Genomic DNA, 72,089 nt, shown 5'->3' on the forward strand with positions numbered 1-72,089 from the left:
TATTTTATTTTGCTCTTTCCTGAAGGGTGAATTTAAATGCAGAAAATAGTACTGCCATTCCCCTCCCACTTAGGCATCAAAGACCCTGGTCTGGAGACAAAATATACTGTAGTGTGATGTCATAGCTGAACATTAAGAAAAATATTTGTTTTTTATCATGCTTGTTAGATCCTCTCCCTGTCTAATTCTGCATGATGGTACAGAGGATATTTAATTAAGAGAATTCCTGGTTTAAGTCTTTATCTACTTCTTCATCATTTTGTAGACACAGTAAATCACTTAGTTTGAGACCTGAAATTTGACAGTCCTGCCAGGGTAAATAGGATGAGGAGAATATTATTTTGAGTTGAGATACAACACAAACGAGCTTAAAAGGGCTAACGTAAATTTAGATTATTTCAAATACCTGCATTGAGCTGCCGGTAATTTTTTTGTTTGATTGTACTGTGTTATAGTGCTTTCAGAAATGATCATTGCCAAATTCCCTTTCACCTTCTCACTTTCCTTTAGTGAGCGAGTTTCAGGTCAAACACACTAAAAGTATTTTCGTTCATCAGGTAGTCACAAATCACATTGCAACCCAATGTTTACAGTGGATTGCTTTCAATCCGTTGGATTGCAAGCAATGGATGAAAAAAAAGACTCGAGCTTACGAGACCACCTTGACTAGAAAATGGCTGTGTCCGCCAGTTGTCACGTGTTGAAAGCAAACACACAGAGGCCTCCATAAAACATGAGTGTTATCAGGCTCTGCCCAGACACCAGCCAGACTACGACCAGAGCTTCGAGCAATACTCCTTTTATCGTTCTTTTGGGTGAAATATTTCAGCGGGTCTTTACCCGCAGCCAAAAAATGTTTTGTAGGGTAGTCCCACCTGCTATTCACTGGGAAAACTTATTTCTGAACTGTTTCCATGAACTGGCTGGGTATGGGATCAGACTTTACAAGCTGAGTGAGGGTTCTGCTGCATATGCATGCAGTACAGTGCCTCAGTGTATGCATCGGAAAAGATTCAGCGCTGGCCTCTCTCCCTCCACACCTCATTTTTAAACTGTTAACTCTAAGCTCTCATGGTAGCAACGCTACGTTTACACCTTAGCGACCACTTTCAGGTGCCAGTAACCCCCTAAAAAGTACCTTTGTGTATGTTCTTTCTGTAGAAGTTCCCAGGTCAGAAGGGAAATGTTGTGGAAGGTTTTTGATACTGTTCTTCTAGATTGCCTGTGCTATGAAAGCGTTAAAATATTATGGAGATATTTTATAGAAAGTTAAACCTCCCTTTTCATGGTCAGAACACTTAACAAAGATGTTTTAAAGATTTCCAATTTGTCTCTGACTTATTTGTCAATAAAGATAAATGTCTTTTGACTTGCCAAGCCAATGTTGTTTAACAATAAACCACAATTCAGCATGTGATCCTTTAGTGAGAATGGACCCTCTAAATTATGCCCTCAATCAGAAAAGAATTCTGAAAGGAACGTATATTTTTTTTCATTGAGAAAATACTTGGAGAGGGCCAGCATGATTTGTATAATGGTTTCACAACAATGAAAAACAACTAGAGACACAAGTAAACATCTGTCTCCACTATCTTTATAGTTGTCTGACCTCTTCACAGCAATGTGACTTACTAAGAAACCAAATGTCTAAGTGGATCTTAAATTTTCATCTTTGGTAACATTATTTCCAGTAATCTTTTCTACTGCAGTCTTGTACTGTTTGGGAGGAAATAATCTCTTTCAGATCCAAATAAGTTGTGTGGCTTTTTCAGAATGGTGGGAAATCTTCCCCTTATTCTGTTTATTTTGCTCTCCTTCTCTTTTGGCCTTGATTTTCAGGGTGTGCTCTGTAACATTATTTATTAAGAATACTGCCTTTGCATGTTTCATATTGGGAAAATACTGGCTAAGCAAAGAAACATGTGAAATAATCTCTAGAACTGTAATATAAATTGTATGGTGTTCTTATCTACACTTTACAGAAAACAACATACCCTTTTGTAGGCAGTTTTATTAACCTTTCTTTTTTGTAGACATATTACTTGACTCTTTTAACACCATCAGCATTTTTATTAATGAGAGCTGCCACTTAGTACTGGGGAGCTGTGGTGCCTATCCTACCGGCTTTTCAGAAGCAATTAAATTATCTTTTTTTGAACAAACTGCAGAGGGAATCCATCCAGCTCCTTTCTATATCTATCTTTGGCTTTTTTTTTTTTTTTTTTTTTTTTTTTTTGTACATCTTTATTAGTAGGACTGCTGTATGCAAAAAACAAAACAAAACAAAACAAAACAAAACTTCTGTAGTTGCTATTTTTTAGGATAGATTGAAATTATTATAAGGTCAGAGACTTCACAGTTCTATCACACAGCTGAAGGAATGATATTATTTAAGTGCTGAACCTGTAGCTTAAATTCTCACACGCTCTGAAAGCCTCCTCTCATTCTGGGCACAGCTTGGAGGTGGTAGGTGGTATTACAGCAGCTGAAACTTGGGTGGCCCTTAGGATTTCAGATTGCATTGTTTGGGTAAGTGCTGAATGTACTGGGGCATATTCCAGAGGGCTCTCTGACATAAAGTTTAGGTGTTAGAAAAATGTAATGGAAAACTGTAATGAAATAACGTGCTCATATGTGTATCTGGAGCTCTGCATGTATACATCTGGGTGTCTGCACTCTGGAATAAACACAGCTGCATTTCTTTGAGTGTGTGAGACATAGATTTATGGAGAATGCAGGAGAATAAATCTTGTATTGCACACTCAAATCCACTAGAGTACAGGATTTAATTGGCTGTGTATCACAGTGTTGGACTTTCTCTTTTATTGTCTCTTTTTTTAATTTCTGAGATTTACTTCAAAATTTGTACCGTGATTTCACACTTCAGAATTTAAACAATCAAATTTCAGATAATTTAGCTTTATAGTTCTTTAAAAAAAAGGTTCCATATTGAATAACACTGTTTTACAGGGTCTCAGAGATTGATAGCAGGTATTCATGGGTTTATCAGTTCAGTGTGTTATGACTTTAAATCTTACACAATTAGAGCTGAGTTGCAGATATTACACCTGCTTTTTGCCTCCCTTTTTAGTTTTACAACTATATTTCCAGTTGCTAGCATTTCTCTGTTTATTGTTACTGTGAAAGGACAGTACAGTGGGGGGAATTAGTTTCACATTAGGCCAAAGTATTAGATGCTGTGGGCCTGTTTTATCTTACACTTCTCCCAGCTCAAAACCTGTGCTGCATTGCACCAGGAAGGCAAAGGCAGGGTGCCCATCTTTCCTCCTGGACCGAGACACGGAGGCAGGGTGAGTTTCCCCAGTGGGACAGAATGCAGGTGTGGGTCCACTGGCGCTGAAAAGAAAGAAGTTGCTTTCTTGTCAAAAATCTTCTAAGATGTTTCATTTAATGAGACACAGGAAGAATGCATTCAAACCAAAGACACCGGAGAACTAAATCTGCGCTTCTATTTTCTAGGACACATGAGCAGCCTGAAACACTGCATGCTGAGCAGGGAGATCGGACTAGACGATCTCCAGAGGTCCCTTCCAACCTTACTGATTCTATGATTTCCTAAGTATGGCTGTGGATCCACAATGAAAGCTTCATAAATCAACATCATGCCTTAAATACGTTAACACTTACCATACAAAATCCAGTGCTGTGTCCTGCCTGAAAACAGACACAGGTACAGAACAGACTGCCACCATCTTGTATAGTAGGTATAACAGGGGTGTACTTTTCCTACACCTTGCCTTGCCTTGCCTTTGACAGTTCATCTACAATGACAGCAAACTACATCGGGGAAGGTGACCAAAATGAGCCTGCCTGGGCCCAGAGAAACCTGCCTTCTATGATAGGACAGAAAATGACTACACTCAACTTTTTATGCCAGCCCAGCAATGCTTCCCGACTTGTCCTTCACTGGTGCTGTTTCCCCACACCTTTGGGAAGGCATGTTGTTTGAGCCAGTCCTCCCTAGCTTCCCTTGCTCCTGGGCTGCCCCAGAAGTATTACTCCTCAGTCTCTGCTATGCTAGAGCAAAACTTCATTAGAACGTGTGTGGCATATGTTTACCTCTGTGTACCAGAACAAGGAGAGGGGCATGTATGTGTACATGTATGGTATATATTTACAAGGAGGGGGGCGATAAAAATGCTCTAAAGAATTGAAACTTCTGAAATAAGAGAAGAGATCATTCACAGAAAGAAGTAAGGTGGGGTTTTTGGCTTTAAAGAGCAGAGTGCTTTCTCTTGGACAGGCTCTCCTCCCATAAAGCTAGTACGAGCTCCCTGGGACTTACTGGAAGCACTCAGGTACCTTGTGTGCCGTTAGGTCTGAGTTAATAGGGAGGAGATTCTGCAATACAGCATACAGAACCAGTGAGCAACACGTTTAGTGGATCATGACTAACTGAAAAGAAAAAAAGATGTTCCAAATCCATATTTATTGCAATTACTGAATGACTAAACTGGTATTCCACAGTCCATAGAGAAGGAAATTCCTCCATCCGTTAGGGAGTGTCTGTGACTTATCCAGCCTCATTTTTTCTGGTCCAGACTTCTTTATGTGACTGGAATAAGAATACTTCCTTGCTGTACTTGCCTGAGCAAAGCACTTCAGCTTCCTAGGCTTCTCTTTTAGCAAAATAGTTTGCAAGCTGGCTAGAAAACAAACTCGAGTTTTTTAGACTGGCTAGACCCTTACAGACCACCTTATAAACCCCTGTAGTATAAATGTAAAAGATTTCTATATCCATTTCCTTATTGCTGTCATGCTGAGGTAGACTCTTTCTTGAAAAGTCCCTGTGTGTTTCTGCTGCCTGTGAGCAATAGTTAGGGCTAGGGGAATTCTGAAGCAACTCAGTAATTAAAATCACATCTGCCAATCTATCTTTCTTGTACTTATAATGCATTACTGCAGTGTTTGAGCATCTCTAAGAATAGATTTTGACTAGAATGTCTAATATAAACCAAGTGAAAATATGATCATATTGAAACCTTTAGAAATCAGTATTGTTGACTATGTCTGGAATTTATTCCTTTAGAATAGTTGTCTTCTTTTTTTTAAGGTTGTTTTTTTCCTCTTTCCCCATAGGGAACATGTACAGCAGTACAAATTATTTGGTAAAATAATTTTGAAATAAACTTGGCTTTTTTTGTACTTGTGTTTCACTTGTGTTTGCTACCCTGTCAGGCTCTGGCAAACAAGTCTGGAGGAGAGCTGACAAAACCAGTGAAAATGGTAGTACATTTGTGGAAAGCGATTTTTGGTTGAACAATTGCAAGCATTAACTGTGAGAAGGATGGTAATGCACCTGATGATACTGGTTGGTGGAAGAGCTAGGGAGAGAGGCCTATCATGCCCTGCGGAGTGGGACTTTGGACTTCACTACTGTCCCTTACGCTAATTCTGTATTATTCAGTGCTGTCAATTTGATCCAAATGTCAAACTCCAGATTCCTTTATTCTGCCATCTTATCTTCCTTTTCTGTCCCTGCATCTTTTCACCAGCCCCCTCTGTCTGTTCAGCTGATGGTGTTTCTGTTGTTTTCAACTATGTGCTCAAAATACAGCATGGTGCCTTCAACTGCAAGCAAGAAATTTATTAGCTTCTTTGTACTGGTCACATTCATGTTCCAGTTATAAATGATGACAACTGAGCCAAAATACGTGGAGTCAGAGCAGCATTTTGCCTTGTATATGCACCAAAATGAACAAAATGTCTCTTCCCTTGCCATTAACAATTGACGTTTTCTGGTTTTACAGAAAATATATTTATTGCCTCTGTGGTCATGTTCTGAGGCCCACAGTTTGAGAAAGACCAGAATAGCTTCAGCTTTATTTATGCTCAGTAGGCCGTATCTGTAGCTGATGTAAAACAGTGACATATCCTTTTTCGTTGTTGAGTATCTGGCCCATTTTGTGATGCTGAGGAAAAAAGAAAATGTTCATGGAGGCATTAGGACAGGTCTCTTGACTGGAAATAGAGGGAATGTTGCAGAAAGATTAGTCTAGTCAGCTCGTGTGCTATTTGTAAATCCAGCGCAAATGATAAGACATCTCTTATGCTCTCTAGTTCGAATTACACAACACATACTATCAGTATGTGTCCATCACTCTCTGCTCCTCAAGGTGATAGAAAAAAAATGGAGTTTCAAAATAATGTATAAAGAAATATAGCACAGTTGGTGAGATACTCTTCTTGTTTATGGTGCTCCATAAGATCAAGATAATATCAGATGTGACATTGGGTTCTTGCACAGGCTGCAAGGATTGAAAGGTCTAAGCACTCTTTTTCCTGTGCTTTCTCAGTCTCTCCACCCGAGGAAATGAGGACTGTATAAAACTGGGAGTCCCGGGGGGGAGGGGGGGCAGAATGGATTGGCACTGGAGAGAGGCTGTGTAGATTGTCTAGGTGTATGGATGTGAGCACTTAGCAGCTTCTCAGGGGATGGTGGAAAGCACCCCAACCCATCAGATAGCTTGACACAAGTGAGTACAGCCTTCCTCCAAGCTCTTTTGCAGCAGTATAACTCTGTGCTGCTCCTTATGTACTGCATATAGCAATTTAGATTTAAAGACTATGGCAAATGAATATCACAGATTTTAGAGTACCTGAAAGCCATCTGACCATTTTAACTATGTCCTCTTTTACTAAATAGACTTAATGACTAGTAAACAGACTTTCAGACTTAATGGCGTGCTGATAATTTTCAAATGTCTTGTCTGTAGGTAGTCCATTATTGTTTCTCTAACTTGGTTTTTCCTAGATACTAGAAGTAGCTTGATGTAGGAAAATCACATACTATAAAGCTAACTTGGGCACTTGATGACACTTCACACTTACTAATAAAACATAGTGAAAGACTAAAGATACTAGAATCACCCACTGAACTCTTTTTTGTTTTGACAGGTGTTTTTGGAGAGGGAAGTTAATTATGACTGTCAAGATAAAGCCTTCTGCATGTAAAATGAGAGCAGCTCATTGTCGTGCACTTTAAGAACTTAGTTTTTCATAACATTTAATGCTCCATCTTAAAATCAGAATTTGAAGCAATAGGAACAACAATATTCTGTGGGTGTACCAGGGAAGCAGCTCTTTGAACGGTGTTGAAAATTTTAGACTATATGACAGTTACACAGGGGTCTTATTAGAAAAACGCTTTAAATGTCACTGTTTTTACTTCAGTATGATCACAAGCTTGATTGTCTCAAAATGTAATTGTAAAGGCATGCCATAGGTGGATGCAAAAGACTTCTTTTATCTATAAGCAGTGTTGTTTTCTAAAAATAGCTAACACTTCATCATCGATAAATAATATACAGAGCTGTCAAAGCCTCTACTAAAAGATGGAACAAAATGGCCTCTTTTATCCAAAACATAGTATTGTTTTACCCAAAACCTGGCTGATTTCCCTGTATGACAGTCCCAGAGGAAAATAAATGAGATGTTTACTGTAGCACTGCTCATGGTATTTTAAATGCCAGGAATTACCACGACTGGAAGGCTAGACCTTTGTTCTGTGATGAACTTGAGCAATATTGAGAATTAGGGCAATACACATCACTACAACTCAAGCATGAGTGTGTTAGGCTCGGGAAGTTACTTTGCCATATGATTGTCTGTACCTGTATTTTCATGGCAGGAAAAGAGAAGTGGGAACTTTCACTGTCACCTTGAAAATCTGACATAGACCAATGAATGTATATCTGAGCTAAAGATGCAAAAATTGCCTGTGGGACTTGAACCTCTACTGCTTGCAGACCTGGAGTGAAGCTGATGGCAGGGGCAGCAATATGTCTGGGCAGTTTGCCTATTGATACAACATATTCTGGAGTATCTTCTCCATGAGTGTCTTTTCTGTCCTCTTTCCACAAGGTGGAGAGGGAAGGTCATTTACAGGAGTTGGCTGGAGAAAGACTATATAAACAATGCAGGAGCTTTCCCTGTGCTTTTATACAAAGAAAATAAGAGTGACATAATGCATGACAGCAGAGCTCCATTTAGCTTTATAGTTCCATTACTTTAAGTATTTCTTTTCCAAAAGTAGTCTGTGTTTGCAGTGTTAATTAGTGTTTATCTCTTCTTGCAACACTGCACGTCAGAACTCCCATTACTCTCACTGTTCATTCTGCCCTGCTGTTCGCTGGATGTAATGATACATCAAGGCTCCTTAAAGTGAGAAACTTGACAGTTGTTTTAAATCTGTACAAAGGGAATAAGGTGATTCTTACTTTTCTGATTCTTACTTTTTTATCTGAATAGACTATCAGGTTTCCTGATCTCCTGACTTTTAGGCATGGCAGCCAGCAGAAGATCCAGAACACTACCAGTATGAATGTAGCTCCAGTTAAGTGGGAGGTAGAGTAGAAAGAAAGGGGAGAGGAACTGCTATTCTAGCTAACAACTCTGTTCTTTAAATGACTTATCCAAAGACAAGCTGCAAAACAACAGCAGATCTAGAAGCAAAGTACAGTTATCTCCAATCTGAATGCTGTGCTTCCTCTAGTCACAGTACATCTTTTCATGTGAAAATATGTAAATGAATTTGCTCATAGAGTGATTTTATTTTTGCATTATTACTTCTATTGTTTTTGATATTTCAAATATAAGTTATTTGTCCATACTATGGTGTGATGTTGAACAAGATTAGAAAAAATGATATTTCATAAACCACCCAGGTTTTTGTGGCATGGGGTTGTGAGGTAAGCAGAGAATAATTACTTAGGTTTGGCCTTTCCTCTGTTAAAAATTATGAAAGAAAGGTAAATCAGCCATTTTCTATCTCTTTTTCTATCCCATTTTTCTCTCTCCCACTGAACCCATTCTGCTTATTGATATGTGCAATATAAAGATATTTTATTTGTATAACTGGAAACTGGTAACTATTATATGTTGGCTAGCACTGTTGTGAAACAGTATTGAGAGCAATAGCTTAATAGGAATCTGAGAGTCCACTTCAGAAGAGGAATGATTAATGACAGCCGGTGAACTCAGTTAGCCAGCACAGCCGTATTTGGAAGAAGGTAACTGATTTAACAGATCCATATGTCAGAAGAGCTTAGCTGGGCTAGAGGTGTGATTATAGAAGAAACTAGTGTAGGCCAGCAATCAGAGTTAGATGGGATTAAAGCCAGGTCATCTTTTCACTATGTTACATGAAAAAACAGGAGTATGAAAGGAGAAGAAAGTCAAATCCATAAAATTCAAGTTGAATTTTCATACATTTGTGACTCTATGGAGAAGGTTCCTGTGGAGAAATCCTTGGTCATGGGACACTGAAGGAAGTATTTTGGAAGAGGGGTTCAGACGTCACACTGAAAAACAATGCTTAGCATGGTACTGTTTTAGACTCTGTGTGGTTTGGCCTCTCCTGAACAATTCCCGCTGTAAAATGGGAAGTATTAAATGAGTCCTGCTTGTGCTGCTGGCTCACAGAAGGGCTTGACTGACAGCTGGTAGGAGCGCTACATGGTCAATCCTCCGCTGTGCTGCTCCCAGTTCAAGGAACCGCACCACCGAGGTGGTTGTTACTGGTGTGCTCTGTATTGCATCCCCATTAGTCGCATCCCTAATGTTATATAGGTAAGAGTAGTAATGGACTCCAGTAATACACTAGGCTATAAGTGACAACATAGAGCTAGAAAGAAACTTCTTTCAAGAGATGGTCTTCCAATACTGTCTCCTATGGAGTTTATTGCTCCTTTTTCTTGAATGTACAGTACTGGTCATAGCTGGAGGGCAGTACTGGAACAGGTTATTAATTGGATCCAGTGTAGCAGTTCTGTTGTCCTACTGAGAATAAGCTGATGCACTTTGAGTAACTTACAGTAAAGTATTTTTTATATTACTCCTAGCTTCATAACATAATGCGTTGTAGTTAAAGCACCCATCTCTGTAGTACTGCTGTTCAAGTGAAGCTCAACTTAAAAATATACAGAGTGTCTCAACAGCATTATTAACAGAGCTTATCATACATTAGGAAGTTCAGTCAGATTCTTAAATGGCCATTATTGCATTGATTGACTTTATCATTTATCATTTATTTACTTGACTTGTCTATGTTCTTCAACATTAACTCTGTGCAGAAAGGAAGTTCTCTGTGGTGATAGGAATTCTATAGTCCTGCAGTTTATTTAGCTTTATTTCTACTGTAATCCCTTTCTTACTTCCCCAAACAGTTTTTTCTCTCCAAGTGATGTAACCTTTTATTGATGGCTGAGCAGAAAAAGGCCTCCAGCCCCAACTCTCTTCTACTGACAGACTATTTTGCCGTTGTCCCTGGTGCTGTCTTCACACTGGTTCTTCTCTAAACCCATGCATTCATGAGCTCTTCTGGTTCCAGGTTTGTTCCAATCCTAGCTGTCATATCAAGAACAAGAGATGACAAGCAGGTCTTGTGGGAATTGCAAACTAGGAATTAAGGAGACTGTTCCAGTTCTGAAAATATGTGGAAGGTAGTGAATTTGTAGTTGGAAATTGAATTTGTAGTTGGAAGTCCCCTTTGCAATTGGAAGTTCTGATATTCATCTATTTGCTGGGCCTTGTTATCTGCAAAACCTGAAGTGAGAATCAAAGAAAAAGAAGTTACATGATAAATCTAAGCACTTCACTTCTCTGTGACTCAGCTTCCATATCAGCAAATTAGCAATGCCACTTGTGTACTGACACTGGCAGGTGAGAACACTGATACTCAGTCTTTTCCAAAACTAGACCCCCAAATGACTTTCTTGTCTCTGGGCTTTAATTTTAGCTTCCCATTATGGGGCCTCTCACACGTCTGTCTTCTGATGTCTAGAAGGGGAGGTAAGAGGAAGGCAGTTGTCTCTTGCGATCTCTTTGGTTTTCCCCGTATTTATCTTTCTTAGTTCTTCTGGAGGCTCAGAGTAAATTCTTACCTTTATCTCAGTCTTAAGATTTGTGTTGAAAACCGCTACAGTGCCCCTGGCTTCAACGTCTTGCTCCGTGTTTTATGGAACCAGGACTTTTCTCAACAAACTAAAAAATTATAGACAAGCATACTTGTCTATACAAGTATATAGACAAGGAATAACTCGGAACACTATGACATTGGGCACATTACCCTGGGGATTTGATAGTGCTTGTACCTGCTGAGAATATGTAACAGGCTGAGAGAGAATGCACAAGACAGCTCTGATTTATCTGCCTTGCCTGCTGCCTGTGCCTGAGTTCTGGCAGAGGGGCTTCTGCCAAAAGGTTACTGCTTAACTCATTTATTGCAAACAAGCAGGGAAAGATATGGATCAGGCTGGGAGCTCTTTCTCGCTGTATACCTCTAAGGATGTCCACAGAGTTGTAACTGTACTTGTGGGTTACTGCAGAACACGAGGTTATATCACCTGAGCGTAATCTTTAAGACTGTGTGTCCAGACAATGCCATCTACTTTATGAAAGCATATGGTGGCCGAAAGGTCTTCGTTTTATTTGGAGAGGAAAAAAAGGGCGTTTGACAGCATTGTGGGTAAGGTGAGATCACTGATTTTCTGTTACTAAGAAAGGAAAATTTGAGGACTGTCAAAGTAATATTCCATGTGGCTTGGGGTATGTGTTCTTATTTATTGAGGAGATAGTCATGTGACTCTGTCTTGTGATTCTCTTCAGTGAAAATACCTTTAAATAGAAAATATGTTTGTGTTTAATGTGGTTTTGCATTTTTAGACTTGACATGCAAACAATGAAATGAGAGGACTGTTAAATATAACTCAGTGTTTGGAATGCCCTTCTTATGCAAGAAACCACACCAAACTGTGAGAAAAATGAAGAGAGAAAAAAGAGAAGTATTAGTAAGGAAAAAAATGTGCTTTGGGGTTGCGAGCCAAAGCATGCAGGGGTCATAAAAGGGATTTTGGAAAGGGAAAAAAGGCAGAGGTGAAAGTAGAAGTCTAACCTCTATTTCCCTCTCCTCTTATGGTAGGTGCAGAGCAATGTAACGGTCATATCCAAACTGCTCCGCAGATGTTCGGCTGGTACGCTGGGATAGGCATGTGTCAAGAGCAAAATCCGCATCCTGTTTATGCTCTATCTTAAAAGCTTTCTGTGGGCCTCTTAGGACAGCAACAAGACTCGTCTCCATGGGGGGTTCCATCTAAAGTGTCAGCGCATTGATGCTTAATTAGGAATGAAAGTGACCTAAGGCTGCTGTGACTGCAGCACATACAACCCATCACAAATATTTATCTCCCTATTGAATGCTTTACAAAGATTTCTTTTTATCTCTTCCCTCTGCTGAGCGCTTGCAAGCTGCAACTTTCCCTCTTTATAACAAAATGTGGTGATGCTCTTGTTTTGCCATCCTATGTGCTTAACTCTGCAATTAAGGCCCTTCTTACAAACGATAGCTCTTGCCTAAGGGACAATGGGATCCATGCACCCTAGAAATTTATAACCCTTGATGCAATCTTTCCAAGACTCAGCTCTCTCTTGTGCTACATGTGGATCATGCACATGGTAGCACCAAGCCCAGCACCACAACACACAGGAGTGACAAAAAAAGGCAGTATACAGTGCCGGCGCAATACCCTCAGTGGGTATTGCCCTGGCTGCCCCAGAGTTGCAGAACTGAATCTTAAGTGTTAAAAGTGAAAATATGAAAAGGTAACACAGTCTCCAGTGATTTTATTCATAAAGCAACTGGTGAGAATTTATCATACAAGTCTGTGTCTCAACCTTCCTTTTTAAAATGAAATGAAACAGATTTTTTTTTCCATTGGAATAATCATGCATTTGTGTATCTGCACAGAAGACCTCAGTGGAGCTTTCTCTGGCTCTCCCCAGGCCTCCATGCAGCAACTCAGCGTAAGTGTGGAAAGAGGCGTATAGGGGAAAGAGACAAAGTAATAGCCATTTCTTCTGTTTCCTAGCACATAACAGCAAAATAGTCTCATCTTCTTAGTATTATCTCAATAATGAATAGCCTTTACTATTCTTGCTTTGCAAGATATTTTTCTCAAGTTTCCATTGTGCTGTATGTTCCTGTTGTGCATACAGGCACACAAGTCTACAGCAAAGTTGAGATATCCACCAGCTAAAAAGTGCTGTAAGTCCACAGCCTTTAACTCTTTATTTAGCAGCATTTAATTTGTAGAAAAAAAAATTTCTCTGACTGCACTTCACAATAATGAGACACTTACTGGCTTCCCTGTAATAATATTTTAAACAGAAAAAATGTTGGTCATACATCTTCTAATAGAGTCTCCACTGAATTAAGTTAAATTGCATAATGAGAGCCTTATTGTTCTTATCCTATACAGCCTCCCCCTTCTTAAGTACCAGGAGAGAAAATCAGCTTTAAAGAATCTCTCGCAAGTTAATAGAGCCAGGCTTTGGTGACCAGAACTATGAAAAGAGTCAGAGACTTTCAAAGAAAAAGGTAAAATGATGTGTTGAGGGTGAAATGAGGTTTTAATGGCTTCTAGGAAGCAGCTGTCATGTGAAGAAGAATCAAATGATGAGAGACATCCTGAGGACATGAAGCCCTAGTCAGGAACCTCACTTTTGTGCCTTTGCTGACCTGGAATAGATTGGTTTCCAAAGAAAAGGCACAGGTTGAATCCCTATTTTTAGGCTTTCTCAAGATCTGGTATTTTGGTCCAGGCTTATGATTTAGAGACTCCTTTCCCTCTGTGGCCTTCTATCTGAGCTCAGTGGGAACCATGGCTACACCTTGATGCTATCTGTGGGAGAAATTTAGTCACTATTTTCATATTTTTTTCCATTACTGTGGATTACAAAGGATTATTTGATACTGCAGATGGTTGTGCTGTCCATTCAGAGGGACCTCGGCAGGCTGAAGAAATGGGCAGAAAGGAACCTCAAGAAGTTCAACAGAGAGAAGCCTGCATCTGAAGAGAAATAATCCTTTGTACCACTTTAGGCTGGGGTCTACCAGTCAGAAAGCAGCTTTGTAGAGAAAGACCTAGGGCCTCTGGTGGACAATAAGTTGAACCTCAGTAGTGAGCCCTCGAGGTGAGGCTGGCCAGCCTGTAGCTCCCTACATCCTCCTCTTTGCTCTTCTTGAAGATAGCAGTGATATTTGCTTTCTGTCAGTCTTCAGGGTACTCGCCCGACTGCTGTGACTCTTCAAAGGTAATTGAGAGTGGCTTTGATGGAGGGGTGGGGGGATAAATATAAAAAACGAGTCCAGCTACTCATGTGTTGCATATCCGTCTGCCTGCTTTGAACTTGAGTCAGTCTTTTTAAATATTAGATTTTAGAGAGATTTTAAAGAGATTCCCTGTAGATATTTTGGATCCTCTGGCAACATGCAAAACTAATCATCTGTTTATTTCTATGCAATTGTATAAAAACTGAACATCTTGATCCCTCTTTTGTGAGAATAACAATGTCATGAAAATACCCATCTGCAGTATAAATGTTCAGCAGCTGTGATCTCTTTATGCATAAATAAACTGTGCTCTTCTGTGTGGCAAACTTTTCTGATTTGCTAGCTGTTTAAACTTTCATATGCCTATCTGTGGCTTTTGATATCCGGTTCTTTCAACGACACAATATCATAGGAATCTAATTTAAAAGCTCAGCTGCTGCCTAGCCTCAACAATACATTATGTTTATAAATTTAAATGGCTGTTATTTTCCTTTAGATATCACCTGCACCCCCTGCCCCAAGCCTAGGCAGTTAAAACAGAAACTAAACAACCAAAACTGGATTTTTTGTTTAGTTCTCGTATCAGCTCTTAAGGATATGATGCCTAAATGCAAACTTATAAATTGCTTTTGGGACGTGTTAAACATCTTCAGCTTCAGAAGTCATTGTGTGTGATTAATATGCCTTTAAAACAGGCCTGAAGAGCTCTGATTTGATGGCAAGCTGAGATATTTAAAATTAATGGTTCTTTGGGTAGCTTTTTGTATAAACTTTATTGTGCCTCAGCTCCCAAACTATGGACTTAGCCTGGTAATGCTTTAATAACTAGGAAATATCTTGCAATCCTTCAAAAAGATCAGCTTAAAAGATGAAGTGAACAGCTAGTTTCTAAGTATCTAGCAGTAGGAAAGGAAGTTGTTAGCTGGAAAGAGAAAGTTGGTCTTCTGCTGCATTAATCTTCTCTACAATATTGTCCCTTTTGAAAATTAATATGTATTTATATAAAAAGCAAGAAATTCGTATGACACTTTCCATTTTATTTCTCTAGGATTAGGTTGCATGACTGGTTCTATGAGCAGGAATAAGAATTTACTGCTTCTGAAAGACTAAGGTTTAATAAAAAGAAATCCCCAAGGAAAACATACAACATGCATATTCCATGTAAATATATTTTTGTAGAGTACGTAGAGTTTGATACTGCATCAGGATAGTACTCTTAATTCAGTTAGAGCTGGTTAAAATTACTGACAGAGCTCAATAGAAGGTAATCAAAGCAAAGCATTAGAAGAAATGAATGTGTATGCTACAGTACCACAAATTCTTATGGTGAGGTAATAAAACAATAGAAGTGGACAATAGCCCTCCCCCTTTTTTGGGTTAGAGACCACAGAATACCATTTTTTCTGATGCTCCATCCATGATATCAGAGCTGTCTAAATTAATTGCAATAAAGACAGCTTTAATCCTTACGGAAAGGAGACTGAAAAGCTAAATACATTTTCTACAGTCTTAAACCTGTTGCTTTACTACATAACCAGCATTAGATGGAAGGGACGGGGTGGAAGATTACTTAGGGGTGTCAGTCTTAATTTTTTACTCCTCTCAAATGGCAGAATGTATTTCAGAGAGCGAGACTGGCCTAGTTGACTAGTGAACAAGTGGTACAGTGATGTACATATCCTCTATGTAATGGATTAAATATATGACAGAAATGTAGCCTTCTATAGGGATAAAAGTCTTGAGCCAAAAGCATATTACTATTCTGATAAGGTGAATCAAACTTCACGATTGCTAACGCTGAAGCAGAGAATGAATTTTGGGTGGGTAAGAGCAGCAACAGGTAGATTAGACAAGGTGACAGCTCTGTTTTCTGCTTATCTACTAAGAACTAATGTTGTTAGTTTGACAGTCATATTTTTTTCAAGATATTGAAGTGCTTGGATTGTAGTCCTTAGAAACAAGCTATATACAGTAACATCTCCTAAGAGCTACTGTCAGGTGCCCAGTGTCTTTAGGAGAATTATTTATGGTGCACATCACAACATTTAAAGTAAACTTTGACAGTAGCAAAACCTCCCCATCTGAGACCCTGTGCTTTAGCTGGCCATGCTTTGGAAAATTACTTTTCTTCTCAAACATCATTAAAATTTAAACATGTTGATCAATTTCCACTTACTTTAGCCAAAACAATTTCTTTTTTATTTATCAGAAAGAAGGAATTTATGTGAAGAACAGCTATAAGGTGTACTTCTGCCTTGGACTGAACATAAGCAACTGATTTCAGTTTTCTCATATCACATGGGATTACCTCTTGAATTTCCTCCCTCTTTTTTTTTCCCCCTTAAACAATCAAGCTAAAACAGTAAGCCTTCTGCCTGTTCTTTTCTTCTTCACCCCCAAAACCAATCTCCTAAGGATCAATTCCAAATGAATTTCCCAGCGGTTTAGGGATTTCAAATGTATTAATTTTTTTTACAAATTTTGCTAAAGGGCGGTATCTAGAGATATAGAACAGATTGTGTTTTTGCTCCTATTGAGGGAGAGGTGGCAGTGGGTCTTTGTCATTTATTGCCTGTCAGCATGTCCTGAAGGAAGAAAGACTTTCTGTAGGTTCTAACCATTAGACAAGGTCATTTGGACTGCTAGTCTCTTCATATGGCAAAATCTGTCACAGAAACCAGACTTCTTTCACTCTAGTTTTATTTTTTAGCCTTTTTTTTCAAAAGAGGATTGTATATTAGTTTCCTATTTCGGATGTTTATCTGGAGGTTTTATTAGAACTTCTGGTAAAATCCACCTTGAGAGTCTTGAGAAAATTCAGGAAGTGTTTTTCTGAGTACAAATAGTGATGTGAACTTTTCAAAAATGGTTGATACTGGGAAACCTCTGAGTTATAGTAGCTGAGATTTCTCTCATGCACAGACTTTTAGTTATTAGGCTTTGAGCCATGAGATCTGTTTTAAAAGAGCTACAGCTGCAAGTGTTTGAACCACCTCTTAGCGTAAGTTGATGTTCACAAACATTTCTGTCAAGCACAAGTTGCGTACATGAGGGTGAGACTGGTGAAACTTTGCTAACCAGCTCATTATCGTACACTATCTCTCTCCTGAGATGTTGTGCCTACGGAGGGTACATCCAAGTACGGGCTGTTGGAACAAAGTGATGAACCATGGGGTATACAAACTTGAAGTTTAAACTGAAGCTATAGTCTGGATGACCTCCTGTTTTTAATTATCCAACCCTTCAGATTTCATTCAGATCTGATTTCAAATATCTTATTTGCTAATGTGTGTCTTATAATGAAGACTCCAAGTTAAGCAGTAAGGGCCAATTTAATTTTTTTTATTTATACAGCTTAATTTAAAAGTATATGACTAGCAGTTCCAATTATTCAGCTGCTTGTACTTGCACTGACAGAAAAAAAGAAGGGGGGGGGGGGGGAGATTTACCATATGATGAGATCTAGTAGAAAAAGCAATACTAGTGTATACATTTAAATGTTTGGCTTTACTTTTAAAGTTTTAAACAATACTCATGAGAAAAATTAAGGTGTTAGCTCAATAAGTGAAAGCACTAAGGTGTTGTCATTCAGTGTTTCGGAATATGTCATATCTGTCTCCAGTGAGAGGAATTCTGCTTATTTAAGAGGATCAGGCCCGTATGTGGCTACAGGCTGAAAGCAGCTGTGAGCAGGTTTATAGTATTTCTGGCCTGTAAGAATCCCAGCTACGCTGGGATGCCACTCTGCTAATGGCCATACAGAGCTGCGCTAGAAAGTTGTTGCCTGAAGGACCTGACAGTTATTTTGCTTTATACTTTGATTATAGTTTTCCTTCTCTTCATATCCAAAGACATAATAAGATGGCACTGGGCAGTTTTACAACTGCTTAATGACCTTCAAATCTTCTAGGCGCATTATTGCTAAGAAGAGTGGTACAGAGGAATTTGAGGATAGCAATAAGGTTGCTATGTGGATACTGATATGAAGAAGTGGGAAAAGGCTTAAGGACCTGTTTGAGTACAATGAATAAGAATGAGGCTTGAATCGCACGGAGGCAGTTAGAAGTTTGTTGATTTTTGGGTGGAGTATGCCGCGCAGGAAGACAATAAACTGCCCCTGGTAGCATGCAATGAGGGAAGCTGGAACAAGCCTTGCCTGCTGCCTGCCTCCCTTAGACTATGGGGTCAAACCTGGTGGGTTGTTGGGAAGGGTGGAGTTTTCTTGTTAGCTGTTTGCATGCTTCTTGATGAATAAAAATGAGGCAACACTGGATTTTACAAGATCAGGAAAAAAGATGTTGCAGTAAGGACTTCAGATGAGAATCTGCTGAAGGATTACTTGTTCACAAAACTACATGAGATGACACCACGGCTAATGACCACCAGTTAATGGCAAGATGGTGGTGCTTCTCTTCCTCACTCAAGACAGATGTGATGCAGACAGGAACTGGTGGTACGTAAGATAGCAATACTGTACAGAGAGTACTGTACTGTACTGAGACTAAGTGGTTAACGTGCTGTTGATAAACTATCTAGAATAATGCTCAGAACATCAGAATACATTACTAATGCTGCACTGAAAGGGATATCCAGGGGCTCTTGTGGTTTATGAGGGAAACTGTTTTCACTTAGTAGTGAATACAAGACGTGATGCAGGCAAAATTATGAAACCACAGCAAAGATGCTTTAAAAATGTTAAAGCGCACACAATTAAATTTGAGGGAAAAAGTACTCATTTTCAGAATCTATTTTTTTACTTTTCCATACAAAACACAGCTTTGCTAAGAGGCATATCTCACTATGAGCGAAATAGACTATGTGATTACCTAAACCAGTCAGTCATGGTGGCTTTGTATGGTGAGAAAATTAACCCTTTTAGAGTGATGCCACTTGCAGAAAGGAATAGTTGCAGAAAGGTGGGTTTCAACATGTTCTGCCCACCTGGGACGGAAGGCATACAAACCCCAGAAATTAGAGCTAGCACCTTCTGATAGCTAGTTTTTAAGCAAAGAAAAAAAGATAAAACACAGACACATTCATCTGCAGCTCTTCTAGTGTAGTTACGGACTTGATAACAGACCAGATACTTTTCCTGATAAAGAGTTTGATGACAGAGGTGCTCATCTCTTCTGATTTTTCTATTTCCATGTTAAGTATTCAGAGGAAAACTGCTTTCCTTGTTTTTGTAAAACTTCTTTCTAGAGCTAATGTGAATTGCCTTTGTAGTAGAGAGATCTCTCCTGTTGTTCCCAAACCCTGGTGCTGTTGTGCTGATGCTTCCTTGCATCGAAGCCAAAGCATTTCTCGGAACATGCTAAGACTTGCTTCTTTGAATGTCTTTCATGACCTGTGTTTGACTTTTTTCTCAAGTGTTATGATTTTCTTGATTTAGGATGAAACAGTAAAAAGCTGACTATCTCATATACCATGTCTTCACTGTTCTGCTAGTTAAAAAAGAGAAGTCAATAAATAACAATAATAATAAAAAATCCCTGATTTTGTTCAAACTTGAGGCTCAAAACTTGACTTAAAAGACAAAATATTACCATTGTGCTCACCTGGAGGCTGCTCTTGTGAGCTGTTTTTATTTTTTAGGTAAAAACCTGATATTTGACTTCAAATCAAAATGGATAAAAAAGTCTGATTGTAAATAATGTAAATAATGTTTTTCTTTCTAAGAAAGTTTCTAAAGTGTTAGAAGAAAGTTGGAATGCTCTTTAAGAATGAATCATATGAAGTATTTTAAAAATCCTCGTTTATCATTTAGGAGATAGATTAAGTAACTAACTTGCAAGAATCTTCCCTTACTAAGGTTACATGCATTTCATATATTTTATATGATCCATGTACATTTTACATGTTCTCCAATTAGTCCTACTGATCACTTTGCTTCTCATGTTAATTTTTTAAAAATTAACACAGTTTTAAAAATCCTAGTCTTACTACAAACATGATAACCAATTCCTAAGTCTCTTTTACTTTTAAAATAAAGTAGTCTAGAATACGTTTTTAGGATGATGTTACTGTGGATATACAAAATTCTGCAGTACTTTGGATCTAGAAGGCTTTGATAGGCTTCCTGCTACTCTATACAACATAGCTTCTGACTGCATCAAACCGTATACTCTTTGGGTCCCTACTATCCTAGAATCATGTCTTGTTCAAAAGCTCTCAGACTCATAAATCATTTCATATCTCTGTATCACATGACGAGTGCACTAGTTATTGGCACTGTTCAGTGCCGTTTTGTGAGCCTAGTGGTATGGTAGGTCTTGGATTTCCTTGCCTTGCTCTGTGGAAAGGGGCTCTACCCTACTCAGCTGTCAAGATCTACCAACAGCGATCACAGCAAATGATACCAGAGGTGGTGTAGTGTCAAAAAAGAGCTCTCCAGTCAGGTTACAGTGAAACAAGGGGTAACTATGGGTAGTGCTCCTGCTACCTATACATACTAAGAGAAGGTGACTGCAGCTTTATAAGAGATATGGCCACCCAGCTCTGACATGGAGGTCTGCTCTGATAGGAGGAGGACCTTGAATCCGATTAACTCACCTTTCTCTGCCAGTTCCTGCCTCTCAAGAAAGCACAGGCCTCCTGTACCTGGGATTTGTGTCTGGCACATTACATCTCAAAGGGGAGAACTGTTTTTTCCCATGTTCCAGAAAGCCAGGTAAAGTCTGTTCTGGAGGAGTCTTGCTAGAAGATACACGTGCAACACTGCAAGAAAACCCGGTACACCTACTTTTATTTAATAAGCTCATTTCAAAATGATGGCCTAACTACTTCTGACCTGTTGGTCTGTAAGTCTCTTTCTATGCATAGTTATGGTGCTATCAGTGCTAGATGCTTAAAAGTTTGCTCACTAAAACTAGGAAAGCAAGTTGTTCATAGCTGGCCAAGTATGCTGCCCCATTCCTCCCCTTGTTGGAAGGCTTCACTTTTCGTTCTTGGCTGGCTGCTTACCTTAAGATGGAGATAACCGTCAGTATTAAATGGAATGAATGGCATTACTGCTTGATTTCTATAGTTGCTGTTACAACAGACGAGAATCCGGGGAGGAAAAGTACTTTGGCACACAGTTTGATCAATGTCTTGAGCTCTTAGTTATATTGTGTGCTTAATTTTGGCAGTTTGCCTTAGGTTTGTGGCTAAAACTCTCTGCATCCTGGAAGGTAATAATAGTCATTAATTTTGTTTAGTAAACAAGAGCTATATGGAAAAGAGAAAGGGTAAGATATCTACTACCTCCAGTCTTCTTCCCTTTATATCTACTGGTCTCACATTTCCAGAGCACAGTGGTTTGGTGAAATCTCTTATACCAGGTATATCCTTAAACAGTGGATCTTCTATGAAGAGGAGAGTGTTTCTGAGTTTTTGTGATACCTCACAGCACCCCATTTTCTCCCCATAATGATTGAGGGAGAGGAGAGAGAAGACAAAATTATATCTTCTCCTAAGATCACGATTTTTCTCTCTGGCCTCATTTATCAGCTCTAAGTGTCTGCTAAATTCTGTAATAAAGCAAAAGAAAAAACTTCTATTAGACTGTACCGCCAGCGTGCTTAGGAAGCACAAGAGGGTTTAGAAGAATAATTTCTGGGAAAGGCAGAGAGCTTTCAGGAGAGCATTTATGAACGATGGGGTGGCAATGAGGACTCACGTGGAAGGCAGGAACTCTGCTTGTGAACCCTGAGAACTATTTTTGTGTTCTCCATCGTGTATTAGGAGATGCATTGCTAGCTGTCCTTTTCTCCTCTCCCAGATGGTTAGCTTACGCTGCTTTAAAAAGCCTTCCCGGAGTCAAGAGTAATGTCCTAAGGCTTTCTCAATGCACTGTTTGTGAACACAGTGACTTTTTCAGTACTTGTCGGGGACTCATACAAACTGCGTGTATGTATGCAGCTCTTTGGACTCCTTCTCCTTCAGTTTCACGTGTTTTAAGTTTGTCCTGTTGTGCTGAACCTGAGATTCAGCTCTTTCACACACTCAAAGCATAGCTGTAATGACTAATAAATGTTTACACAAACACGCTTAATTTTCTTGTTCGCGGAACACCTTATACCTTCTTACAGCCAGGCTTCAAGGTGTGAGTATAACACAGTTCTCATCAGTTTGGGAGATTTTAGGTGCATCTTTCTCTTAGATTTGTCTTTAAAGCTTTGTAAAGCTTGCTTTCTTTCTTGGAAAAGCTCCTTTGCTTGCTCAGAAGAGTGTAAAATGGAACGTACACTACTTCAAGGACAACTATTGGCTTTTTTCAGTGGGACCTCTGCCTTCCTCTTCATATCCCCAGGTCAATTTTCAGCTAGTCAGGTTCTGGATAAACCTTTCTGTCCTGTCTGCCATCTAGGAAAATGCAGAGTAGACTAAGCCTCTTAGAAAGACAAATAATTTGCACCCTCCTTACTGAACACGGTGGGTGTGGGAGCAAATTTCTCTTTCCATGCAATCAAGCAGTCTCCTGTTCATGATACATGACAATTCTATGTGTTCACGACACACAGCATTTTCTATTCAGGAACTTCCCACAGCTATCAAATGGATCTTGAGATACCCAGGAAAACCACGTGTCTGAGTTGTGGCTTCATGTGAGAGAAAGATTACATCAAGTATCTAGTTTAAATGTAATTCAGATAATCAAAATTAAGAGATTGAATACCCTATATAGTTCATGAAGAGAGGTAAGCCTCTTTGAAAGAGAAGGGAAGCAATTCTCAGCTCCTATACTGTGTATTTGAAATGGACAGTCTGAATAGTATCTCCAATACAGCTTAATATCATTAGGTATTGCCCACCTCTAGCTTAACAGCTTGAAAGTTGTTCTGGAATACCAAACTGGCTAACTACCGATTAATGGAGGTTGGGATAGGGAATTTCCAAATTGTAATGGTCACTTGCTTCACCTTACTAAGGAAACTGCTGTTGATATTTATTTACAACTTCTGTTGCTCAGAGTGAGTTTACACTATTTTCTAGAAAAATGACTTTGTCATCACACCATGCCCTGCAGAGCATGCCAGGTCTGTGTTACTGTTGTGTCCTGGTTGAAACCGGATGAGGTCTTCCACTGAATAATGCTGCTCTGAAAAAATGTTATGTAGATTGTGCTTGACCTGATCTTCCTCTGCTATTTTACTTTCAAAGTCTCCCAGATAATCTGCAATTATCTGGACTTATGGCTTTCAAGACCTATGAAACTACTGATAGTACTAAATGACAAAATCATAGCAACTACTAGCATGAGCTGCATGTTGTTTGACTGCTATCTGAAAATGATGTCACACTGCTGAAGCAGATAAATTATAGGATACCAGAAGATTTAAGTGTAAGAGTTGTTTTATTTAACAATAAGACCTAAGACCTAGAATCAACTAGACATCGTGCAGTATGCTGCAAAGTAATTGCAGAGAGCATATGGTTCACTGGGACACTACATCATGAGATTTCTCCCTGCAAATATCATGTAGCTGTTCAAAACCAGCCCAGAGCTGTGTGGGAACATGGGGATTAGCTTACTCCAAAACACAATCATACATATGTGGACACAGCTGTAGTAAAGAAAGATATGCTTAAAAACTACTAAACAGTGCTAGATTTATTAGTAGTTATCTTTTGTTCTGCCTTCATCACTGAGGTGTTTCAACGGCTAAATAACAGTTGAGGACCTGGGTCAAACTTCATTAATCTCTAAGCATTTCTGTAAAAAGAAAAATATACTGAGCATGAAGAAATTAAATTGCATGCTGGCTGTTCAATGCAATTTTACATGTAGATAGCAACTTTTGGTCCTCAGTTTCTGGAAAACACCACCGAGCCCGTGCTATAGCTGTTGAAAAGGTACCTGGATCTTAAAATACAGCAACTAGCACACAGAACTTGGTATATTTGTCCTCCTGCCTTCCCAGCTGGGCAGTTGCTGCTAGCTGCACGTTGGCTGGTAGCGCAGGTGGAGGCACAGCGGAGCTGTGACCCAGGAACTCTTGCTGTCTTGTTTTCCATGCCTGGTAACACAGAAGGCTCTGAAATAAAGCGAAGCTTGGCCAGTACCAGGAAAGAAGAAACACTGAAGCAGCTGGATGAACAATATTTGATTTTTCACTCTTGTTGACAGTTATGTTGTGCTTCTTTTGAGCTGATTGGATCAGATGGAGGATAGGGAGAACTGAAGTTTTACAGAGGAGAAAATTGCTGAGACTCCTCACAGGGTATCAGGCAGAGAAGCCCGGAGAAGGCTCCTGAGAGGAGCATGGTGTAGACAACCAGGTCTTGGATATCATGAAATTTCTCAGTGAAAAGACGGAACTGAGTGGAATTTGTTGCAAATCAGATAATCACTGGATTGCCTGGCTTGAGTTCCCAGGGAGCTAGGACAGGACCAAAAAGACACAATTGGCAGGGGAAAAGTTGTATATCAACATTTGTTTTTGCTGATTTTGTCCACTATGTAATAGTTCTTTGTCTTTAAAAGCCTATTAGTTTTCTCTGGGGGAAGTGACTGACAGAGAAGATCAAGACAAACCTACCTCCTTGCTCTGGCTGACTTGTAACCTCTTCACAGATGTCTGGCAGGAAAGGAAGGCATTATACCTGCTGAGAACACTGTTTTTCATGCCAGGAATCAACTTCAAACTGTATACCATACTTACATGGTATCTTTTCATTATATAACTTTTTTCTTGCGCTGTGGCTAACTGTTTACCTCTGGAATGCATATAACACAGTGAGGGGCAGCTCAGACTTTCTTGATCATGCTCTGTGATTATTGCTAACCTCCACTGAAGGCTTTCAGTGAACTGGTGCATCCTGACACCCTGAGTTTAGCTAGCATTTCACCCAGCACGCTGATAGAAGTGATAGAGCTTGCGATACAATTATGCCTCCCCTTGAAGAGAGGCTCCTTACACAGAGAACCACGTGGTGACTCAGAATCTTCTTCAAGCAAATAAGCCAAAAATGATTGAAAAACAACACTCCAGCAGAAACAGGTATGTTCCATGTTTTCTGAATTCTTATACATAGGTTTCTTTGCAGTAACATTAGTTAGGTTGTTATAGGTTGAATGACTTCTCCTATAATTGTCTTATCTGGATAATGATTGAAAAGAATCTTAGTCACCCCAGTTCAGCAAAAAGTACTTGAAAGAACTGATACATTCATATGACAGCACTTGAATTTCCCAGCATGTTTTTTTTTTCATGTGGTTTTTCTGCTGTGGAGCATTCTCCCTGGGAAATAATTCCATGGTCTCTGAAAAATATATTCCAACTTCCGCTTTTAACCAGAAGTGAGTGTGAAAACTGATCCTTATTCTTTTTATCCAATTATGCTAATTATGCTGGAAAAGCTTTTTATAATGTCTTCTGGGAAATCTGTGATGCACAAACTGGACATTTCCTGATACGGACTGGATATAACACTTGCTTATGTCAAATATTAAGAAAAATTCTTCTGTGCTGTCCTATTTCTCTTGAAAAATAACTAGCACTCAGAAAATATTTCTAGTAGATGGATCTAAATGGGCAAGTTCTTCAAACCAAATCTTTTGCTTAGAGCTGTCTCTTCTTTTCCTCCCCTCTCCCTGTGAAAAGCAGTCTTTGAGGATTTGTCTGAGGAACTACTAATTTGTAGTGTTATGTAGAAAGTTGCTTAAACTGACAGCAAACTTAGCATTATTCTCTGGAGAAGAGCTCTTAGTATGTTCCTCACTTGTCACTCATTTGTGCTCCCTTGATGATAATTGAAATAATTTTATCCAGTCGAAGAGAATAATAACTTAAACTATAGGTTATTCACTTTCCAACTTTCCATGAATAGATCCCTAGGAAGCATCTATTTAAAGGGCTTTTAAGGGTTTGCTCAGCAAACTGATTTTCTGTAGAAATTTGCTGTTACCGTTAGATTATTATTTTTTCTCAGAATACTTTTAATCAGTGATGGAAAACTCAAAAGAATGTGTTTTTCTTCCTCTCCACAAAAACATCCTATAACCAAAGTTCTTTTCTGTTGGCATGCATGTATGGACAATATACTTGGTGCTGCAAGATTAAGAGCACTCATAAATCTGTCATTATAATTAATAGCAAATCTAATCCATCAGGTTATTTTTAAGGAAAATAGGTTATCAAATGGACTGGACATCTGATAGTATCACTTTATTCCTTTCTTTGCTGACCTGTACCCATAGCAAATATATTATGTTCAAAATGATGAGCACATACATTTGACAAGAAGACATCTTCCAGCATTTTAATTTTTTGAGATGTCTGCTGCTCAATAAATGTTTGATTTGTCATCTTTCACATTAATTTATTTATATGTATAGAATGAGTTGCTTTATTTTCAGAACTCTTTCATCTCAAATATCCAGACTGAAGAGTAGGACCTGTGTGCTGGTGCTGCGCTCAATGGGAATGGCTCTTTGCTTGTAATTCAAAAAATTTAATAATTCCTTATTGCAGTTTAGTTAATTTTGAATCGTGAAATGCTTTTCATCCATTTCCTTGGATAAAAAATGCTGTAGCAATGTTTTCATTTTGGAAAGAAGAAAGCAAATATCAAATCAGAAGACTAGTATTTTGACATGCCTGTACGAATGTACAAGCACAGCTCTTCTTCAATTTTTTTGTTTGATTATCATTCTCTGTTTATATTTTTGATTGTATGTTATTGCTTCCCTTAAAATAGAGACAAGTGTAAAGATGTGCCACTCTTTCCTGCATTCTTCACCTGTGCAAGGAACGTAGCTGTGCAGCTCCAGAAAACGGTGCCTTCAGATTTCAAATCCTGACCTGTTGTCTGATTGCAAAAAGGATTTGCCAGCTACAGTTTTACTAATCCTTGGAGGGCATGAGCTAGACTTGAGCAACTGGAACTGTATCCTGTTTCCTATCTATTGCATTAGGGTAGCAGCAGGAAGCTGGATGACAGCCCCGAGTACAAAAGAAATGGTATGAATCCTCATTTTGCCTTGTTACCACTGCATAAAACATATCTGACTGTAACACATCTCACTGGGAAAAGATTCTCCCTCTAATTTCTGAGGGATCTTGTTGGGGTGAAGGAGAGATATGAGGCTTTTTTTTTTTTTTTTTTTTTTTTTTTTTTTTTTTTTTTAACCAGTCATGGTCCTCCAGTTCTGTGTTGCAGCTGTGGAGTGAGAACTCTACAGCATCAAATGGAGGTCCATGAGAGCCTGAAACTCTTCTGAGTGCTGTTTGCTAATGTGCTCTAATACATAATAAGTATAATAGTATCTTCCCTTTTTTCCTTTGTTAGCCTGTTTAGATGAGTTTCCTATTCCCATTTCTGCTGCAGGGCATTCTGTTTTTCAATACTAATGAAACTGAAATTTGCACCTTCACACCACCCATGCCTCTGACCTTTGTATTTTATCTCTTAATGTATTCACAGAAAACAGAAAAAAACCTATAGGCAAGAATATTGCATTTTCTCTTGTAAGCAAGGCATTAGACAAGAACTCAAGCAACAACCCTTCTATTCACCTGTTTACTTTGCTGCTCTTTTCCACCCCTTCTTCCTTCCCATCTGTTCCCTACAACTGCTGGTCCTGTGTCATACCCCTGAAGGCTCTGGTGCTGAATGGCACTGTCTCCACCAAATGATTTTTATGCACCTTACATGAAATGCCAGAGTACTGGATTTAAAATCTCCCAGTGCCTAGAGCAAAAGTGTGTTTGCAAATACCTTCATGGATTATTGTAAAGGAAAAGCTTTACAGGAATGACCAGTAAGATCAGGCTCCTGCAGGATAATCCATGAGATTTTGGGGTCTACAGTCATTTTACAGGACTGATCAATAAGCCAGGAAATGAAATTTTTGAGACATTTTAGGATTTGGGTATTTTCCAACTTTAAAACATCCTGATAAGACACACTGAGACACAAAATAGAAAGTTTGCAGATCAAAAATCAAATTCGTTTTCTCACTTGAAATTTGCGTAACTGTAGCTGGGGGGATTGTGTGTGTGTGTTTGTGGGAGCGTTTGTAAATTTCTTTCAAAAAGGGTTGTCGTGATAAAATTTCAAAGTCCATCAGATGCATAGATAGGACTACATAGGTCCAAAATTTGTTCCCGAACATTTTACTAAAACCAGCTGTTGTAATATTCATATGAGACAGAACAGAGTGGCTTGTTCATGGCAGGCAAAGTTTCACTGCTTAATAACGACTACTTTGGATTCAGTCCAGTGAATAGTTTAACTCTATAAATAATGCAATCTCGCTACAATTTCCTCTCTCAAGGTTTGCTCTTCTTAATGATTTCAAACCTGCCGTGTCCCATGCTGGTTTAAATGGCTGTGAATTGCTGACTCTTGGTAGCTGTGTGGACTTGATTTTTTAAATTCTGCCTTTCAACCTGAGCCTTCAGTTAAAAGTAAATTGCCATAAAAGAAAAGAAAATCAGGTCATAATGCTCCCGTGCAGCTTATTCTACTGGAAACAATGAGAAAATGAAACTTTTTTTCAGTTGTAGTTTATTAATTTCACTTGGGAATGATTTATTTAACCAGAGGAATTTTTATTGCTTCTTTCTGCAGCCGAGAAAGTGGAGATTTTTGGGAGATGACTGATTACACCTCTCCACTGGGCAGTGGAGTATCACAGCTTCTGAATGTGCACCTTCATGCCAGGTATTGCCCATAAAAACACTTTCCTACCTCTTGAAGTTAGAGACAGTCTCTTGTAAAGAGTGGCTTCTTTTTCTGTGGCCGTGCATGGTCTTTGCTGTACAAAACATCCATCATGTTCTCAGAGCATATATTTACATATTAGGAGTCATAGCCTTTTTTAAAAAAAATGATTTGGGGATTGGGATGTTTTGGGATTGAATTTGTGGGTGTTATCTGGCCTCGTTTCAAATGTCTTTTCTATGTGATTGTGGGGGCAGCTTTCATCAGCAGAAATCAGCATCTGTATAAGTACATCCATGGACTGGAGAAGGAATGCTGCAGCACCTGCCAGTGCCCTGGATCCCAATTAAGTCCCTTTCCAGTTGCATACACGATTCAGAAAGGGCTGTGGGAAGGATGAAAGGGGAATAGATGCTGCGAACTGAAGTTCTTCACCCAGGAATGAGTTGTCTCAGAGTACACGAGTCTTCCCGTGTGGGAGTGCGTGCCTGCATGTTTGTTTGCTTTTTGCTTTTGCTGCTTACATTAACATACAGCTGGGTAAGCGAGAATAAAATATTCTCTTCCTCCATCTCTTTTTAAAGCCACTGTGAAAATGTATCTCCGCTGTTTCATTTTGTGTGTGTTTCGATTTCGCTGTGTATCCTTTCTGTTCACCTGCCTAAGTGAGGCTGCTAACAAGTATTATATACTTTTTTGAGCATTGAGAGGAGTGAATAGAGATTTAACAGTTGTGGCAAAAACTACACTGTCTGTCATTCATTGAGCCTGGAGGCAAGATTTTGAAAGCTTGAGGACTAGGAAATTGAGCTGAATTTCGTAAGTGCTGACAGGTTACTTGCTGCAGCAACCTCCATCTGGAACTGTGGGTGAAGGTAGGGATCTGTCTTGTCCAGGCAGGCAGGAATTGGCCAGAGATTTTATTCTGTGTCTTTGCCAACTGGGTGGACATTTGAGTGGAAAATATAGTGGAAATAGTGACTATATCAGAGCTGACAGCTTTCATGACTTTACTGCAACACTTGTTGCTGTTTTCCTTACTTCCTCCCAGCGATAGTAGTCGTCCTCATGCACAATAATTTGGCTTTGATTTATTGAGAAAGATTTTCTAAACCTCAGGTTACTGAGGGAAAGCATGAAGCAGTGAGACAACAAATGTGCCTGAGACATTCCAAGCTAAATACAAATGAATTTTAAATCCAACATCTTTGTAGCTTCATTATTTTTATGCTACTATTCATTAATTTTTGGAATCTCCCTCAAGATTTTTTCAGTGTTTGAAGTTGGCAGAAATGCTGTATTTCCTTTTCAAGGCATTCCCTCCCCAATGCAAACAGCTGGAAGAGGCTCCTACAGGAAGCAAGTTCTATTGTAGGTGGGATGATCTGGGAGGACACAGCAATTTCTTTCTTCTTATCTTCTTATCTAGATTTCCCTGAACTATGAAAGCAAGTCTATAGTTTAGCAAAAATGCCCCAAACCGTGTGTATGCTGTCTGGCTGCTATTGTAGCAACCATCTCAAGTAAAAGCGAACGTGAGCGAGCAAGATGAATTCTGTGTATTAGGGTAAGGGTAAGAGACACAATGGTGTTTTATCTGGAGGAACTTCATTCAAGAAGCTCTTTCTTCCAAGGTATTTCTCAGAGGAGAGTAGGTGTCTCTTTCTAGAACAGATAAACCAAATCGCAATGATATTTAAGTGTAATACTTGCAACTATTATAGCTACGTTAGTCTTATCGAATCTTATCTAGGCTAATCTTATGGTTTTCTCTTCACTAAAATGACCAGTAAATGCTAGTATACCAAGACGTCTTCCAGTCTTAATGCAAACAAGTAATTCTACTTGAGTTTATGCTTTGTGAAGATACTATATGATTATAAAAGTGTAGAAATGAAAAAAAATACGATAAAGAAGACGACAGTGGCGATGTTAAGTATGCCAAATCCATACATACAGTAGACAACCCCCCCCCCCCCCGTATAGATTAGAGGATTTTTTCCTCATTTTATTTCCCTGATTTGATTACTCAGAGTAATCACTCAGACTCAAAGTGTCAAGCTTCTTTTTAAAATTACATGTTTTCCCGTAGTTCCTACCTATAGTTATAACTAATTGTAACAGATTTTATGGTCTGCCTAACATATTTAATTTGGAAGGCTCTGATTTGCTTCACAGTCCTCTGAACAGGACATTAGAAAATTAAGATTCAGTGATTTTTTTTTCTTCCCAGCTTTAGGTCATTTGATCAGTCTTGAATCAAGGTTGCTACAACTACATTCTGGTTCTTGAGTTTAACATTTCACACAAGTCTGTACTGTCCTAATTAAACTTGCCGTGTATGCTGTCTACCGATCATGCTCTGTCTTGCAGCTGAAATAGAACCAACTTTAATTATAAATAAACTCTTCCTGTTTTATTCTATCAGTGGAATTTGCAATGAAGATAACAGATAATAAGAATCTAACAGAAATTATGAAGTTAAAACATGAAGTTTTACTATTTGCCTTAGTCCCAGCATTATACAGTGTGAGGAAGAAAATGACTGAACCACTTTTGTTACTTCAGTGTTTTCCAGTGAAAAAGAAAATATTTTTTAAGACACATATGTATCTGTTTCTCGTCAAAGCAGCAATTTCACCTGCATGTTTGACTTGGGAGGTTTTATGCTTGTGTTCTATTTAATTTAAAAATATGACATTATTTTACAGTCAGTGCTTCTTTTTTGGCCTTTCCCTTTCCCTTTCTCTTTCCTTTTCCCTTTTGTTTTCCCTTTCCCTTTCCTTCTCTTCTTTAAAAGCCATATGATTTCTTTTCAAAAAGAAGAAAACATTCTAAAGCTGAAATCCAGAAAACTAGATTTAACAGTTCTAATAAGTGCCGTATAAGATTTGCTAAAAAACCTAAAATAATCTTTTAAAATTCATTCCATGAACAATTTGTTTACAATTAACATATATATTTTTTTCCATGTTAACCCTTATTTTGTATACTATTTCTCAAATACGAACACATGGTTCTTGTAACAGTTAGTCATCTGCAGAAAGCTACAGAAGTACATAATCATGGCAACTGGGCCAGACATTCCTAAAACAATTGTCTTCGGCGTATCCTGAACATCCAGTATACAAAAACACATTCAATCTGTAAGTGATTACTAGAGATCATTGCAAGCAATAGAAAACCAAAAAATTGCATTTACTTATCGTCGTATTTCCATTTCTCTATCTCTGACATAGTCATCATTACGTCAGTAATTCTCTGAGGAGGAGCAGTACAACTGGCTGACGGTACTTTTGGGAAGAACGTCCCTGTGGCTTGTGCTCTTGGGTGGATAACCACCAGTCACTGATGCTGCAGAGCACAGAGAAATGCAGTCTGTGGTGCGAGCTGGCACTGGCTCAGCCTCTCAGACTCAGCGATTTTAGACAGAAAAGAGGCCTGGAGCTGCCCTGGAGTCTAGTGGCACCTGTCAGTCCTGCACCGTTTGGGTGTAGCTTGTAATTCAGGGGTCCGGACGAGTGGCCTCCGGTTACAGATACCAGTTTTAGGGTGTTCTGGAAGAGCCTTGAGACAACGGGAGCTCTCAAAGGTGCTAGTCTTCCTTTTCTGATGTTCTCAATGACATCTAGCAGCTTGCATCGGTGTACTGCATTCAGTAAGGGTTCCACACAGTCTCTGGGATCTCACAGAGCTTCACAGCTACACAGTAATTAAAAGCTTCTCTATTTCAATATTCTTTTGTATCCATTTTAGGTTTTATGGGTCCTGTCACTTGCAGTGTGAGACTCATTTTAGAAAGAAAGAAGGAAATCTTTGTGTGCACTGCTCATACTGTCTACATTTTTTTGTATCTGACACTTTTCTTCTGTAACCTACAGATGAATCTTACACATTACATTGGATGAACAAAGCAACTGATTTGTCCATGGAAAGATGTATGTGTGATTCTCAAAGCAAAGAAATTCTGTAGTTTGTGATAGATATGTATTGAAAGAAGTTTAGATTAGCCACAGTAAGTTGATTTTTAGCCAGATATGGGTGAGTTTGTGGCTGAAAACATGACTGGTTCTTAGGAAAATCCTGTAAGTGTCAATGAATTTAGCAGACTGCTCTTAACCAGTTAATCTCACATCTGCAGCCATCTCTTTATACTGAATCATCTGTTTTTCATAAAAAGCCACTTGGATATGAAAGTGCGATGTTTACCATAGCTGCAAAAAATTTTTTTTAACTAGACTAGATGGAAAAAGAAAGATTTGATCTGTATGTTTGTTAAAAAAAACTAGGATGTTTGAAATTGGAAAACTTTGTTAAGGCAAGAAGTCTGGATTTGTCTCTTAGCTGAAACAAGTGATTATAGAAAATCCACTTTTTTCTGGGAGGAAAATAAGATAATTTCATCCCGGTTTTGTAAGCAGAAAGTAAGAGGAAGTAGAAACAGATAGTGATAAAACTTACATTTTTGTGTTCATCTTATCCAGCATCTGCTTTCTTATATTTGTTTAAAATTAGTATATTTACACATAGCATCAAAGTATCTATGTATGTGTGTATAATATATATGATATATGCATACATACACATGTAAGTGTATACATATACATATATATAGCATATGCCTGTATAAATAGGAATCATAAAAAATAATGCTGCACATCATAGCTTTCGCTGGTCAGATTTTCCAAACAGTAACCTTAGTATTATTTGATTTTTGAGAAATTAGCATATGTGATTTTCATTCATTATGTTGCAATATCTTTGGTAAACTTCAGCCCAGGAGAAATGGGGAAGAAAACAATAGCCTAACAAATTGCATTCCTATTCAGTTTAATATACAATATCGTGTTCACTGAATGTAAAGAAATTTGACTCACTTGCTTCATAAATTCAGTTATGTAGTATTGTGCTATAAATATGTTTTGATAAAATCTGAAAACAGTTATGACTGAATTTGCCAAAATAATTCCTACAATAAGTTTAGAGGACTAAAGTTAACTACACTTTGACTATTTCAGAAGTGATTAACATTTTTCAGAAGTGATTAGTAAACTTTGGATAAAAGAACACTCTTCTCAAGTTTTACTGAAAATTTGAATTAATAATGAAAGTAAATCTCCCTTGAGGTTTAAAACGGGTTGCTTAGTTCTGTCTTTAGTTTTTGCATCTCTATAATTCCTGCATCTAGAATCAATAGATCTCTGGGAATGGTTATTCTAATTGTTCTTTTGCCAGACACAGATGGAAAGTAGGGGGTTTAAAAGTATCTGGTGAGACTCCATTCATTTGAAATTTCTGGGGCAATTTTTCAAAAGTAGGAGTTTGTATTCTTCAAGTCAGAGAGCAACTATGGTGCCCACTGACTGTTTCAGAAAAACTGCAGTTGCTACCATTGTTACTTTGATACTTTGTTACTTCAGGAAGAAAAACAAAATATTGCTTAATTTTTAACAAATATTCTACTTTTTTTTCCTTAGTATAAAGTGCACTATTCTCTCTGCTATTCGTTCAGACAAGAATTAAGAACATTAGAATCATTCCATACTGAGCAAGAAAGATTCATTGCTTTGCAGTATATTTGCATTTTCACATGGGCGTTATTTTAAAACTCACCCAATATTTTTTCTGGTTTCGTCTATAATTCGCATTAGTGCCTAGGTACATCTATAAGGCACAGGAAGCAGTAGCTGTTATCTGAATTTTAGTCCTTGCACAGAGATGCTAAGAGGAGCTAGCAGGGCCTAGACATGTGGACCTCCTGTCCTGGTATAGGGCTGGAGCATGTTGCCAGCACAGCACTGCAGATTCCCTCTGATCCCCCTGCCCACAGGGGGGACATGGGAGGGAACTTGCAGCCCTGGGCAGCAACCCTGCTTTGCGACGTGGTGCAGAGATATGCCTGTGCTGCACCCTGCGCATGGGCAAAGCGGGGAGAAATGTGTCCACACCCATCCACTGACATTAGGTCTCTAGTCATATTTGGTCCTACCTTCCTTAATCAACAAAAAATCATATCTGACCACAGTTTAAAGGATTTGGAAGTTCACTGCAGGTTTTTACTTACTTGGCTCTGTGGTTTGTAATCTTGATACAGTTTTAGAATTATAGAATCAGTAAGGTTGGAAGGGACCTCTGGAGATCATCTAGTCCAACCTCCCTGCTCAGCAGGGTCACCTAGAGCATGTTAGACAGGGTTGCATCCAGGCGGGCCTTGAAGATCTCCAGAGAAGGGGAGTCTGGAGCCCACTCACTTTATTTGTAAGTATAGGAGTAAATCTCATATGAATGCTGAAAGATCCAATACCTAAGCAGTAGAGACCATCTTTTACATTTGAAATAATTGCCTCAGAAATAATTTCAAGGAGTCTTGAAACAAATAACTGTGGTGTATGCATCCAGACACCCACTGACAAGTGCAGAAACAACCCAGGAAAATAATGTCTTTGGAAACACTCTGCCAGTCTTTGCTAGCCTGATTGTAAAGACCCCAATACCAGCTGCCCTGGTTAACTGTTCAGATGCAGGCATAGCCGGAGGATGACTTGAGGACACTGCAATGGGCACAGACTTAATCTGTCTGGGTACTGAGAAAAGCTGTGGCATCACAGCAGGAGTAATAGCAGAAAACCCTGAAAGGTTGTTTTCCTCATCTCCTTGCAAGTTATAGTAACACAAGTCCAGTAAAAATGGTTGTTAAAGTACAATTGAGCCTCTGCTCTTCAAGCTGTTTCAAAGAAATACTGTTTTTTCACTTGTATTGCTCTCAGGGCTTCACGTGAGACATATGATAAGCTGTGTTAGAACTAAAACACAGCAAAAAGTTAAATCAGTAATGGCCATTCAAACTAACAGAAAAATCAAACTGTAATTTGCAGGATACAGAAAAGTTATTTATATCAATAGTTTTAATCCTGTTTAAATTGCCAATGACAGAAAAATTGTTCAAGGTGTCTCTGTTTGTATTTGAGTGACTGAGGCCAGGAACTGTCACTTACCAGTACTGGAGGGTGTTGTTTTGGGCTGAAAAATATGTCTCTTTGGTATGAGCAAGGGCAAAAGGAAGCCAATGGTCTATGCTGATACACCATGAACAGACAAGGTACTATTTCCAAGGAAGATCTAGCCTTAATAGTTGCTCCTATCTAAAAATGGGGCATCATGTGCTGGGCATCATTAGACTCTAATGCATCGAATATTTTATCTCTTACTGCAGTGCTTTCAGCATCACTTAGGATTGCGCTTAGAAACTGGACTACAAAGACCCTAGAAAATTTAACTATTCCCTGAAGTGAATGTCCTCTAAAGATGGTTGCCACCATATGGGAAGTAAGTGTTTGCTTTCTTTCAGTAGATTTTTCAGGAAATAACCATCATATTAATTGGCTGTAATTTATATTCTTATTATTAGGAAATCCAGAGGATGAAAGCTGAGAGATCAAGATACCACCACAAGATCTGCTGAATCTGTGTCCCACATATAACAGTGTCTGCAGATATATGCTTGTCCACTCAGTGTCTCTGCAGTATATGTAGACGCAGAGATTTGGCTTTAAAAGAGCTAGCGCTGGGACCAGCAGGAACATTGCAGCAGCATTGAGAATAACTACTGCATGGCATCACACAAATCCTAGTGATAACAGAAATGATAAATATGCCCTGCCTCCCTCAAATGAAAAGAAAGTAGAGAAGAATTGTCATTCCTTTCATAAAGAAAATGTTTCAAAGAGCTTTCCTGAAGTGTTAAACAGCTTAAGTCATTGGAGAAGAGATAACTACACAAATATTTAGAAAAAAACACTTTCAGTCAATGCTACTCCAAGAAAAATCCAGAAACAAGATTATACGAAAGTGCATGGAAAATGATTCTGAGTTTGAAAATATCAGATAAATTGAGGAAAGACATGTAAAGATGATATGAGGGCAAGGGAAGTAATCAGGAAGACATGAGAGAAAGTCTGGTCAGTAAAATGGTGTCTAGGATACTTTTTAGTTATTTATATGGAAAATCCACAACTACTGTAGGTAATCTGCAGCCTGACACTGGGCATCTGTGCATGTGTGTGCGTGTGTGTGCGCGCACGCATATGTGTGCAGAGAAAAATAATGATGTTTAGTCAATACGTGATACTTCAGCCTTATGATATCTTAGCCAAGAGGATTCTTCATTCCAGGGACCAGATACTAAGTAGAATTAAACAGGAATAGCTTGACTGGCTTCCAAGAAAATCCATGGCTTTATACTAAAACACTGCTCCACCCATCACTGGGTCAAAAAGGACCACCTGCATTTTTTTCCTCTGATTAGTATCTTGTTATGTGTTCAGAGGTAATGGTTTTTAACTGGCTCTTAGGCACTTTCCCTTGAGTACTTCCTTTCCTTTTCCATACCTTCCTTGCTGATATTAACATCCATATAACAATATTGAGTATGATTATAAGTCACTATTTTCCCAAAGATGAAGGTGTGTATACGAGAATATATTATTTTGTTAGATATAAGAATTGTGTGGCACTGCACAAATCTTCTTTTAATTGATAGATTACATTTAGACTGCCCTGAACATTTTGCTTTGTAGTGCAGTATGCAGGCAGCAGGCACCTTCTAGTTTTTTCACAGTCAATATTCTGCCATTTCCTGAAGAATTTGACATCAGCAAGAGTTTGTGCAACTAGATGGACGTTACGATAAAGCTCCTCAATAATGTAAGATGCTTAGGGATACTTCCAGATAAAAAGAAAAAGTACATAAATTTAAAACGCTAGGGCCCTTGTAAGCCAGCTGTATAACTCTGTTGCTTTTGTCTGCATTTCAGGCCACCATAATTTTACAAGACGTGGGTGTAGGTTTTTGCTGTTGAGCCAACACTCAGAGCCTGCAAACAAACTTGTATCCTCAGTCTTGACTGTAGCTATGGAGACTGGGAAAGGAGAGAACCATCTTCAAGGGCTTCTGAGGAGCAGCAGGGTCATAGTCTGAAAAAAAGGCCAAGCAGCTCCACACTCAATAAACTGAAGCAGGAAACCACAGCATGACTCATTTCTAATGTGTAATGTATCTTCAGAGCTCTCTCGTTACAGTTCACTGGTGGAAATGAAGTTCATCTTTCTCTGGCTTTCAGGAAACTGCTGAGAGAAAATTCCTTTAGGGAAGCCACAGCTCCAGTGCTGGGCACTGTGCAAGCAGAAAGGCAGCATCGATATCTGACTGCTGTTATGCGCAACTGATGCTTTGCAGGATCTTACCCCCAACTAAAGGATCAGGTTCTCTGCAAAACCCCTCTGCCTGGCTAGGACTTCAGTAGCTGGAGATCGGCAGGCTCAGTGAGAGACTAACAGCATCCAGGGCTTCATAGGTCAGCTTCTTTCCTCATGGTCTCTTGCTAGTGATTTTTATGGCTAACAGTGATGTGAACAGCAGGCAAACTAGCTCTGATAATGAAAATCAGCTAAAACAACAACGTCTGTTTTTGTTTTCTTTGGACAAAGAGCAGCAGTCAAACCAAGTCTTGAATGGGAACCAAATTAGATTCCATTCCTATGCTAATTTAATAAGTATCTTTGAGGGACTGTGATAGGGGACTGTTAGCAAAGTTCACAACAAAAACAAGTGATTCTGTTTCCAAACTCTCTGTAGGAATTTAAGTCGGGGGAAAGAGCACCAGGCATGTGCTAATAGTGCCCAGTGACCATTTGGGGAACTAAGGGAGGGTGCAGGAACATAGGCCTAAGCAACGCTGACCTCAAATCAGCTTACTTTTTTGTTCTGAATCAAAATGCCCCCAACAGAAGATTCCCATCCTGAAATATTGAACTGTGATCCCATGAGCTACAGGATGTATTTTAAATCTGTTTTTGTATTCACAAAACCCACATTATAATATCTTGGCATGGTACGGAGCACCATCAATTGTGTAAAATTCTGTTGCCTGCTGTGCTTTCCTTATTAATAATACATCCTGAGATGGGAGTGAGAGCAGAGTCTTGCAGTGCTAGCTGATAAGATAGCTGAAAATGCTGCTTTCGTTCCAAGTAGGATGATAAAAACAAGAAGGAACCCTTCCTACCAGAGATGACTGATTTAAAGCTGTATTGAGAGCATCTAACCCCACTGAAATTTATGAATCTTCACTACTTCGGAGGAAATCAAGACTAAACTGAGAACTGAAAAGGAAAAAATTCTTGCAATCAATTGCATTTCCCTAGAACTGAGTTTAACCTTGAAGATATCAGCAAGCATTTTGTTTATGTTCTGGTGATCCACCAGTGACCCATAAATCAAGCTTGCACAATTCAGAAGACTCATTTTTTTCACCCTAGTGCTTTTTTTCCCCTGTTTTTGGAGGTTTTTTCCTCCTGTATCTCTAAAATACCTTGTCTGAAAATTACATATAAATGTTCATAGAAATGTTTTTCCAGAGAGGTTGTTTTTGAGAGTGCTGTCTTTTAAAACAATGGCAATGAACTGGCTTTTTGGAGGTTATTCAAGAACTATAAACTGACAAAAAAATAGGCCCCAAATTTCAAGATTTCCAAATCAACCAGCTTGATAACCTGCTTTTTCTTCCCAAATCTTGTGTGACATTAGACTTTTGGTCTACCTTTCTGGATTTCTTACTGGTGGATTTTACTAATGACAAAGTTCAATGTTTGGTTACTCTTGTTCTGCTTTTCTCTTGTTGAGGAGAGTTCAGGTAGATTTGGGAGGACAGGTGTGCTTTTTTTTCATGCTGTGGTAACAGAGAAGAGGCAATTGTCTTATTTTCAAATGTATTCTAGGTCTGCCCTCTTGCAAGTACCTTCATAAGTCAAGAGACCAACAAGTTGGTTTGAAAATAAATAAGGATATATTGTTCTTTCAGCTCTTTAGAGAACAAGAACAAACTCCAGATTATGAACAAAAGAATGTAAGAAATTGGAAAAAGATGCCAAGATGTAGAAGCACTGAGGTTCTGAAACAGCCTTCCTAGAAAACCACTTAGATTTTTTTTTCTTTCTTTATTACCTCGTTTTCAGATTATAGTTTGTTAGTTCTGAATGGGATTGGATAATGCAGTGGCCTGCAGATCTAGTGGCTTAGATACTTGTTATAATTACCTATAATTATAATTATACCTATTATATAGCTGGTAATTCATATTTCAGAAGTAGGGAAAAAAACCTGTAATACTTTCTCTAATGCTGTTTTATGTTTGTTAAACAGGAAAATTATTTTCTGAACAGAATAAAATCAATTTTTTTGGCAAACAAATGCATGTCAGAAACTCTTAGACACTGATGACTAATCCTACTGAAGCAAATGTAGTTTATGAACATGCGTTTGAAGGGAATTTTTGCACAGTAACTTGCTGCCTAGAAAACATTTTGGTTTATCTGTTATGGTCGGATAGACCTACTTATATAGTAGAGGTCAAGAAGTCACTGAAGCTTCTTTTCTTGCCACAGTATACTGGAAAATGAAGAAGTCCTTGTTCTGGGAAATAAGAATGGTTAGTAAGAGCGAGGGTGTATCTTCACAAGCAGTGCGAGCCAATCTGTTCTCCTTGGGACTGTTTCATCCGCCTTCTCCCTTGTATTTGCACTCTTACAGTACTATTTTTAAAATGAAGTTGAATTTTAAAATGAAGTTTAAAGTAAAAATTGCTATCTTAAGACAAGAATCTTTAAAAGCATAACGGAGACCCTGACAGAGAGTACGTCTCATTTTCTAACAGATCACTAGGTGCAAATGTTAGCTATAAACTGAACGCAGAAGTAACTGTGCCTGTGGTGGCTACCTGGAAGTCCAGTGCTGCAGAGAGGGGAGTGGGAAGCCTTCTTCCCAGTCAGGTAATGAGAGGAGCACCTACCGTGGTGACCCCTCCATTCGATTTCCATTTGATTTACCCAGATGGTAAGAGAGTAAGAGAGTATCCTGAAGCCCTCCCTGGCAGGATAAACAGACTATGAGCCTGGCACGGTATGCATCCTCAACAGTTTCGGCTTTTGTGATGTTCAGATAAAAATCTGGGGCAGAATGCCCTCTCTTCTCCTTAATCTGCTAGTGCCCAACCTTCAGGTTTCATTTTTGCAAGTAGTGAGGGTACCAAGAAGGAGATCAGAATATGTGTTCCTAGCATTTGTCTATCTCCTGAGACTGCGACACTTCTCTCAGCCTCTCTGGTTTCATCAGCTCCCACCTTTTGGGTACCATTTCTACTTCTCTGAAAAGCTAACCTGCAAACTGAGCAGACCCAGACTGTATTTGGCAGAAGATTTCTTGAATAAATCTTCTTCCTTTTAAATATGAAAGAGCTATCCAGTGATCTAGATCAGTTTCCTCAATTCTCTTGACCATTCTTTGGGAATTTATTGCCTCTGCAGAATATTCCAGATTTAGAAGATGAACTCTCCAAATCACAATTTCCCCCTAACCACTGAATTCTGCTTCTTAGTTTTGGCTGATGCTACAGTAAAAAAACCCTTGTGAGATCTTTGTCCCTTTTCCACCCTTCTCTGCATCCCACTACTTTTCAAACTTGCCTCTTCCTATACTTCAAACACTTTGTCCACACCTCAAAGGTCTATTACAGGGGAGACATTTTCTGTAATAAGTTCTCACAGCCCTCATTATTATGTATATTGTGTTGCCCTGGCAGGTAAATTTGCTGAGCTGTTACGTATTTATTCCACAGTTCTTCTAGGATATGTGATATCTGACAAATCTATGCCTTTGGGCAGATTGTTATACATTGAAAGCTGTCTAGGTGACTGGTTATACATTCAGGGCTAGATACTGGAGCAAGTTCAGTAGAGAGCTATCGAGATAATTAAGAGCTGGAGCATTTGACATACAAGGAGGTGGTTGAGAAAATAGATTTCTTTAATTTGATGAAAACTAAGGGAGGCTCTTGCTTCTCTCTTAACTTGCCTAGTAAGCGGCTGTAGAGAAGATGGAGCCAGACGCTTCTTGGAGATGCACAGTGAAATTCCCATGTAGATAATAGGAAAAAAATTTCACTGTGAATCAAACAGTGGCATATGGAAATATTACGGGATCCCCATCTTTTGTGATATAAAAAACACAACTGGACAAGGCCCTAAGCAACCTTATCTAGCTTCAAAGTTGGATCCAATTCTGTAACTGGCCTGTTGAATGGGGCACTGGACCGGATGATCTTCAGAAGTCCCTTTCAATCTGAATGGTTCTGTTTCTATAATTACACATACTGCTAGGAATAGCAAACTGTACACAAATTGGTCACACCTTCCATGTCAATGTTTTAACATGAAGATTCTTATTTTAAAGTTTTCGACAATTCAACAAGATTCAACAACCAGATATTCATATATCCTGTTGAACATGACCCTAAACTATTAAAACTAAATAGAATTTTACTTTTTTTTCTTTGCTTGTGAGTTCTCACAAGAAAATATTATTTTCATAAATGATGAACAAGGGAAAATAAAATTATCTAAGTCCTGGGCAATGCAGTCACAATAGCTGTATGGAAGACTATCCAGAAGTTTTAGCTTCAGCTAAGAGCTTGCTTAGTCTATAGCTATGCTAGTGACTGTTCGAGCTGTTGGAACAGGTTGCCTGGAAAGGTTGGGGAGTCTCCTTCTCTGGAGATACTCAAAACTTGCCTGGATGTGATCCTGTCTAACATGCTCTAGGTGACCCTGCTTGAGCAGGGGGGTTGGACTAGATGATCTCCAGAGGTCCCTTCCAACCCCAACCATTCTGTGATTCTGTGTTAACATCCTTCTGGAAAGCAACTGGGTATTTTTATGCCAAGATTTGCTTGTGCACTCTGTGTTGGTGAGCTAATATGTCTATTTCCTGCTGTTTCCTTAGATTTTATATCATATTAAAATTTAATCCATAATGATTTCATGTATTTCAGTTTGTTATATTCAAAATCTTGTTTAATAGGCAAAGAAGCACATCTTATATATAAGTAAAGCCAAGAATTTATTGCTATATCATATAATTGAAATCTTAAGTGTCTAATTAGTCTAATTGGATTAGTCCAGATATAATTGTTGCAGAAAAAGAAAGGATAGTAATGCAAGTAAATTTGTTAGACACACATTTCTCAGTCTCTAACCCTTTTCTCAGTGTTAAGGTCACTATTCCGCTGCTTTTCTGGGTCCCAGGGTTTTTGGTTTCGTTCTGGTAGTGCTGATGGCAAGGGTGTTACGGTGAGCTGTCAGCATCTGAAGTCCTTCACCAGGGAGAGTATGATGTTCATGTTGACAGTTTCTTCTTCCTCCCTGTAGGTCATTTTTACATTTGCCCCTCTCACACATTTACCCCTTTCTCTTTCTGCATTTGTCTGCACCTCCACTTACATCGACTTATATCCAAATTTATTACTTATGGCACCCTTAATGTATGTTAGATACTATTTCTTTGTTCTCTTTGTTACCCTGAATTGCTAATAACTGTGGAGCCTTCAGTGCCAGCCTGTGCCTCATCTCTTATCATCCCACTCCTCTACGCTGCATCCTGTATCTCCACTTCACAAGGTCTCTGCTATTGTGTCAGGCCTGTATTTCTTTGCACTACCTCATTGTGTGAAAGTCATAAATATCTCATTCTACATAGAATAACTGCTTGTTAGTGCTATCTGTATAAAACTATGGTTGCACAATACAGGGATAAACAAAAGTGAAACGAATTAGCCTTAGACACCTGGTCAAATAAAGAACAATGGTTCTTTACAGACAGGTCAAGAAAAGTTCAGATAGAGCAGCCTGACAAGCCTCAGTTCTGAGGCCTTGGAAACTCAGTACAAACCTTATGGCTCAGTGCTGTCAATGGCATATTACAGGGCTACATTTTTACGAGAACCTAAAAGCCAGAAACAGAATAAGGCGAACATCTGAGAGATGCCCTTTGAAACACATCTGCAATTCCCATTCACAGTTCGCAGGACAGTGTGTCAGGTGATGTTACCTTCACTACACATCTTTGAAACCCCTCCACTGTTAAAAAGTGTATTAAAATCAATGTTCTATGTTCAGAGAGCTCTTTGGTTGAATCTTTTTAAAATCTTGGATTCAAGTCATCCAGATCTACTGGTTATAGTACATTTAATTTTAGCAGCTCCTCTTTGAGATGGGTGTTACGCATCAGATACTGTATTTTCATTTACTTCGCACCCCAAAAAGAACAAAAATTGTTTGCAACTAATACTACAGGCTTCTGGGGTAGTAAGGGCAAATCTGGAGATTGGTACCCATGAAAAGGCCAAAACCTTACCATTGATATGTTTAATTATTTACTTGTGGGCTGAGCTAACTGCTCTGAGTCCAAAGCAATAGATAGATTCCTCTCTAATGTGATTTGTTAATAGACTGCATACTTAAGGATTTATTGTGAAGTTAGCCTGGGAGAAAGACAAGAATTATAAGTAAGAGTGAAACTGACAGTGAAGAACATGGATGGTAGAAACTGAGCTTAGAAGATTGTACTGGCAGTAGTTGTGGCTTATTCTTAATGTTTACCCTGCAAGAAGCTACTAAGATCCTCTCTGCCTGCTTTTGGAGCACAAATTTTTGCAAGGGTGTAAAATGAATCTTTGTTTTTCAGTAATTCTGAGCCCTAGTCCAAGCAAGCAAATATTTAGGAGACTATGAGGCTGAAATTGAATTTTGTTCTGATTAAGTCTACAGAAATGAATGGCCATAAAAGCCAGTGCTATTAAACAGAAGAAGATTTCTAGGAGGCATGAAACTTTCAGAAGAGATAAACATTATTAAAAGCAAAACATGAAAACCTAGAACTGTGAACATAAAAAACAGGACAAGATATTTTGATAAAACCGCACAAATTTGTCAATAAGCTTCTTTACACAGCAGTTAGAATCTCTTGTTCTGCTTCCTGAATGCAAGAATAGTTCTTAAAAGCAGATTTCTATTCTGTAAGGATATGAATAATTAACTTTTAAAAAGTGAAAGTTGAGAATATGTTATTCTCTGCCTGTGATTTGCAGTATGCTATCATGGATTATTAGTGGCTTTGAAGTGTTTGTTGCAAGCTTCAATTGGTGGTTTTATGTTTTTGAAGATGGAATCAATATGTTTGTTTGATTCAGTCTCATCAAGTGTTTCTTTATTTTTGACTCTGGATAGACTTTTACCATCTCATGTTATTTGACTGTTTCATATAATTACACTTGTTGAATATCCCTTTGATATATTTTCCAGAAATTGTGTTATGTTTTAGTTCTTAAGATTTCAATGAATTACCAAGGGAGCTGAGATCATTGAAGTCTATCCAGAGCCTTTCATCTAGCACCAAACAGTTGTTGATTTGGATTCATGTGTCCAAGTTTTGCTCTTGTTTATATTTGTGCAACTTCGCTAAAGTTGATATAGTTGTGCCAGTATAATTAAGGAGAGCATTTGCCCAAAGAGCATTTTTAAAAACAGAGCAATGATCTGACCTGAAAAAGAAGCTTTTTGTTCTTATCATGAAAAAATTATCTGTGGAAGTAACTTCTGTGTAAAAAATGGCTGAAAATAAACCAATAATCTAGAAGGCTGCTGTATGGAAATTGTTGTCCAGTAAAGTTTGGTGATATGGGAACTTTCAGACTCGCATGTAAATGGGTTAAATCCGGGCTCACAACGTACTTGCTAATCTACACTAGAATGCTACAGAGGGCTACAGTCTAGTGCCAAATAATGAACTTTCTGACTTGATCGTGTGTCATGGAAGGTTTACATAGGCTAAAACTCACTGTCTTTCCCATTGCAAAGTTGGAATCTGTATGGTGTAGGGCAGGAAAGTGACTTCATTGTTTTGGGGACTTAACTCCAGATTATACCGTGCTTCACATTGAGGTAGGTTGTCTCTTTTATTACAGGAGTGCTCCCAGTTTTTGTCATGTGACCTTAAAATTCCACATTTCCTGGAAAAGCAAATAGGTTTTCTTGCACTTCAAAGCAGACATTTGTGCCAATGAATAGTATTTGTCTGGCACTGACATGCGTAAATCAGATTGGTTTGTAATTTACCTCTGATTTTGGCTTTTAGCAGCCAACAAAGTTCTCTTTTATAGAGGCTGAGGTTAGCTTGCATTTCTCCTTGCCGTACTGTAGGTTGGAATAAGCAATCTTACTGCTATTGTTAATGTGGGTTTATAATGCTACCTTCAGATCTATGACAAATGCAACTTTAATTGAATATACTGTTACAGTTAATGGATTTACTACTGATTACAGCAGATCTGAATTTGGCTTTTAGGTAAGGAAGGATATTTCAATAACCTTCTGGTGCAGTTGGCATTTATCTTTAATGTACCAACAAGTGTCAGAGACATTTTTTGTCTGTTTCACTGCAAGACCTAAAATCCCTGTTTAACTTTTTTTAATTGAAGAACAGCCATTGTTGCTGAAGGTGGTTCAACTGACTATCTTTCTCTTGAATCAAAAAAGGTATTAAAAGAGGCCTCTCTTTATTTAGTTATTAATTCATACTGATTTATTTGAGGTACACATTCTTGGTACCTCTCTGGTTAGAATTTGCTCTTGGCACCTAACTTTTAACATCCAGGGAGCACCTGGAAAGCATGTTAAGACTCTTCCCAAAGATGACATTGTGAATGCTAGTCAGAATTCACAGAAGGTTTAGGACACTCTTGCAAAGGCCGTTTTCTCCCTTAAGAATTTTGTTGAGCAAACATTACTGGAAGTTTGTTGTAATTGCTCCCTCCTTTCCTAGTATAAGTGCCCAGAATATTGATATTTTTTTCCTATGTGTTCTGTAAGGACAACCCTAAAAGTGCTGAAATTTTCCAGGGAGAAGCTACAGTTCTGGTGAAGAGGCATAAAGAAGGGGCACTAGGTGAGAGAAAGAAGCTGGGGGCTTTGTAGAAGTGGATGTGTGCACTGAGAGATTGCTCTAGCAACCTTGAAGGAAAGTCAGGAGTAAAAATAATAGTTTACCACCACAATACACGATGTTTGAAAAAGCTACGGCATGTGTTACCATCCCCTCTTCAATACTATACTTTTTAGGGGTTATATAGATGGAGGGGAACCTGGCTGTGCTATTAAACATTAGTGCCTCTGTCATTGTCATATAACTTGCTTTTGTCACCTTCTGCTTGCTGATCAGGGATGGATTTCCTCTTGCAGAAGCAGGAAATACCATTGCCAAATATACCTGTGTGAGTCTTGGCTCGTGGAGCTCCCATTGACCCCAGGAGGAATTCCAGATACAAGAGTTTGCTTGACAAAGCCTAAAATCTTGCCCAAAGCACGTTTGAATCATTTTTGTAAAGCTTCACATGATATTTTTCATATTCCATTTGTTTTTATGTTCAACTCGGAAAGTGGATAGATGTGTGATATTTCCCATGTTCTCCCTAGTAATGCTCTTTATTTTTTTTTAAAAAAGACTTCTTCAGTAGCAGAAAGGTTCATGTGACTGATTCATAGATTGCCTGAGCTATAGTCATTACAGCTGGGAGTTTTGCTTCTGTTAAACAGCCCTATTGTTTGGGATTCCAGAAGCTGCTGCAATTAAATTTTTGCAAGATGTCTCGTCATTTTACATGTTCTTTATTTTTATGACTTATTCGCTTTTCATTTAAACTGCAATGGGTCTGTTTATGAGTTGAGAGTAAGTTTTAATGGTGGTATAATGACAGCCCCTGGCATGTTAGCCGGAGTGGGCACTCCCTTCCTTCCCATAAATAGGAACCATTTTATAAATGGAAACCCTTTGCCAACTGCTTGAACAGTGCCTTTGAAAGCCTTCGCTTTTAAGACATTTATATAGACCAAGTGTTCCTTAAATCACTGAAAATTTGCTCCTTAAAGCTTCTAATGATTTTTTTTTCTCTTTTTCAAATGGTAGTTTCTCTGTACAGCTGGGAATAATGCAGTATTTCAGCTCAAGAGAATAACAAGCTTATTGTGTTGAGCCATTACCCAGTTGTGAAAGAAATTTGAGAAATTCTTTCAATTTCAGATGTGAGGCCTGTGGATTAGTGAATTTCTGGACCATCTATGTTTCTGTATATGAAAGGGAAAACAAAAATTCTGTCATGGTGTGAGACATCACAGTATGACTTGTCATAATACGGTTGGCTGAGGAAAATATCTGTTCATAAAAATCTTCCATTTTGATTTGAATCCTTTGATACGAAGTCTTCTTAGTGAAGTGAATGGACGGCCGTTCAATTCCTAGTTGATTTCAGAGATCCCAGGGGTCTAAAAAGTGAACATGTGTTTTCTGTTAAATATTCACAGAGTATGCACTCCAATGAAATGAGACTTTAACCCAGCTGGTGAAAAAATGAAAATATGGATGAGGAAATTGGTGGAATAAGGGAAAAGAGTTTGAATATGTGATATCAACTCTTCTGAGCCACAAGAATTTTAATTACTGCAAAAATATAAAGACTTCTTAGTTGGAAAGCATGTAGGAGAAGACTTATTTAGTTGTTCTTACCTGAGGTAGTTCTGCAGTTAAAGCTGCCATGTACAACAACAAGAACCAGGGATTTTTAAATCCCTGCATTTTGGCCAATGGCTGAATTCCTCTCCCCTTTTAAAACAATGGGAATTTTCCCATTGTCTGAAAGAAGAAATTCAGATTCAAAGCAGAGTCAGGCACCTGCTTGTATTTTTGTTGATGTCATATCTGTTTATGCTTTTTTTTTTTTTTTGATATAGTTCTCACATCTCAAAAATTAAAATGCACCATTCTTGAATGTGAAGGAAGTCTGACGTTTGGCTGTTCTAACTTGCCTGTTGTGTGCTGTCATATTCGTAGGTGCTGCAAGGAGATAGTCTTCTTATGTCTAAGAGAAAGGAAGTATTGTTCAAATCAGCTGCAAGCTGTATTATGTTCCTGACCTTCTTTAATCAGGAAAGTATTTTTAGAGAAATATAACATCTGTCCTTTCCCTTTGAAAAAAAGCCTTGTTTTTTCTAATGAATACTTTAATCCATACAAATTAGTAAAGTATGTTTAATGTTTGGTCTAACCTTTAATTTTCATAGTGTGTATTCTTGGTGCTTCTTCCAGAGGGTAAACACACGTGGAGGAAATGACTTGTGTCAGAAGGATTCAAATTGTGGCTAATGGGCCACATGTGGCCCATTAAACTAGTTTATTCAGCCTATTCTCAGAAGCAATCTGCAAGCCAAATGAGTTGTTCTGATGGCTGTGACAGCCATGGTCTTTTTTGGCTGTTTGGTGACTGTTCACACCTAGTACTGTTGTTCTGCATGGACTTGCTGTACAACATGATACCATACTAGGCAGCAGGTAGTAGGCATCTGTCCCATGTCCCCCTGTGGTTCCCCACTTCTGTATTTTTGGCCTTTTGACTGTCATGTCTACTTCTTTCTTTTTTTTTCTTTTATTGTCTCATCAAATCATTTCTCTTTCCTCGGGTTTCTTTATCTAGCTTCTACTCCTCCTTTTTAGGATTGAGGAATTTAGTTTTGTCAGGGATAGGCTGATGCTTGTTCATAATGGGGAAAAACAGCTGCAATTATGGGTTGCTCTAGAGACAATAAACATAGACAGTTCAAGCCCATCCATAAAGAGAAGCATGAGTTGGGGTCATCTCCGCCAACACCAAGAGTGCCCAGCATTGGATCACACCAGGAGAGCTGATGACCGTAACAAGAAATATTATGCTGGGTGGGTATTAGTAACTTTTCTTGGTGTTCTGAATGTCACACCTGCAAGCACATAGTCACTTGTGGTCTACAGTTTTCCCCAAAAGGATGTAATGCCAACAGAGTACCTGGTGCAGAACTGTACTAACATCAAGAGCAGAACCTTATGAGGGAATGGTACGCCAGCACACATCCTCTTGGGTGCAATCAGAGTGCTAATCTGACTCCTGAAACGGTAGAAATCCTGAACAAGAAGTGTTCAAAGAATATCCAGAAGAAATGTGAGCAAAAGAAGAACTCCAAGATTAGTATTAGTATTATCAGTTTTAAAACTGATACTAATACTTTCCTTGAAACAGAGAAAGCCGGTTAGAGTATCCTCTCCAAATCCATACAATGTGGCTGAGCAGATGACTGTTTTTTGGGAGGCAAGAGGTTTTAAGGATAATCTTAGGAAGATGAAAGACCAGGAAAAGCAAATGAAGAGTTCACTAAAAGACAGAATACAATTTAATTTTTTGTCTGATAGAAACAAACAACCCCCTATATCTGTGGTAGGTAGTGGTGCCTCCATAGAAGATTTTCCAAACTTTTAACAACTACAAATTCACAGACTTCTAGAGTCTGAGGAGATATATCTTCATTTATCTTCCAGCTTTGCCTGGTAGTGTTGAACTGAACTAGACTTCTGTCTTCCACAGCATCCTGAGGTAACGGATTCCAAAGTTTACATAAGCATCATTTGAAAAAGAAAAAGAAAAAGAAAAAGAAAAAGAAAAAGAGAAGAGAAGAGAAGAGAAGAGAAGAAAAAAGAAAAGAGAAGAGAAGAGAAGAGAAGAGAAGAGAAGAGAAGAGAAGAGAAGAGAAGAGAAGAGAAGAGAAGAGAAGAGAAGAGAAGAGAAGAGAAGAAAAGAAAAGAAAAGAAACCCTTAACTCTTCCTTCGGATCTATCGACTCTTTGTTTCATTTACCACCCCCATTAATACATACTGTATGGCACTCGAATGAGATATATTAATACATACAGCCCTGGTTAGCTGCAACTAACAGCAGCTGCTATACCTCAATCCAAAACATTATATAGCATGTCTTCCTATTGGAATAAAGGGCAAACATTTGAACTCTGACACTCTGTGGATGTTTATAACAATCTGACTCATTGTTTTTTCGATCCGCAAGTAGCTAAACTATTCATGTAAGTCTCAGGACTTCATGGAATCCTTGCAGCATCTTCAGACAGTGAAAACACTTGTCACTTAATGCGGGCAAAGAAGTCTGTCCAGAATATTTCTTTGCGTAAGTCTAAGATGGATTGGATTCAGTAACGGAAAAGCTTGGCCTCCTCTGAACTCTTATTATTGAACTCAAGGATATAATTTCAAAAAAATTTTTATTAATACCATTTGTCTAATTAAAACCTTATTCCTTAACTAAATTAGATTGCTTTCATTGTTATTTTCAAATATTTTACTTGAAAATGAATCTTACTTCTCCAGTAAGTAGAAATCAGTTTTTAGTTCACATTGCCCTTTTATTATTTTGTTTACCATGATTTGCATGTTGTAGCTGATGGAAAGAATTGGTGCATAACTAACAGTCTAACATCTGAGCATTTTTAGTGAAACTCTTATTTTATGATTCCAGTTTACTTTCCCATGGCCATTCTACTCAAATTCCATTCTAACATTATTCTAACATAATAAACATATTCTAAGATACTTCTGAACAGTTTTTTCTTGTTAGCTACTTTAAAAAATGTACATTTTCTGAGCAATATCACACAAAATCTCTGTGGTATTTTGAGTATTTCCTATTCTCATGCCACAAACCTTTATCAAGTTGAATTTCACTTGAAGTGCACAAATAAAAAAGGTCTCAGCTTGCAAAAGATGATGTAATAAAAATGTACAGACAATTTATATAAGAAATAATTTTTATTTAACAAAATATTTAGGAAATAGTTTAATACTTTTGACTATCATTGATGAAATAATAATAGAAGTAGCTTATAGAACTTGTTAAGCAGCCAGTACCACATTTACCTCCATGTTAATCTATGACCTTTCCATACAAATTTCCAGAAGCTGAGTTAACTATTTTAAGTATCATATAATAGAAAATGGCAGAATTGCCATTGGCATCAGATTCTAATTGGTTCTGCATTTTTTATCACTGTGATATTTGTGGCCATTAACGTCACTAATGTCAGAATTTACTCCTACTCTTGTAGATGATCTATTATTTTCAGCAGGGGTGAAAACCCCAGAAGAATTTGTTTCTGATAATAGACCTTGATCAACCTCTCTGTAAAACATAAAACTTTTCAAAAAGAGAGAAATATCATGCACAAAAACATTGCCATAACACACCACTCAAGCTAATTGAGACACTGGGTGTTTGTATCCACTATTTGGGTTTTTTTTTTCCTGCTTGTGCTGTTGACTTTTTACATACTTGAGAGAAGAATAGAGAACAGAATGCTGCAGATCTACTCAAATTTGAGACAGCAGAATATAAGGAGTAGCAAAAATGCAGAATATACACAGATCAGTTTAATAACACTTGTAATTTCAATGTGATTCTGCAGTGAGCCTACCAAAACCTGGGGTCCTAGAAAAAGGAATATTGGAATTCTTACTTTCTCCCAGAATAGTTGACAGGATAAGGAAGGGAGATAACCCTAAACAAAGACATTGAAGTTGTCTCACAGTCACATTTCTTACCTTGACTCTGTTCGTGAGATTGTGAGATGCTGTCATCCTTGAGATCTTTCAGATTATCTATCCCTAATAGATTACTCCATTCACTGGAACAAGGTACAGAGCAGGAACTGATCTATTCAACACTGTATCTGGCCACTCACCTGCATAGATTAGAGACTGCACTATGTAAGTACTGAAGTGGTGTACAATTTAGTGAGAATTGTTGTGCACAAGATCACAGGTTTAGTAGCTGCTGAGTTCTAGCAGAGCAGAAAAATATTTCATTATTGCTATAATGTGAAAATAAGGACTTTTTTTTTTTTTTTTTTTTTTTTTTTTTAAGAACTGATAGTATGTGGTGCTGTAGTAGTTGTGGGCAGCACAGGACTTCATTCGGATGTCCTGAGATAAAGGGAAAGTAAATATTCATCCCCCCATGCTGCTTCTTTTTCCTGAGATTGGCTCTGAATTCACCCTTGCTTGCTGCAGTCTTTGACATTTTTTTTTTTTGGTATTCTTTGGAGCAAACTTAAGACCCAGACTTGGCCACAAAACACAAATGTCTATTTCTCAGAAAACATCTCAATATAGCTCTATTGGACACCTCAAAACTAAGAATTGTAGCATTATAGGTAGTGCTTACCTCTTAATTTATCAGGTTGTGTGTATCTTGAGATTTCTAGTATTTTAACTAAAGAAAGGTTATTGCTATATTTGTAATCTTTGCTCCGGTTAACAACTTCTAATTCTATTTTGAATGACTTCACAAATTTATCAAATAATGTTGATCAGTTAGTAGGAAAGATGATCAGCTGATAACAAACCACTGTGAACATTGAAGACTCAGCCAAACAAGTTATCCACTTTTCTTTCTGTTACTTTGTATTATGAAGTTCATTTTAAACCGTTACAAGATAAATCTCAAGTTACCGTTAAACTGTTCAATATTTAAGGAAAAGTCTCTTGCTCCAAAATCTTGAAAAATCTGAGACAGCTGCCAGTACTCCCAGAGAATGTCTAACAAAACTCACCTTTGAGAAAAAATTTATTCTGATATTGATTTTATAAGACTGCTAAGGTCATTATTAAAAGAAGATCTATTATGAATACAGGAATGCAGAATTCATGTTTTAAAATGTGTCCCCATCCGGGGACTTAAAGGGTAGGTGTCCACTTAACAGCTTGCAGTGAAATTAATCTTAAGGTGTGTTATGCAAAGCTTTATAATATAGAAAATTGTTTAAACTTAAATGTTGTTTAAATATTGTCAGAACGGGATTTGAAGTTAGAAAATAAAATGATCCTCCATGATGCTAGGATTTCATAGTTAAAATTTTGTCATTAGTTACTGTGTACTGTCCTTCATGCACAATGAGTGACATCTCAGAGTTATGTAAGAATGAAACAATTTAAACAATATCTAGACTTACCAGTGGAGACCACCTTTTCAGACCTGCCTTTTTTGATTCCAGTCTCCTCAATAAAAGGATATTTATTTTCATACATTGTATACTAGCCAGCACACCATTGCCAATAAACAAATAATCCTCTCAGCTGAAAATGATCTCCCTTTCCAGAGCATTTGTTCGATTCAACAGATGTGGAATGACTGGATCCAATTTATCAGTCACAAAATGGAATCTGTTAACTGAGAACTTCATTGGTTCATGGCAAGTGTTGACTCAGAAGCTCTGCAGGAAAGCAAAAGACACATTTTCTTGTTATGTATTGCAGTTCATAATCTCAATGGTTTCTGAAAGAGCAGCAAATGGACAAATGGCCTATGTATATCAGAACTGCTTGTCGTACCAACCTGCTTCATCCTCATTCCAGCTACTTGAAAAGTAGGAGTGGGGATAGGATCCCTCTCTTTGGACTGTTTGACACAGTAGCACCCCGACCGGTGTCTGATGCCAGCAGGCAATCCTGCAGGACAAATAAAGAATTTGGCTGGTTGTGCAGAGTGCCCTAACAGACTCTGCAAAAAAACCAGTGAGCCCTGCAAATGTCATAACCTGACACCTGCGGTAGTTAAACTTCCTATGGTAGGTTTGGAATTTCTCATTCTAAATATAGGGAATGCCATGGTAAAGGTAAATACAGCTTTTCAGTAAGTCTGTTTTATGAGGATTTTTACTTGTGAGTTTTCCTGCAGATGTACAAGAATCCGTATACAATGTCACAGATATGCAGTAATTAGGAAGCGTGCAATTTATGCAAAGAATGCCAAGCACACTTCCAGAATTGTTGAGCTATCACAGCAAAAACGTGTTGTATGACCTGTTCAATTCAAGCTTTACAAATTTAAGCAAATGTAGTGATATACTTTTTATATATTTAATGTCATTCCTGTTTCTGCCAAGACCAAATGATAGTTTGCAGGAAGAGCATCACAACCCGCCTATGTAGTACTGGAACCTACTGTGTGCTGCGTACCCTGCCCCAGCCAGCAACGCACCATCCCAGCCTGGGGAGGGGAATAAGGAGGACACAGAAGTTTCTCATTACTGCAGTGACACAAGAATCCAAAATGAAGTCTTCTTACTTTCTTTTTTCTGTGGTTTCTGTTTCAACTAGTGATTAGGCTGTTGTTTGAAGATGGGCATAATGAATACCCATCACAGTGCCAGAGCAACTGCTGCCTGTTAATTGTAAATTCTGGCATGCCTATGGCTATAGTGCACAGACACAGTAAATGCAGTTTGTTCAGGAAACCCTAGACTTACAACATAACTGCAAGCTGTCCCAGAAGCACTGAACTTACTGCACTCATGCTGTATAGTTGGAGCTACGAAGACGATCAGAGGGCTGGAGCACCTGCCCTATGAGGAACGGCTGTGAGAGCTGGGCCTCTTCAGCCTGGGCAAGAGGAGAATGAGGGGGGATCTTATCAATGGGTACAAGTACCTGAAGGGAGGGTGTCAGGGGGACAGGGACAAACTCTTTTCAGTTGCCCCATGTGACAGGACAAGAGGCAATGGGCAGAAATTGAAGCACAGGAAGTTCTGCCTGAACGTGAGGGGGAATTTTTTCCCTGTGAGAGTGACGGAGCACTGGACCAGGTTGCCCAGAGAGGTTGTGGAGTCTCCTTCTCTGGAGATCTTCAAGGCCCGCCTGGATGCAATCCTGCCTAACATGCTCTAGGTGACCCTGCTTGAGTGGGGAGGTTGGACTAGATGATCTCCAGAGGTCCTTTCCAACCCCAATCATTCTGTGGTTCTGTGATTCTGTGTACAAGTGACAACCCACAGGTTCAGTTTTCTATCATCTAATATGGAGGAGACTCCTCCAGATTTCATCTGTAAGAGGTTCTCAAATGAGAATGCATTATACAAATTACCCTCTAAATAATAACTGATACCAAAACTTCTTAATGTTACTATTTATTTTATCTTATTTAAGTAAGGTGCTTGCAGGGTGAAGAGCATTCTTGTTCCCATTAGCTAAAATTGCTTACAGGCACATACACTCATTCATATATTGTTTATTTATTTTCTGCATTTATGATTCAGCTGTCTGCAGTGCTGGTTGGTGGCCACCTGAGACACTTGAGTGTAAGACCAGGCTTCTTCCAGCCTATTTTGATGCTTTGGTGATGGTTATCTAGAGAATGCTCACAATTATCTTTCTTTTGGAATATATTCAGTCTACTTTCTTTGAAAAATTATGAGACACCTTATCATTTGACCTCCAGTGGTGCTCCTCACTCTTACACTTATCAGCTATGTTGCTTTTCCTCAGCTTCCTCAGTAGTTCCATTTTTTTCCTGCTATCAGCAGCATCACTTTTGCATGAGAGCAGTTGTACCTAGCAGCTGTTTTTCTTACTGCCTGGGATGAACTGATTGGAGGTGCCCAAGAACATTGTTTTTCAGCCAGATGCCATATGCTGTATTTGTTCAATACTATGCACTTTCTTTCACACTTCTTCAAGACACATTCATGCTTATTAACCATAAAGCAATGTAAAAAGAAGAGGGAGAAGCAGTCAAGTCTTATCCAATAAAGGTAATAGGAATGCAGGCAAAGGAAGACGAGGAGAAATAGTCTGCTTTCTTATCATTCATTTATGCTTGTAGTCCACCTTATCCTTGGTTTTACCCTTCTAATCTGGCTTTCTTTTAACCTACTTGAAAACTGAATCGAAAAACTAGCTTAGGGGAGAAGGAGACCTTTTTGCTGTGAGGAAATGTTTTGTATTGAACTCTGGGGGGCTGAGCTGCTGCTGACTTCTGCCACCTAGGCTTTCTCCAAACTTTGGAGCTTTTGCACAATATCTAGAGGGGTTTGGACCTGTAGTTGGAGAAATACAGATCTAATCCAATCAAGTGTGTGTAGCCCTTTAGAAATATCACTGCTTAGCTTTTGGAGTTGTTCATAATTAATCCTATAAAAATGCTGAGTGATACCTTTGGGGCGTAGTTAAGTTGAATGGCAGTTTTGAATATTTTTATAAATATTTAGAAAATTGGAAAAATTGGAAATATTTAAAGTAACAGTCTTACTCTCTATTTGTAGATACTTAATTTTATGACTATGGTGATCATACACCAACTAAAATCAGAAGAGATCTATTCTGCTGTCTATAAATATTTGTCTCTCTTCACTGTGAAATAGTACTCAGGAAGGAACAGAACAGGGGAAAATGTACCTTAACCAGCACAAAAGCAGTCAGTTTACACTTCAGATTGCAGGTTGATTATCTGAACTGTGCATTATTGCAATATGTTGTTTACTGACTTTGGACACAAGAAAAAATATATCATTTGTTTTTGTTTTATGGACTAATTTTACCATTGAAGATGCCAAGCTCACAATGGAAAGACAGAGAGAAACCTATGTAAGCGCAGCTTTCTAACCCTGTCCAGTGAGGGTGTGAGAGTCTGGATTCCTGCAGAAGGCACTTGTGAGATGGAGAGGACTGTTCAGCCCCTGGATCAGCTCTGTTCTCTGCTGTATCTGCTACTACGCAAATTACACTCAAATCATACTTTTTACTTACTTTGTGTTTTTTACTAGTCTGGTCAGATACCATCTCTCTAAGCTCCAAGCATGAAATTCTTGTAGAATTCCCTCTGTGACTTCAAACCAAACTAGTATTTTACCTAGAGACTTGGAAAACAAAACACAGAGCTAACTCTAGGCTAAGCAAAGCAAGCCATTTAACAACTGAAAATAGTAACCAGACTGGGTGATGAGGGGCAGTATTCGTGAGGCCCATTTTACCCATGCCTCAGCAGTGGGAATAACTGTTTGGATTGTCTTAATCTTCTCTTTTTCTCTACTCAGTCAGGTAAAACTAGTGTGCCCTCTCTCTTGTGTGGCAAAATTCATCTTTGCCAGTGCTGCTCGGATGTGCTGCAGCAGTTACTAAAAACTATGTATGCACACACTGTCTACGGAAAATACTCGGGTCCTGGTTACTTCTGTTCATCTAATGGTTTTACATGGAAATTGTTTAGGCTTGTTTGCTCCTTTTGGTGGGCAGCAAAGTACCAGATCAAAGTATAGGATACTGCAGCCCTTTTGCACTTCTGTGACTGCTCACAAGCTTTCTCTGTCTCCCTTCCTCCCTTTCTACAGCATGCTGGCTATTAGGACTAAAAAACCCCAACCTCCAAGAATCTCTTTATCTGGACTTTAGACCTTGCACCACCTCCTTGGTCATTAAATTAAAGCAAATAAAAATGTAATTGTAAGCATAATTAATCCCCTTCCTCATCTTTGGCAAGAATTAAAGCTTGACACTAGTGCTTTGGTCTGACCGTTGGACTGATTTGTCCATTGCTCACAGTGATCTCTACAACATTTTTGTTGGCTTTGATAAAACTGCTTTTTATTTTCTAATGGAAGTAGATAGACAAGTTGCAAATTGACATTTTTGTTTCTACCTAAACAGCTTTGGTGGAAGAGAAAGCTTATATTCCAACACATCTAAAACAAGAAACAAAACAAAAAAGCTGTTTAACCTTTTAAAGAATAAAAAAGGGCAAACTAATAAAAGTAGCTAAGGTAATACAATCTGATTAAGAAGCTTGTTACAGGAATTACAACTGCAATACCTATAAACTGTTGAATCAGTTTTAGAATAAAGACTTTTGTCCCAGTGCAAACTATTGTTCCTCAGATCTCTTTTCTTTGGCACTTTGCTGCTGGGCAAACATATTTAAATAAGCTGAAGTTTCCATTTTCTGAAGGTTATCCTGATTTTTAGGTTAAAACTAATAGGGTAATTCCAAGCCATTTCAGAAAGGGAAATTATAGTCTATTGCTGAACCTTACTTACCATATTACAATGTTTCCCTTAAAAGCTATAATGATTTACAGCAGTGCTTCCCGTTAAACCTGGTCTTGATGCACGTACGAAGTGTTACATCATTGGCTCCTGTGGTTACTTCAAGTTCAAACCCGAGGAGGGAAGTGTCAGGTAATTAACACCACATTGGAACTGTGGCGTCTCATAGCTATCTGGCTTCCCACGGCTCTTCCTGGACACTTTCAATCTTTTTTGAACTTGCACAAACCCTATCGCTTGCTGCTGAAAGGAGAGGAGCATTGCTCCGCTTCAAGATGGTCTCAGCTGTTTTGTTTCCTTTAGCTGTGAGGAGATGACGCATGATCTCTGGGCTGGACACATGCTCTTTAGACTGGCAGCGAACAGTTTTATTTTCAGGTTGTCATCTACAGCATACAGTGAGCCCTGCTTTGCAAGCCAAGCTAGCGGCCTTTTTGCAAAAACATCTTGTTATCTAGCACGTGCTAGCTAATGTTCTCTGTTGCACTTGCCTAACTCCCACTAAATGGGAAGTATCAAATCAAATGTTTAAGTGCTGGAGTTCCTTAAGGTCTTTGTGTGCTTGCATGGTTGCTAGGACGATTTTGAGCTAACATCCGTATCGGCTGACAATGGATGGGTCAGCCAACTGTGAAACCTATAAAACTGGGTCAAGAATAGTTCTGCCCAACCCAGCAAGAGTGAGGCCTGAGCCAAAGGAAATAACCTTTTCCCTTGGCTATTAATTTCCATATAAATGTATAGCTTATTGTACCAGATTCATGAAAAGTAAAATCAAAGCACATACAGCAGATATAATGATTATTACAACAGGAAAATATTATTGATACTGGAGCAGCTTTTGCTGGTTTTAAGGCAGGAGCCGAACTGATCTTGAAGTTATCTGGCAGCATGTGAAAGCCGATCCACTCATTTGTATTCAAGCTCTAGGCACAATCATAGGAACATTTTTTGACAAATCCAATGGAAAATATTACAGCTAGTTTGAAACTATATCAACTCACATGTGTTCTGAGATATTAAATTGGCATGCTCCTTCCAGTTTGCTTTGTAAAATATGTCTCTCTTCTTATAATTGTCTCTCCATGGGTGTATAAGGGCATTTGACTGACTGATTTGTTACCTTGTATGTAAGCTTGTGAGCGCAGTACTTTTTGCTGGCCTATGTTGCTGTAGTGAGCACCACCACGGGTTTCTCTTCTTGGTTTGTACACAGAGATTCTGCAATACATGTGGCTAATAAAGATGAAAGAATAAGCATTACTGAAGACCTAGTCTTAAAGGAAGACGGGTTTTTTTTGTCCAAAAGAAATTGCCAGTAAGCAAAGATAGGTGATTTGGACTGAGATAAGTGAATGTGTATAGTATTACCATTCATTAATAAATGGTCTTATTTCTATAACATCACAAATACTTTGTGTCCTTAAAAAAGTTTTAAACTTTTGTGAGCTGTTTCACCAAAGCTTGTCTAATCCTAACTAGAGGGAGTATTTTTGCTGTACATTCATTCTTATGTCTGGGGAGGGTCTATCACCGTCAACCCTGCTACTGTACACTAGTAAGGCTACTTGATTTTTCATATACTTATTCTCAAATATTGTGTGTAAATCCCATTTCACACTAATTAACTGTCTCAAGAGTAGAACTGCTTTAACTCTTGACCTTGCTAATATTAATAAGCTATAATATTACTTGTATGAATGTTGCCTTAAAAATGTTAGAAGCTATTCTCATGATTAAAAGTTTACAAGACTACAGTTTCTCCACTTCTCTCCAGATTTCTATTGCTGTTCTACAGATACAAGATCTATTACAACAGTTTGGAGACATCTGGCTGCTTATTGTGTATGGCTGAAAAATATGCTGAATACTCTTCAGTAACTGATGTGTAATCATTATGATGTTGTGGTTGCTTTCATAGAAATACGTTAAGTGTAATTGTTGAGATTAAGTTTATGTTTTGATTCTTGGATTTGAAATCTACCTGTCTTTAATATTTGCAGTGTATTAGCTGTTAAATGCATAAAGGGTTTTTATGGTGTGTCTATTACAATTTATTGCTGATCTGGCTGTTTCACTGAAATTTCACCGTAGAGTTGTAAGATTGCCTTGCTTTAGAAAAGTAGTGCTGTTTTTGTAACTTGCCATGAACTTGTTGCTGATGAGTGGGTTTCTAATTATTTTTTTTTGGGGGGGAGGAAGAGAAAAGAGAGATGATATGAAAATGAGGTTGAGAGCATCAATTTACATTTACATCTGAGTGTTTTCCTCCTTTCCTCTGTCTTCTAAAGAGTAGGAAAACAAACATTTACATCCACTTCTAATCTAAACACTATATCATTAAAGAATGCTCTACATTCATAAAGATATAGTGAAAAAGTTAGTTGTTCTTTGCTGTTGCGCGTGGGTGTGCACACCAGGTGCTAGCTCCAGCTCTGCAAAGTGAACAAGACTTTGACACAGTGGAAAATAGGTATCTGTTGTCTAATATATTATCTCACTCTTACGATATGACCCTGCTTGTGGATCTAACGTGCTTATTATTGCCTATTGGGTGACTTTTACTTCAGAAGGCACCTTCTTTTCCTTTTTAAGGAATATATTGCCTGCATCTTGGTTTTCCCTTCAGTGAAATATGAATCTGCAGTCTGCCATCATCTATCACAATGCCTTGTTTCTTTTTGTTTAGTCCACAAATCTTTCTTTTAATTTCATTTTTGCTGCAAATTGTATTTTACAGCAAAGTCTGAAGATAAAGGCTGGTAGAAAGAAAACTCCAGAGCATCTATAGTCTTGTCTAAGTAGCATGAGCAGTCCCAGGCGGGTGCCTGTGTGAGCAATGCAGAAGGCAGCTATATAGGGCTCCACTTGCAAGGTTAAGAATGGAGCATTGTGCAGTCCACCAGAGCTTGCAGCCAAATACCGCAAGCAGTTATGTGGATCTGGCTGTGTCCCCAAACCAGTTGGCTACATTTCTCCTTGGGCAGGGTACACTTCTGGGCCTCTTCACCAGTGCCGGCACAGGAGAACTCCAGTCACTGGCTCGGGCAGGATGCCATTGCTTATTTCCAGTTGTCCTTGGTACATCTTTTGCTTGCTCTTGCAACCAGAATGTCTTTTTAAGTTTTGCCACTATGAATGTGAAATAGTTTTTTTTAATCGTTGCGGACATACTTTTTTTTGTGTGTGTGTGTGTGTGTGTGTGTGTGTGTGTGCGCGCGTGCGTGTGTGACCAGTAAAATGGAAAATGCTATTTTTCAGTATATTCCTTAAAACTCCACTCCAAATTATTCCCCGCTGTGAGTGACATAGCTGATGTTGCCTGGTGAATGCTGGTCCTCAAGTCAATAAATGTGGTTTTGGAGGCGTTTCCTCTCTGAAATGAGTATATCCCTGTCTTGAAAAGAATGAATTATTCACGTCATTAAGTAAGCAACAGTAAATCTTCATCTGAACACCTTCAGAAATCAATATATTTAAACAAACTGCCCATATAAATAAGCTTTTACCCAAAGGTGGAATTGTTTTATGTTTCAGGGGATGTAGGGTCCTAAATCCCTTAATTACATGAATAATCCTTCCTCTTGGGTGCTCCTGAAAACCCCCTTTTCTTTCTCCAAATAATATAAAGGTTATAAAATATTCAAAGTAATAGACTAATTAAGGTAGAACCTGGCTATGCTGTGTCACATCTGGGCCAAACTTGCTCTGAGAACTTTTTCGTATCAGCACATAGTAATCCAATATTTACTACTTTTGGAAGTAACTGTGCATGCTTTCTTGTTTGGTGTTTGTTGAATATGCTGTGATCTAATACTTAGTTATTCAGGAAAATGATATATTTTTATAGTGCCCTCAACCATAAGTATTCTGGAGAGATGAAGGAAAGTATATACGTATGTTTTAAATAACTTCATAAATCACTAAGTCACACATTTTTGGGGACAGAGTATACGTGAGAAGTATAGCTGTAGTTTCCTGAGCCTTACAGTCTTACCTTAGCATGTGCTGCGGAGGTAGAATGGCTCTCTGGTCTACTCAGAATGGCTTTTCTTAAGGTTAACTTTCAAGAGTTGCCGTTGGTCAAGGTCTACAAAGTGGCTCCCGGCTGCCCTCAGGTTCAGTGCCAACAGGCCACTTACAGAGGTTCAAATATGCAATAAACTCTTTGGTTTGGCTGAAGCCATGCTTTCCTGATAAGAAGAGGAAGTTAAAGTAAAATGACTCATACTTGATGAATTTAAGGCTACAAATGTCTGAATATCTATATTTCTTCTCTTATTTTTTTTTAATACTCTCAGAAATCTTAGTTGAGTGGTGAAAGAGGACTTTGGGCACTTATTTAGGGCTATTGGATGTCTTGCAGCCTGGGCAGAAGCTGTAGCAGTAGCAATAGCCGTGAAATGCCTGGAAGTCTGTCATAACTACTGTGCCCATGCTAGTTGGTAATCATTACAAACACATTTGCCACAAACATGATGTGGCCATACTGTGTGTGCACTTGCTTGTAGATCATTTGTGCAGCCCTAGTATTTCTGTTTTTCTGCAGTATTTCTGCAGAAATCCTCTGCAGAAATCCTCTGCAGAAATCCTCTGCAGAAATTGGGGAACCCTCCTGGGGAGGCTGTGACGCTGAGTGATCAAAGCACCAAGACTATGACTCCGGAGATCTGGCTGGCTCTGCTGCTAGCTCTGTGATGCCGGAAAAGTCACTTTACTTATGGATGTATTAGTTTCCCTCTTCAGTAATAGGGATAATGATACTGATGTTTTTTTCAGAATCTTTCTGATCTATGGATAAAACCATAGAGCTCAATATGTCTGCTGAGTTTGACATATTTCTCGCCCAAAAATAACAGTACTCCCATTAGAGCTGTTATGACCAGAAAGTAGTCTTGACCGAGTTGGAGTCATGGCATTAAGCAGGAAATAATACAGGATGGTGAGCACAACTTAAAGGAGTTTGTTTGATTGATGTGTTTTTTAAAAACAAGTAAATCTGCTGATATCTACCGAGTTAGTCAGGACTAATGCATGCAATGCTGAGAACATCAGCTAGCATGGAAATTTTTATGCTAATTGCCGAAAACAAATAGAGGACTGTTCCTTTTAAAGAAAATCATATTAGCATTTAATTGAAGGAGAAGGAATTTTAGACAGAGGTATAAGCCAGAGATGCATGTTTTCTATTAATCCCTAGTGCTGCACATTGCTCTGGGATGTTAAAAAAGCAAAGTTACAGCAGAAATATTAACACACTGTGTTATCTTATTTCTGTGAGTGCTTGTTTTCAGCACATGCAAGTGCACTTCTTGCCAGACTGAAATGTCAGGACAGAAGAGAGTTTGTGACTGACTAGCTCTCACACGTCTCCTGCTCTGTGGTGTTCCCATGATCAGCCTCAGCTGGCTGCTGGTAAACAGTGCACATGCTGTACCCCAGGAATGGGAAGACGTAAAACAGTTCAGGTAAGGGGGAAGTTTGGTTGTTGTCCGTGATATGAGGTGAACCAGAAGACTCTGTCAGAGATGAAGGATTCTTCAGGTTTTGGGTTTCCAAGACCTGAGCGTATCTGTTTCCAACCATGATGCCATTCTGCTTCTTCTCCCTCTCTCCTGATAGCAGATGCACTGAGGTGAGGTAATAATATACTTTCATGGACGCTGACTTTCCTAGAGCGCAGCAGTTTTTCTCAGGAAAAAAAAATAATAATAAAAAGCAGAGCAAAACTGCCCTCACACTTTTAAAGCAGTGTTTAAGGAAAGATGACAAATCAGGGAAACCGTGAGACTGTAAATGGTACCAGGAAAGCAGGGCTATTCTTGGGCTTTTGTGACTGTGCTTTATCCCTCCCCATAAGGAAGAATCTGCAGCCAAAGAAGATAAAGAACTTGGCTTTCTGGAATGAAAACTACAGCAAAGTCTGTCCACTACCAAGAAAATCAATCTTTACCAGAAAGCAAAGCACAACTTAAATTAAGGCAGTAAAAGAATGAAAACATACTTGGAAAGTCTGAGAAGGAGTAGTCAACTCCTTAGGTTTTGATGGTAAATGTCTTCGAACTTCTCTGGTGTGAGGGATTTTTATATTTATAATACATGTTTCCTGAGCATGCTATTCTTTTACATGATGATTGACTGTATTCTAGGTTCAAAGGAGAGGGGTTAAAATAGGCCTGGCATAAGTGGCAGTACAAAAGGTATGATTTATAACATGTCATGGCCACAAAGTTAATGTGACTGAATCATTGTATCAAGCTACTGCAGATAGTAGATACAACTGCCTATGCTGATAGAACATTACACTTCTATTACAAACCGTGTTCAGCCAAATTCGGACCTAGATGACTATATTTTGTTTCAGGCTTGTTTAACATGTTCGGTTAAGTTCAATCTCTTGTTCTCAGCAGAACTGACAGGAATGTATGTCGACACTATGCTCCACCCTGACAGTGGGTGACCAGACCTGTTAAGGGAACTCTGTTTGCCATTGCTGCAAAAACACTCAGCGCCCTCTCTCAGTACTCTTGTGTAATATTCCACTTACCAGCTCCTCTCCTTCTCCAGTAAGACAGTTTCTTTTGCTGAATCAGACAGAATAAGAGGATTGTAGAAGTTAGTTACGATCAGTGTGCCAGCATGTGGAAAAGTGCGGTGAAATGGGTTATAAGTCTAACACCTGGAGAGCTCGTTTGTTTGTTTGTACAGTTCACTTCTAGCCCTTTAAAAAGCTTGGCAGCTGTATCCAAATCATATTGAAGATATGAAGAAGCTTTTGTAGCCAGTAACTCCATAAATGTGGAATCTAATTGAAATTTCAAGAGCTACTTTTTTAAAACAGCCGGGGAGGAAATTACCTCCGCAGTCTGTGTGATTCAGTACTGCTAACATTTCAATCCTCTTCTGCTATAGCTAGAGCTCCCCTGCTTTTAAATCTCTTTAGACTGAAGGTTTCTAGATCTGGCATTGGCTAGTCTTGATTTTATACAAGAAATCTTACATACACATATCAGCAAAAAGGAAGTAAGAGATAGGGAATAATTTGAATGAACTGCTGTTTCATTTTCACTGCAAGATGTACTTCTCAGCTAGCACATGGCTCTTGAATACTTTTGCTGTGCAGATTCTCTAGGTCCATGTTTTGTTGACCATATCACATTTTTTGAATCAAATACAAAGATCAGAAAAGCAAAAGACAGATAAAAATGAGCTTTCCATTGTTCAATAGTGCTGAACTTGACTGTTAAATTATTTTCATACAGATTTCCTACGAAAATCTTAAAAGCTAAAGAAGAACCACTTCTAGGTAGCACTTACAGAGGTAACAGTGAAATTGTGTTTGCCAATAATGTGAAGGTTCACAAGAAAAGAAAACAGTATTTTTACAGCAGTGTCTCCCACTAGAGTAGGGAGAAAGGGTTAGCTACCCTAGCAAGTGGACATGGAGATCCATACATGTTTCTCCACTTTTAAAGGATATGAGCATGCGACATAGCCCTAAGCCTTCCTTCCTGTTTAACTGAGCAGAAAAGAATAAAATGAGCTAATAAAGCTCAGCAAAATCCGCAGTCATGTCTCGGGGGATCCACTGTCTGATTGCTCTGGAACGTCTCCAGGACCGAGGAATTCAGACAGCAGCTCCTCGGAGACGGGACACAAGGCTGGAACAGAGAGGATGCTTGGATAAGCTGCTTCCCCTCCCACTCTGTTTCCACGCCACAATAGTGGGTCAGTCCTCTGAACGCTCACAAGACCAGATCAGCCTCCAGTGCACTAACGGGAGTCAAGGTCAAGAGTAATGTTTCCTCCATGTGAAAACAGAGGCCCAGGCGTAATACAGTATTCATCCCTGCACGTGACAGCTAGGTTTATTTTTGTAAGAGCTGCACTTTGATATCGGTTTCCTAGACTTTTTGAAAGTAACAGCACTCAGGCTTGTCAAACATCTACAGCGATTTTCAAGTCTCAGACAGATTTGATTTTCCTAGTGACTAGCCTCTCTAGAAGTAGCTCTAGGACACCTTAAAGTTGAAGTCCACGTCCTGGTTCAAATAAGGAATGGAAAGATGGTCAGAAAGTCATTAAAAGAAAAGATAAGCAATATGATAAAGCAAATAAGTATTAAAAACAGTTTCAAGAGATAAGAAAACAAATGTATAGATTTTAGGAATAAATTCAATGGCCAGTTAAAATGTTTGACTACATGCATGTCTTTTTACTAAAAGATAAATTTTTCTTTAAATTGCGAGGCACTGTCTTCATTCAGTACTAAGTATTTATCACTCCTGTCTTCTGCCTGACATATTCTTACACTAAACCAGTTACTATATAACATAGCCCAGTTTTGCTACTGCTTCTCAGCTTAGATTCCAGCAGTGTTTTTTCATTTTTTTTCCTCTTTTTTTGGTGCTCTGACTGTAAGCAAGCTTTTAACTAGGTCTTCATCTTTTCTTCTTTAAAATGACCACGAGCCACAAATGAATGCAATCATTTGCCAGCATCATTTTAATTGGCCCCCTGCAAAAGTGACCTTTTTTTATTAAAGGTTGTGTGTATTTGAGAGAATGCTAGAGCTAACAGAAGAGTTCAATCGCTCCGACTGCTTACGTTCTCATCTGAAGCCCCCTAAAATCAGTAGAAAGACTCTGCTTGACTTTTGAGGTTTTCCTCGGGCTTTTGAGTTAGTCAACCACCAGTAGATAGCAACACAAAGGAAAGGAATGCACACTTTTCCCTGTCTGCACATATAATAAGAAAAGCTCATCTTGATTTTTTTTTTTTTTAATCTAAGTAAATTTAGGCTAGATCCATGCAGAGCCTTCCCAATAATTAAGGATAGTTAAGCACTGGAATAAACTGCTGAGGGAGGGAACAGAATTTCCACCATATGATACTTTAGGACTAGATTAGACAAATGTCTGCAGGAATGATTTAGGTGTAATTAATCCTACTTTAGGACAGGAGGATGGTTTGTATGATGTCTCAGAGATCTTTGCAGGTTTATTTTCTATATTTAAGTATAAATATCTAGTAATATACATGCTATATATTATCATATGGACTGTAATAATTATAATACAAATACAAGGGTAGATAAAATAACGTTATTCAGTCACAAAATCACACATTTTCTGCTATGAATTAAGACTGTTAGAAAAATCTTTGATAAGCTTGTCTTATTCCTGAGTTTCTTTTCAACTCCTTCTTCTCTCCAACCTCTAACTCTGTCTTCTTTCCCTTTCCCATTATATTTTTAATTCCCTTCTTCCCTTGCTTCTTTTAGAGACCCTTTGCTTTGCCAGCGGTCCAGTGCCTCCTGCCTACCTCTGCTCCCACCATCCCATCCCCATGTTCTCTCTTTCAGTCCTTATCAGTTTTTCTCTGCTCCTTTCTCTAGTGATTGTGTTGACTGTGTTGCTCTTCTTTACACCTGTGGCAGAAATGGGAGGCTGGAGGAAGCATGTGTTTTGGTAGCTGGGGCGATTTTGGGCTGAGAGCAGCGAGAGGAGGGATGCGCTGTTCAGCCCTGGAGGCTGGAGCTGCTGCCTTCTAGGAAGCTGCTCTGAAGCAGACCCAAGATGATCGTTTGCTTGGTTTCTTAATGAGGCTCTTTTAAGGCTAATTTCAAGCACTTCCTGCAGGAACAGCAGGAAATACTGCAGCCATTATAGCTGACATTAAAAATAGTAGTTGAATGCAAGCACTCAAAATCAGATACTGTTACTCAGAATGGTTCAATTCTGACAAAGATTTGAACAACAGTAAACAAACCTTAGCTGTCTGTCACTACCACCTAACTGACTAATTTAGCAATGAGTGCTCAGAACCCATTTTCCTCCTTCGTTTTCAAAGATATGATCTGCTTATTGGCTTTTAGAAAGTACTACAGCCACTTCATTTACAGATACTTCATCTGTTTATCTCCATTACTCTGTATAGGTCTTTTCTAGGATACAAGTTTTTATATCGCATTAATATGCCCTCATTTTATTTTACAAGATGTTCCGGAATAGTCAATTTTTACAGTATAACAGAGTATCTGTGGCACAACGATGACAAAATGCTAAACTTGTAGAAAGCAAGAAAGAAAAATGAGCATAAAAATACTGATTTGTGTATAAAAAAGAAGAATCAGAGAAACTTTCAGTGTTTGAAAGGTTTGAAAATAACACTGAATTCAATAAGGAACTTTGATAGGATTAAGAGAGATATATATGGACATAGTTTAAGCAATGTCAGTCAAGACCTACTACGCTTACGCTCAGCCTTATGAGATTTGAACATTTGTATAGAAAATTCAGTTTTTGTGATTCATACTCCCTTTCTAAAGGATTCTGGAAGCACTTTTGTGTAATTATTTAACTTGATAGTAGTTTACTACTAAGAATGTGCAAACTGCATTTTAGAAAGGATTTTTCTTTATGGAGCTCTATCTTTGAAGTGAACGGAATGTGAACAACGTCCAGAAAGCACTTGGATGGATTTTATTAAATGAAGATGCACAAAGGCAGTTTTAGCCTGCTATGTTAAACATATGCATTGATAATTTATTATGGATATATATGCTTAGGAAAATGAGTCCAAGAATACAAAGTTCTTCTCTGAAATTACATTTAGTTCAGCAGGAATTTGGATCTAGTTTTCTCTTTTGAGCTCATCTCTGCTTTGAAATGCCACATGCTCTGGTTGTGTTCAGGCTGACCTAAAGCCAAGCTACTGTTTTTATCTACAGGCTGTGTGGGTTGAGGAAGTTCACAACTGTACTTTAAGATAGAGCGGCTGCAGTTGCTGTGATAGCTGGCTGGCTGGCATTCAACATCCCCCCCTGTATGTTTTATAGCTGGCTTCACCTCAGCAATCTTCAGTTGTTCTGGTGATTAATCAATGTTTATCTTTATTTAAAAAAAAATGGCAGGAAATTAAATTCCTGTCCCATTCATGGCAATGGCAAAATACTGCAAAAATAGTGCATGATTCTTTCTGCTAAGGGAGACAACAGCGTAAGCTCAGAAGTATTTGTGGTTTACTCCCGACGCCTGCACCTCAGTTAGGCCAGAGTCCCAGAGCCCATTCCTTGGCTGGAAGCAAACTCGGTTGGGTTACTCAGCTGATAACTCCAGCGGTTTCCCAGCCAGGTAGGATTCACACAGTAGTTCATAAGCAAAAAAAATGTGCCAACGGGGGAAACTACGCACAGAGACTTCTGCTGTGAACAGCAAGCTGCCTCAGGCACAGGGGCTGCATCCGGCTCCAGTCTGTAAAATGATACAGACCCAAAGCGGCCTTCCCTGCCAACGTCCCTTACTAATGCCTTCCGCACCACATCTTTTAGGAAAGAGGAAACACAAGACAGGGCCAAATCCCGCTCTTCCCTGCCTGACTTTGCTGGCCTTCCACTCTCCTTCTGTTAGGGCAGGCAAGAAAAACAATTCCTCTCTGTAACGCCTGTGAGCAGGTCTCCTGATGGAGGCACGGTTTCAAAGCTGTGGAAGTGCCCCTTAATACAACAGGAGAGCTTCTGCTAGTTCACTGAGAATTATTGTAAATTATAGAAGAAGAAAGTCATTGAACAAGGAATTCTATAATAATTCATTTGAACATTGCTTACCTTTCATGAAACAGGCTTCTCGTCTCTGTCATATGATGTTTACAGTAGAAAATACTTTCCTCATTCCCATATATTTCCTGTAAAAATCCATGTTTTTGTACAGATATATTGAATGGATATATTAAACAGTCCCATATAAAAGGAATATAGGAATTATTGCCTGATTTTTTTGATCTGGTATAATATAGTATTCCCAGAAGTGATCAATTTGTATGCATTAATAGAAGATGAGGAGATGATAATGTAAGAGTATTTTTGCATTCAACATGACCATGAATTGTTTGATAACTGGAAATAAACTCTTTTCTTATTCAATTTAACCATTGCTGAATATGGACTTGAGGCCAAAGAAGTCAACAGAAGTCTTGCCATGAACTAAAATAAGCTTTGAATCAAGCCTTGTGTTTTTATAATTAGATTTCTTCATAGAAAGCTCTTTAATTGACACAGTATGTTCCTTTTATGCATCAGGGAAAAGTGAAATTTCTTCTAGTAGGCGATATTCATAGATTAGAAGTATAGAAGGTTTTTCTTATTTAAATATGACAGGAGATTACAACTGCTTAACTGAAAAAGGAAGCGGGCACTATAATGTGATAGACAAGAAAAATATACAAAGCAATGAATGATAAAGATAATTGGGAACTTATTTTCTTTTTGATGTAACAGAGCAAAAAGTTGCCTTTAGTCAGAAATGAGGACTGGTATAGCTATCTTTCTGTTTAGATATTTATAGGAGCTAAAGGATAAGATATACTTTTTAATATTTTTATATGTTTAGACAGAGCAAAGGATGAAATTTATACAGTGAAAGTAATTCTTCCTAGGCTGAAAAAAGTATCATCTACAAAGTAGTACCAATATAAACATTCAAAAAAATGTAGGTATAGTTAAAATAACTTAACAGAAAAATTCAGTTCTACAGTCACCCCATCCAAAATATGAAGCCATGTTGAAAACTGTAAAGTAATGAGATTTTTAAAAATAACTATTTTTAGGATTTTTTTAGAAATCTTCTTATAGTTTGAGCCTTTATGGTACACACTTCTAAGCCTTTTTCGGAAGTCCTGAGTGCTAGAGTCTCCTTCCAAAAAGAAATAGATGATATTCCCATGTTTGCTGTAGGAGCTGGGATTTTAAAAATGAAAAATATTCTGTGACCTGTAATAAAATCAAGTATATGAAAAGAAAATTTTGCCTAAAGATAGCTGAAGTCAGGATTTATGTTCTCTGAAAGTTTATTAAATAACTGGCAATAAATCGTTTTGGTTCAGAGGCTTTGAATCTCATTGCTTTTTTCGTGTTTTATGATCTATGTGGCCATGGAGAAGTAAAGCTGGGTTTTCAGGTGGAGATGTGCAAGCTATATTCTAGAGAGTGGTCTATGAATCACTTTGGAGAGCAAAACCTTGAAGCTGCATCAGATTTCAGCAGGCAGTGACAATTATCCCTGCAGCATCTGAAGGTTACTTGCCCAAGTTGGGAGGTTAGGAAAAATATTCTGACTTAAGAATGATGACCATCATTTAATTTAAACAGGCAGGAAACAGATATCAGCTCTCATATAACATAAATCAGCTCTAATTTTGTTGCAGGTTGGATAAAACCTCCTCACGGTGTGTTATTACATAGGTCTTTACCATCGTACTGTTCTCTGAAGTTTCTAACACAGAAGCCCACCCTGCTAAAGAGGATACTGCACCTCATGAACCATTAGACTGATCTGGTGGCAGTTCCTCTGTTTCTCAGAGTTCACACATAGCATGATGTGAGCTGTAAAAGAAATTAAAATACCCACATAGATCTTTCTTGTAACTACGTGCCCAAGAATTTTTACAACAACCTGCTACTAAATACAGTCTGCTACTAAAGAAATAATGAGAGTAGATAAAAAATAAATTCTTCTGAACTTGGTGTCAAGTATGAGTGGCTTCACCTTTGGTCTTTGTTTGCTATGGATAGATGATTGCCCATCTGTTCAATGACCTAAAGAGGACTGAGGGTCTGATATTCCTTCCTGCATGAAAGAGAAATCCACAGCAGGAACTGCCTCAGACTGTTTGACTATTTGCTA

The sequence above is a fragment of the Rhea pennata genome, chromosome 2 (genome assembly GCF_028389875.1).
Source record: "Rhea pennata isolate bPtePen1 chromosome 2, bPtePen1.pri, whole genome shotgun sequence".
NCBI lineage: Eukaryota > Metazoa > Chordata > Aves > Rheiformes > Rheidae > Rhea > Rhea pennata.